Consider the following 72,089-nt stretch of genomic DNA (forward strand, 5'->3'; position numbering starts at 1 on the left):
CGATCCGATCAAAGTTACTCAAAAAATAAGGGTTTCGTTGACCTCCATGATTGACCACAAAGTGACCTTGACCTTTGACCTTGACCTTCAAAATTTTGTGTGCTGAAGGGTATCTCTATAGGACTCTGATATGCGAAGTTACAGGAGTTTCCAATAATAACTGTGGTCTACAGAGTGATCTAAACGTGAAAAAAAAATGATTAACCACAAACAAAAAAACAAAAAAACAAAAAAACAAACAAACAAACAAACAAACATACAAGCTGACTGATACATCTTGCAAAAACTTCGTTTTGGCAAGATAATAAACATATGTCACCCACAGGGTGAACCGTATCTTGCCAAAATGTGAAAATTCCGTTTTTTCGTCATGACGTCATCAAATGACGTCATAGCGTCAAACTGTTTACAGATCTGGGAAGCACTCATCAAGGGCATTCATATGAGGTATTACTCGATATGGTACCTACGATTTCAAAATTTGACCTTGGGGTCAATAATTTTCGACCTCCAGCGCTAACCATGAAGGTCAAAGCCGATCGCCACCAAAAACTAATCAGCTGAGCGCCGGACCATATACTAGATTCCCATGAAGTTTGGAGACGATCCGATCAAAGTTACTCAAAAAATAAGGGTTTCGTTGACCTCCATGATTGACCGCAAAGTGACCTTGACCTTTGACCTTGACCTTCAAAATTTTGTGTGCTGAAGGGTATCTCTATAGGACTCTGATATGCGAAGTTACAGGAGTTTCCAATAATAACTGTGGTCTACAGAGTGATCTAAACGTGAAAAAAAAATGATTAACCACAAAAAAAAAAAAAAAAAAAAAAACAAACATACAAGCTGACTAATACATCTTGCAAAAACTTCGTTTTGGCAAGATAAAAATAAACTCACTCCCACAATATCCCCAACTTATTGTGAGTAGTGTATATATATATATACAGCACATACAAGTATATAAGATAGATAGGATGAGGTAGATAGATGGGGCCTTTGACGTGCACAAACAACACGTGGTAGTTATATTAGTTTGATTTCTTTTTACCGAGGACTAAAAACAAACTTGTACCGACATGTCGTACTCGTGGGAATCAAACTTTTGTAACTTTAAAAGTTTACATGGAGCTTGTTGTCTCGAGCAGTGCTATATATATATATATAATGTGAATAACAAAAATACATTCCAACATATGGTCAGTGAAACTTTGTGCTTCAAAATGACATTATTCAGAAGTATGGATGCGGTAGCTATACTTTTCACATTTACCTGCACTCTGCAGCCATTATTATTTTCCATGGATTGCAAAGGGGAATAAAAGGTTAGAGACACCTTAGCACAGGTACTGTATATCATACTGACAGGTCTTCGTGATATCTATGTGGTCACATGGACAATAAGCTCGTTATTTTTCCCCAGGAATTGTTATTAAAGATGACCTTTAGCGTTGTGAATCAGACGATGGCATCAAGAGAATTAATAAATGGGAGCGAAGGGAATACTGCAACACCAAGCTGGAAATAATAATTACAAGTTGGCCTCTTCTTGGCGACAACTGTGGTCGAGAAAGAAAATGTCACGCCCCTCTGTGGAATAGTGGTGTGAATTAGTGGTGTGAATTAGTGGTGTGGATTAGTGGTGTGGATTAGTGGTGTGGAATACTGGTGTGGAATAGTGGTGTAGATTAGTGGTGTAGATTCGTCGTGTAGATTAGTGGTGTAGTTTAGTGGTGTGGATTCATGGTGTGGAATAGTGCTGTGGATGAGTGGTGTGGATTAGTGGTGTGGAATAGTGGTGTGTATTAGTGGTGTGGATTAGTGGTGTGGAATAGTGGTGTGGAATAGTGGTGTAGATTAGTGGTGTAGATTCGTCGTGTAGATTAGTGGTGTAGTTTAGTGGTGTGGATTCATGGTGTGGAATAGTGCTGTGGATGAGTGGTGTGGATTAGTGGTGTGAATTAGTGGTGTGGATTAGTGGTGTGGATTAGTGGTGTGGAATAGTGGTGTGGAATAGTGGTGTAGATTAGTGGTGTAGATTCGTCGTGTAGATTAGTGGTGTGGATTCATGGTGTGGAATAGTGCTGTGGATGAGTGGTGTGGATTAGTGGTGTGGAATAGTGGTGTGTATTAGTGGTGTGGATTAGTGGTGTGGAATAGTGGTGTGGAATAGTGGTGTAGATTAGTGGTGTAGATTCGTGGTGTAGATTAGTGGTGTAGCTTAGTGGTGTGGATTCATGGTGTGGAATAGTGGTGTGGATGAGTGGTGTGGATTAGTGGTGTGAATTAGTAGTGTGAATTAGTAGTGTGAATTTGTGGTGTGGATTAGTGGTGTGGATTAGTGGTGCGAATTACTGATGTGAAATAGTGGTGTGGAATAGTAGTGTGGATTAGTGGTGTGTATTAGTGGTGTGTATTAGTGGTGTGTATTAGTTGTGCAGATTAGTGGTGTGTATTAGTGGTGTGTATTAGTGGTGTGTATTAGTGGTGTGTATTAGTTGTGCAGATTAGTGGTGTGTATTAGTGGTGTGTAGTAGTGCTGTGGATAAGTGGTGTGTATTAGTGGTGTGTATTAGTGGTGTGGATTAGTGGTGTGGATTAGTGGTGTGGATTAGTGTTGTGGAATAGTGGTGTGGAATAGTGGTGTGGATTAGTAGTGTAAATTAGTGGTGTGGAATAGTGGTGTGGAATAGTGGTGTGAAATAGTTGTGTGGATTTGTGGTATGGATTAGTGGCATGGAATGGTGGTGTGGTTTGGTGGTGTGGAATAGTGGTGTAGATTAGTGGTGTGGAATAGTGGTGTAGATTAGTGGTGTGGATTAGTGGTGTGGAATAGTGGTGCAGATTAGTGGTGTAGATTAGTGGTGTGGAATAGTTGGTTAGATTAATGGTGTGGAATAGTGGTGTAGATTAGTGGTGTGGAATAGTTGGGTAGATTGGTGGTGTGGAATAGTGGTGTAGATTAGTGGTGTGGAATAGTTGGGTAGATTAGTGGTGTGGAATAGTGGTGTAGATGAGTGGTGTAGATTACTGGTGTGGAATAGTTGGGTAGATTAGTGGTGTGGAATAGTGGTGTAGATTAGTGGTGTGGAATAGTGGTGTAGATTAGTGGTGTGGAATGGTGGTGTAGATTAGTGGTGTAGATTAGTGGTGTGGAATAGTGGTGTGGATTATTGGTGTGAAATAGTGGTGTAGATTAGTGGTGTAGAATGGTGGTGTGGATTAGTGGTGTGGATTAGTGGTGTGGATTAGTGGTGTGGATTAGTGGTGTGGATTAGTGGTGTAGAATGGTGGTGTGGATTAGTGGTGTGGATTAGTGGTGTGGATTAGTGGTGTGGATTAGCGGTGTGGATTAATGGTGTGGGATAGTGGTTCAGATTAGTGGTGTAGAATGGTGGTGTGGATTAGTGCTGTGGATTAGTGGTGTGGGATAGTGGTTCAGATTAGTGGTGTAGAATGGTGGTGTGGATTCGTGGTGTGGATTAGTGGTGTGGAATGGTGGTGTGGATTAGTGGTGTGGATTAGTGGTGCGGAATAGTGGTGTGGATTAGTGGTGTGGATTAGTGGTGTAGAATGGTGGTGTGGATTAGTGGTGTGGATTAGTGGTGTGGAATGGTGGTGTGGATTAGTGGTGTGGATTAGTGGTGTGGATTAGTGGTGTGGATTAGTGGTGTGGAATAGTGGTGTAGATTAGTGGTGTAGATTCGTCGTGTAGATTAGTGGTGTAGTTTAGTGGTGTGGATTCATGGTGTGGAATAGTGCTGTGGATGAGTGGTGTGGATTAGTGGTGTGGAATAGTGGTGTGTATTAGTGGTGTGGATTAGTGGTGTGGAATAGTGGTGTGGAATAGTGGTGTAGATTAGTGGTGTAGATTCGTGGTGTAGATTAGTGGTGTAGTTTAGTGGTGTGGATTCATGGTGTGGAATTAGTGGTGTGGATGAGTGGTGTGGATTAGTGGTGTGAATTAGTAGTGTGAATTAGTAGTGTGAATTTGTGGTGTGGATTAGTGGTGTGGATTAGTGGTGTGGATTAGTTGTGCAGATTAGTGGTGTGTATTAGTGGTGTGTATTAGTTGTGCAGATTAGTGGTGTGTATTAGTGGTGTGTAGTAGTGCTGTGGATTAGTGGTGTGTATTAGTGGTGTGGATTAGTGGTGTGGATTAGTGGTGTGGATTAGTGTTGTGGAATAGTGGTGTGGAATAGTGGTGTGGATTAGTAGTGTAAATTAGTGGTGTGGAATAGTGGTGTGGAATAGTGGTGTGAAATAGTTGTGTGGATTTGTGGTATGGATTAGTGGCATGGAATGGTGGTGTGGTTTGGTGGTGTGGAATAGTGGTGTAGATTAGTGGTGTGGAATAGTGGTGTAGATTAGTGGTGTGGATTAGTGGTGTGGAATAGTGGTGTAGATTAGTGGTGTAGATTAGTGGTGTGGAATAGTTGGTTAGATTAATGGTGTGGAATAGTGGTGTAGATTAGTGGTGTGGAATAGTTGGGTAGATTAGTGGTGTGGAATAGTGGTGCAGATTAGTGGTGTGGAATAGTTGGGTAGATTAGTGGTGTGGAATAGTGGTGTAGATGAGTGGTGTAGATTACTGGTGTGGAATAGTTGGGTAGATTAGTGGTGTGGAATAGTGGTGTAGATTAGTGGTGTGGAATAGTGGTGTAGATTAGTGGTGTGGAATGGTGGTGTAGATTAGTGGTGTAGATTAGTGGTGTGGAATAGTGGTGTAGATTATTGGTGTGAAATAGTGGTGTAGATTAGTGGTGTAGAATGGTGGTGTGGATTAGTGGTGTGGATTAGTGGTGTGGGATAGTGGTTCAGATTAGTGGTGTAGAATGGTGGTGTGGATTAGTGGTGTGGAATAGTGGTGTGGATTAGTGGTGTGGATTCGTGGTGTAGAATGGTGGTGTGGATTAGTGGTGTGGATTAGTGGTGTGGAATCGTGGTGTGGATTAGTGGTGTGGATTCGTGGTATAGAATGGTGGTGTGGATTAGTGGTGTGGATTCGTGGTGTAGAATGGTGGTGTGGATTAGTGGTGTGGATTAGTGGTGTAGAATGGTGGTGTGGATTAGTGGTGTGGATTAGTGGTGTGGAATGGTGGTGTGGATTAGTGGTGTGGATTAGTGGTGTGGAATCGTGGTGTGGATTAGTGGTGTGGATTAGTGGTGTAGATTAGTGGTGTGGATTAGTGGTGTGGATTAGTGGTGTGGATTAGTGGTGTGGATTAGTGGTGTGGATTAGTGGTGTAGATTAGTGGTGTGGATTAGTGGTGTGGATTAGTGGTGTGGATTAGTGGTGTGGATTCGTGGTGTAGAATGGTGGTGTGGATTAGTGGTGTGGATTAGTGGTGTGCAATGGTGGTGTGGATTAGTGGTGTGGAATAGTGGTGTGGATTAGTGGTGTGGAATAGTGGTGTGGATTAGGTATGTGGAATAGTGGTGTGGATTAGTGGTGTGGATTCACACTTTGCCCTCGTCAAAGTGATCGAATCAAATGCCGAAGGCGTTTCACCATCATGTAGCAAGACAAGACCTCTCCTCACTGGAAACAGGAAACCTTGGCTTGTCCCTTCCCACCCTCTCGGTTATTTGCTCTTCCCCAGCCCTTCCAGGTGACAAAGAATCATCCCAAAATAATTTCTCGGTACCTTCAAGTATACACTTTGAATTGTCCTTATTTTGCAATCTCACAAATTTTGCTCACTCCACAACACTACCCACTTGTGGAAGAGGTAGAACACAGAACGGAACAGCTAGAACATTGTGGAAAGCAGAGAAACAACGAAATTGGACACGACAGAGGACACGACAGGGGACATGACAGGGGGCATGACAGGGGGCCAAAAATAGTGGGACAGGGCAAGAAGGAGAGAGTAAGGCAGGTGGAAGGAAGACAAAGGGGGTGAACAAGCCCAATACAAGTAAGATTTTGGTTGAGAGAATAGGAGGAATAAAATACACTCCACGAGTGAGAATTAATTTTGGTTAAAAACATCGACCTTACAAACATCGACCTTACAAACATCGACCTTACAAACGAGCTAGAATGTAGTTCACGACATTCAAAACCAATCATTGAAGGCCATGATGATCACATCCACATGCCACATGATCACATCCATGGAACAAACAATACAGACTGTTGAACAATGTCGCGGCTACGCTGATTCCCAACAGCACATTCCAGTGAGGGTACAATCATGGCCAACATCACATTCCAGTGAGGGTACAATCATGGCCAACATCACATTCCAGTGAGGGTACAATCATGGCCAACATCACATTCCAGTGAGGGTACAATCATGGCCAACATCACATTCCCGTGAGGGCACGATCATGGCCAACATCATATTCCAGTGAGGGTACAATCATGGCCAACATCACATTCCAGTGAGGGTACAATCATGGCCAACATCACATTCCCGTGAGGGCACGATCATGGCCAACATCACATTCCAGTGAGGGCACAATCATGGCCAACATCACATTCCAGTGAGGGAACAATCATGGCCAACATCACATTCCCGTGAGGGCACGATCATGGCCAACATCACATTCCAGTGAGGGTACAATCATGGCCAACATCACATTCCAGTGAGGGTACAATCATGGCCAACATCACATTCCCGTGAGGGCACGATCATGGCCAACATCACATTCCAGTGAGGGCACAATCATGGCCAACATCACATTCCAGTGAGGGAACAATCATGGCCAACATCACATTCCCGTGAGGGCACGATCATGGCCAACATCACATTCCAGTGAGGGCACAATCATGGCCAACATCACATTCCCGTGAGGGCACAATCATGGCCAACATCACATTCCCGTGAGGGCACAATCATGGCCAACATCACATTCCAGTGAGGGCACGATCATGGCCAACATCACATTCCAGTGAGGGCACAATCATGGCCAACATCACATTCCAGTGAGGGAACAATCATGGCCAACATCACATTCCCGTGAGGGCACGATCATGGCCAACATCACATTCCAGTGAGGGCACAATCATGGCCAACATCACATTCCCGTGAGGGCACAATCATGGCCAACATCACATTCCCGTGAGGGCACAATCATGGCCAACATCACATTCCAGTGAGGGCACGATCATGGCCAACATCACATTCCAGTGAGGGCACAATCATGGCCAACATCACATTCCAGTGAGGGAACAATCATGGCCAACATCACATTCCCGTGAGGGCACGATCATGGCCAACATCACATTCCAGTGAGGGCACGATCATGGCCAACAGCACATTCCAGTGAGGGCACTATCATGGCCAACATCACATTCCATTGAGAAAAATCATGGGAAACATCACATTCCAAATTCATAGGAAATATTCGAATGAAAATGGGTAAGAAGACTTTTGGTATGACATCATGCTGTGTCATTGCACTGGTATGTGCATGACATTTTGGTAAGCTGTTGACTTCAGGTTTGACAGCATCAGAAGTTCCCATTTAGTTTGAGTCTCAGCTCAATTCACCATCTCCTTTAAGTGGGTTAGTGAACAATGACATTTTGCAGATTTTGGGGGTGGTGTTGGGATTTGTACAAATCTCACAACTTGCCACCATCTTGGGTACACCCTGGAGTTATCCACTTGGCCTCATAGTGTTTGCCAATTTTCAACACAGAGAAACCAGTCTGATGGCAATTTTTAACAACAACTTTTAAGTGCACAGTGCACAATTATCAACATTATAACCGAGTGGGGCAATTTCTTTGCCTCACGTTCCTTGAAACCAAAACTTGAATTCCTACACAGATTTAAGGAAAACGAATAGAATAACAAGCACATTCAGCTACAATAATGCTGGAAAGTATTACAGCCATTTGCAGTGTCTGTCGTGAATTGCGGGATATCTAAGGGAGTAATGTACATCAAGGTGTCCCATTGTGTATTGCGGAATATCTGGAGGAGTAGTGTGCATTAAGATGCCCCTTAGTGTATTGCGAATTATCAAGAGGATTAAAGTGCATCAAGGTGCCCATTAGTGTATTGCAGAATATCTGGAGGAGTAATGTGCATCAAGATGCCCATTGGTGTATTGCAGAATATCTGGAGGAGTAATGTGCATCAAGATTCCCCTCGGTGGATTGTGGAATATCTAGGGGAATAATGTGCCTCAAGATGCCACTTGGTGTATTGCGGAATATTTCGGGGAGTAATGTGCATCAAGATGCCCATTGGTGTATGCCATGGTTCAGCCATCCTGCCAATGAAAACGAAATTGTTCATGTGGTGATTGACATCTGCCACATGCTAAAACTTTTTCGAAATACACTGGCTCATACAGGAGCAACAAGAAAGAGCAATCAAAGTTTGCAAACCCTCACCAGGATGTATTTTAAGTGTTTTTTAAGGCTTTTGTGTTAAAACAAATATGGCGGCCGAACCACGTGACCGATAACGTCATCATTATTTTTCTAAACTAATTTATTCCTAGATTATGCTCAAGAAATTTCATCTTGATCGGATGAAGTTTTGTACTTGTCGAATTATAAAGTCATAATGGAGGCACCTATGACATCATCATGAACATATTTTATTCCCCATGGAGAGTTCTTTACCATGAGCCATGTCTCAATTTTTTCTATTCAGCGCTTTCCGAGATATGGAGGTGCAAAATTTTTCGATTTTTCCAAGATGGCGGCCGAACCACGTGACCTATGACGTTATAATTATCATTAAAAAATTCTACAGGTGGAGTTGCACCTATGGTGAAAATTTCGTGTTAATCGGTCTAACCTCTCCTCACTCAAATGCAATGCCCTCTCCTCTGGCGAGGGTAATAATTTACAGGGATGGTCGAGAAATAAAGTGGTCCCACTTTGAAGAACTGTGCATTCTGCAATAGCATGAAGGCTCACACTTTGGAAACAAAGTGTGTAGCTCTCACATGTGGTGAAAAAAATGAGTTAATTTGGAAACAAAGTGTGCAGTTTCCACATGCAGTGGGAAAAACAAAAAAACTAGAACGGGCACTCGGTAGAGCGCATACCTTCGCCGCAGCTACTGTTCTGTACTTGGCATGGGAGTGTAGGGAACAGAACAACAAAAATACGATTTTGACCTTTTCGTGACCTTGACCTTGACCTTTGACCCGATTGCTCCCAAAATCTAATCAAATGTGTCCCGTATAATAACCAATCATCCCACCAAATTTCATGCAATTCGGTTGAATACTTTTTGAGTTATGCGAATAACATACACACACACACACACACAGACATACAAATAAATACACAGCGATCAAAACATAACCTTCCGCTTTTGCGAAGGTAATGAAAGTAAGTGTGGAAACAAAGAGCGCAGGTTTCGCATGCAGTGGGAAAAACAAAAAATGAAAGTAAGTGTGGAAACAAAGAGCGCAGGTTTCGCATGCAGTGGGAAAAACAAAAAATGAAAGTAAGTGTGGAAACAAAGAGCGCAGGTTTCGCATGCAGTGGGAAAAACAAAAAATGAAAGTAAGTGTGGAAACAAAGAGCGCAGGTTTCGCATGCAGTGGGAAAAACAAAAAATGAAAGTAAGTGTGGAAACAAAGAGCGCAGGTTTCGCATGCAGTGGGGAAAACAAAAAATGAAAGTAAGTGTGGAAACAAAGAGCGCAGGTTTCGCATGCAGTGGGAAAAACAAAAAATGGTAAAGTAAGTGTGGAAACAAAGAGCGCAGGTTTCGCATGCAGTGGGAAAAACAAAAAATGAAAGTAAGTGTGGAAACAAAGTGTGCAGTTTACGCATGCAGTGGGGAAAACAAAAAATGAAAGTAAACGTGGAAACAAAGTGCGAAGTTCTCACATGCAGAGGGGAAAAAAAAAAAAGGTAATTTGGAAACAAAGTGCATAGGTCTTGCATGTAGTGAAAAAATTAATGAGTTAATTTGGAAACAAAGTATGAAGTTCTGACCTGCAATGGGGGAAAAAACAAAAAAGAAAGGTAATTTGGCAACAAAATGCGCAGTTCTCACATGCAGTGGGGGGAAAAATGAAAGTTAATTTGGAAGCAAACTAGGAAGTTCTGACATGCAGTGGGGAAAAATTTAAAAAAAGGAAAGTTAATTTGGCAACAACGTGTGCAGTTTTTGCATGCAGTGGGGAAAACATAAAAATGAAAGTTAATTTGGAAACAAAGTGTGCAGTTCTCACATTCAGTGAAAAAGGAAGTTAATTTGGCAACAAAGTGTGCAGTCTTGCATGTAGTGGAAGAAAGAAAAAATGAAAGTTAATTTGGCAACAAAGTGCACCGTTTTTGCATGCAGTGGAAAAAACATAAAAATGAAAGTTAATTTGGAAACAAAGTGTGCAGTTCTCACATGCAGTGGAAAAACATAAAAATAAAAGTTCTGTACCGTCCTCCAAACAGTGATGACTCCGTTTATGTTTCGCTGTCTGACAACATGGACCAACTTCTATCAACTCATCCAAACTCTCTCTTCCTCATATGTGGCGACTTCAACTGTCATCATTCCAGCTGGCTGGGAGTGGGTTCCTCTCTCACCAGCCATTGCACCTCAGCAAAGGGCTTCTGCGACTCATTGGGACTGACACAATCTGTCAATTTCCCGACCCGGATCTCAGTCAATGGGGTATCTTCTCTTCTAGACTTGGTTACGACAAACTTCCCTACAAATGTCTGCTGCTCTTCTGCTCCAATCGGTTCTTCTGATCATGTGCTTGTTAAAGTGGACATCTCTCTGGCCATTCTCAGAGAGCCTCCTCAGCGTCGACGAGTCTGGCATTTCACTCAGGCTGACTGGCACGGTCTGCAAGCAGCAATCAATCATCTAGACTGGTCTCCCATCTCTACTGCCTCTGACATCAAGTCTTCCTGGGAATTATTCCAAAGTAAACTGCTCTCTCTCATGCACAGATTTATCCCATCTCGTCTTCAGTTGTCTTACCCTTCCTCCCGTCCATGGTACACTGAATCTTGTGGTGAAGCAGTTGCCCGGAGACAACTTGTTTTTGCCTCTTGGAAGGCAAATCCAACTGAAGGCAATCTCAGTTCCTTCCACCAAACTCGGAGCAAGTGTGTGTCTACCCTCAGGAGTGCCAGGAAGCACTATCTCTCCACACTCAAGATTGAACTCTCAAACCTGTCTCCTTCCTCCAAATCCTGGTGGCATCTGGTCAAATCCGTTTCTGGTGTTTGTTCCCCCTCCATCCCCTCCCTTACCTCAAATGGCTACACAGATGACATCGCACGTGACAAAGCCGAATGCCTCAACTCTGTGTTTGCCTCAAAATCTTGTGTCCCAAACCCATCTCTCTCTGTTCCCACCTTTCCCAGTCGAACCCAACTGCTCCTGGAATCTGTGTCCTTTTCTCCTGACAAGGTGGAGAAGTTTTTTTCAAACGTCGACTCTGATTCTGCAACTGGACCTGATGGCATCAGCCCACTGGTCCTAATATCATGTTCTTCCGCTCTTTCACTCCCTCTCTCTGTTCTCTTCACCCTCTCTTTTGCTCAAGGTCATCTGCCAGCATCTTGGAAATCAGCAAACATTACCACTTCACACAAAAAATGTGCAAAAACAGATCCTTGCAACTACAGACCTATCAGCCTGCTCCCAATTATCAGCAAAGTCATGGAATCCATCATTGCTTCGGATATCAAATCCTTCCTCTTCTCCAATGGCTTGATCTCTGATCATCAATTTGGATTCAGACCAGGCCATTCTACTCTGGACATGCTGCTTCTGCTGTCTCAACAATGGATGGAGGTCCTCAATGCCAAACAGGAAATCAGAGCTGTCTCCCTTGACATATCACGTGCCTTCGATACGGTCTGGCATCCAGCTCTGCTCAACAAACTCTCCTACTATGGTATCCATGGAAATCTCCACGCTTGGCTTGCGGACTTCCTCTCTGGTCGTAGGCAACGTGTGGCCCTGAATGGATTTCTCTCATCTCCCCCTCCTGTTCTGGCTGGAGTTCCCCAAGGTAGTGTGCTGGGCCTTGTGCTATTTCTAGTCTTCATCAATGATCTCTCCGACTCTCTGGAAAATCCTCTCTATCTCTTTGCTGATGACTCTACTCTCACTTCCGCTCCATTCCTCATCCCTCAGATCGGCAGTCTGCAGCCTCTTCACTCTCTGCAGACCTGGACAAAATCACAGAAGGGTCAACCAAGTGGAACATGTCTTTCAATCCTGACAAATCCCACACTCTTACTATGTCTCTCCGAAAAGACCGACTGGAAAACCCTCCCATCTACTTTCTCAACAATCCTCTCCAAAAAGTTCTGTCGCTCAAGCTTTTGGGTCTCACTATCTGCCATGATCTTTCTTCGGATAACCACATTTCCAAGCTGGCCTCCAAAGCCAGTCGCCGACTGGGCATCCTCCGTCGTACGAAGTCCTTCCTTGGCACACCTGAGCTCCTCACCACATACAAGGCTTTCATCCGCAGCTCAATGGAATACTGTTCCCCCCTCTGGGTCGGTGCTCCTACCTCACACCGAGCTCGGCTTCACGCTGTTGAAACCAAAGCTTTCAGAATCATTCGAATCTCCTGTGATGAAGCTAACTCCGAGGAACTTTCACTCACTCACCGCAGGCAGGTTGGTGGTCTTTCTGTCTTCTACCGACTCCTCTCCAGCCTTGCTCCCCCAGCTCTCTCTGTGCTCTGTCCCCCTAATATTCCTACAGGTTGCACAAGATCTGCCAGAAACCCTCTTATGGTTAAAATGCCAAAATCTAGGCTCTCTGCTCACCTTCACTCTTTCTGCCCCCTTTTCTCCCGCCACTGGAACAAACTCCCCCACTCCCTTCAATCCCACCCCTCCCTCCAGGTATTTAAAACAGCTGTTCACCACCATCTCTTATCTTCCCCCATCCAAAACCTTGATCTTTTCTACCCCCGCTAATTCACCCCAGATACACTTTTTTTGAAATTCCAACTTCTTTCCTGGAAGTCCTTGCAGTGTTGATATGTTTTATACCTCTCCCACCTCCCCCACAAGCCCTCCCCCTCTCACATTTCTCTCGATGTCCTTGCTCTCAAATGTTGTGTTTGTGTCCTTCCCCCTCTCTCCCCATCTTGTGTTCCGCTCCCCTTATTTTGTGTTTTATGTGTCGGTTGACTTTTTGTGTGATTAATGTTAGCTCTATCACGAGCCTCGAACTTGTATACAAAAAAAAGAAAAAGAAGTTAATTTGGAAACAAAGTGCGCAATTCTCACATGCAGTGAAAAAGAAAGTTAATTTGGCAACAAAGTGTGCAGTTCTTGCATGCTGTGGAATAAAGAAAAAATGAAAGTTAATTTGGCAACAACGTGCAGTTTTTGCATGCAGTGGGAAAAACATAAAAATGAAAGTTAATTTGTAAACAAAGTGCGCAATTCTCACATGCAGTGAAAAAGAAAGTTAATTTGGCAACAAAGTGTGCAGTTCTCACACGCAGTGGAAAAAACAAAAAAATGAAAGTTAATTTGGAAACAAACTGCGCAGTTCTCAGATGCAGTGAAAAAGAAAGTTAATTTGGCAACAAAGTGTGCAGTTCTCACACGCAGTGGAAAAAACATAAAAATGAAAGTTTATTTGTAAACAAAGTGCGCAATTCTCACATGCAGTGAAAAAGAAAGTTAATTTGGCAACAAAGTGTGCAGTTCTCACACGCAGTGGAAAAAACATTAAAATGAAAGTTAATTTGGAAACAAAGTGTGCAGTTCTCACATGCAGTGAAAAAGAAAGTTAATTTGGCAACAAAGTGTGCAATTCTCACACGCAGTGGAAAAAACATAAAAATGAAAGTTAATTTGTAAACAAAGTGCGCAATTCTCACATGCAGTGAAAAAGAAAGTTAATTCGGCAACAAAGTGTGCAATTCTCACACGCAGTGGAAAAAACATAAAAATGAAAGTTAATTTGGAAACAAAGTGTGCAGTTCTCACATGCAGTGAAAAAGAAAGTTAATTTGGCAACAAAGTGTGCAGTTCTCACATGCAGTAGGAAAAAACATAAAAATGAAAGTTAATTTGGAAACAAAGTGTGCAGTTCTCACATGCAGTGAAAAAGAAAGTTAATTTGGCAACAAAGTGTGCAGTTCTCACATGCAGTAGGAAAAAACATAAAAGTGAAAGTTAATTCGGCAACAAAGTGTGCAATTCTCACACGCAGTGGAAAAAACATAAAAATGAAAGTTAATTTGGAAACAAAGTGTGCAGTTCTCACATGCAGTGAAAAAGAAAGTTAATTTGGCAACAAAGTGTGCAGTTCTCACATGCAGTAGGAAAAAACATAAAAGTGAAAGTTAATTCGGCAACAAAGTGTGCAATTCTCACACGCAGTGGAAAAAACATAAAAATGAAAGTTAATTTGGAAACAAAGTGTGCAGTTCTCACATGCAGTGAAAAAGAAAGTTAATTTGGCAACAAAGTGTGCAGTTCTCACATGCAGTGAATAAGAAATTTAATTTGGCAACAAAGTGTGCAGTTCTTGCATGCAGTGGAATAAACAAAACATGACTGTTAATTTGGAAACAAAATGTGCAGTTCTGACATGCAGTGGGAAAAACCAAAGAGGAAAGTTAATTTGGCAGCGCAGATGATCAGCTCGAGTGTTGCAGATGTCTTGGAATTTTGCAGTGAGGTCTTGAAATGACAACAGTTCCATCCATCAAATTCATCAGAATTTTTGATCATGCATTTGATATCTTCAACTCATGAAATCCATTTGCGTAGGGGTACCAAAGCCCACTCCGACCATCAAACGAAGTGTTCTGGAGACACCTTCTGACAGAAGCATATGTGACTACTTTGAAAATTTGAAGGACAAAACTGGACGCTGATGCACAAAACATGCAAGAAAACCCCATTTTTGTTGGTTTAGTTGCTTCATGTCTGCAATCAATAGTAATGAGAAGCTGTATGACACACTGATCAGTAAGTCTTCTGAAGTATATCCTCACCTACAAACTGAGCTAGGACCACCTGGAGTTATTTGTTGCTGCAGTGACGTCATCTGGTGGTTGCAATAACAACCCAACCGCACGAAAATTTGCATCTACATACAAGCGATTGCTTGTGCGTCACGAAGTTAAAGATGCAGGTAACTGTGAGCCACAAGACAACAATATTATGCTAACTGCAGTTACAGACCAGAGTGTTAATGATGTACAAAGAGATGTCCTCGATATGAGCATGATGATGCGACATGACATCCCATTGGACGAACGTGCAGACATTGACCATGAAAACGTTTATTTATATGGTTTTGTGGAGTTTGTTGGGTGAGATGTTGATTGGAGGAGGTAGAGAGGCATGTTGTCTCCAATGCCTTGGTCCACGGGGCAATGCTGGGTGTCGAATCCCCTGCAATGTTAATTGACCTGTGGCTGCAGGGATTTCTGTGCTTTTTGTGGTTGCCTGAAAGATGTTCGATGTTATAAGCAAAATGGTAATCCGCAGTGGGTGTTGTGTGTAGGTTGAAGGCCTTAGCTTTCCGGAACCTTTGTGGTTATGTTTGTCCCCTCGTACTGACCTGTGCGGAGGAGTAAAGGAATGCATTGCTGATAAGTCCTTGACTTGCTGCAGCCTGGCGGAAAAGAGATGTGTCTGAGCTAAGGGTTAGAATCCAGCACTTTGCAGCTTTACAGCTCGAGGTGGAGTTTTGTGGGAATGTGAATTAAAATCATGTACATTGCAATTGTTTATTTTGAGCAAAGAATTTATTATATTTACAATGGGTTCATGTATGTGTTTAGTTGGTCAAATAAAGTTTTTAGATGGATGATGGAAAAGTCTTGAAACCAATGGTAACCAGAAAAGGTGGTGGCAGACTGTTATTTTTGCAATGATGGATGGTTGAACGATGATCACTTGAACAATCATGCATAATTGGCCGGCCACGTCGGTATGGTGATGGGCCTTGTATGGGGATGCAACCAACCGAAGGGATTGATTTCTTCCACAATGACTAGAGCTCTGTTTTCTGGAGTATATTGGTGTGGTGCTAATGATGTGTGTCCTTGTGTTCGCAGGCTCCTTTTGTCTCGTCTGTCAGAAGGAGTGGATCTTCTTCGGGTAATTTGTCAATCGCAGAGCTTCCAAGGTTTCTGGGGGGGGGGAGGAGGGGCTGATGGCTGATCCCTTGGGTGGTGAAGCATAATTCTGGCGGGTGGGGAGAAGGGGGGCCTGGGCCAAGAGTGGGATGTAGACAGATGTCAGAGATGACAAGATGGGGCAGCTGTCGGAGTAAAAATGAACAATTGTTATCTCTGGACCAATCACTGGCACCGATGGTCGTAAAGCATGCTGGGTTCTTGCATCACGTGGGGTAGTCACGTGAAGTTAAAGGAAATATGATTGTTTGAGCACCATTGGCATAAAGCCACCTAACAGTTGCCAAGCAGAACTGTGTGTTTGCATTAGAGTTGGGGAAAAACCTGTTTTATCTGTGGCTTGACCTTGTGTAAAATATTTAGCCAATGTAAAAAGGACCCAGAAGACCCAGAGAACCCAAAAGACAGCCCCCCCCCTCCACTCACCCCCAAGTCCGGCAGGCAGGTATGCTTCAAGGTGGTAAAAAAACAATAAAAATTTGGTCCAGTGGACCAACAGGCCCCCGAGTGCAATCAATAATTTCAATACAAAAATTACTTTAAAAATTGCATCACGTAATTTCTGAATCGGTCCCATATTGGGTGAAACAATCCATGGCTATGCGACGAATCAGCTCGTTCCGATATAACCGTGGCGAAGGCTGACATGGTGAGAGGTGTCGAGTTAATTTTTAATAGCGCATTAAATGTGTGTTTCCTTTGAGCGTGTTCACGTGCTGTCATATTTTAAAAGTGCTTTAAATGCGCGTTTCCTTTGAGCGTGTTCACGTGCTGTCATATTTTAAAAGTGCTTTAAATGCGCGTTTCCCAATCGATTCCCAAATCCGTTACCGGATTTTGTCGCGGGTTGTGGCTCCATGCGGTTATTCGTGTTTTTAATGTAGTGTAGGCCTATTCATTTACGGTGAAATATTTAACATTTAAGCTTATATTTCAAAACTACAAAAGGATGAGTATTTTCATTATTCACAACTAACATTCAGCAAGTTAGTACACCACAAGTGACATCAAAAATGATGGTTAGTTTAATATCTACAACTAACCATTAATTAACAACTTGCCCATCAAGCACACGAGCAAATGATTTATCTTGTAGCCAGGTACGAGCAATAAAATTCCCAATTTTCTAAAGAAAATGTGAGCTATCATCTAAAGTGCCACAATGGAAATAGTGCATTTTCAGCATGCCAAGCGAGTCAGGCCTGGTGTTGAAAAGATGAGCAAGTTTAAAGCTATCATTTTGAAAGCCATTTCACCGAGATGGACCTCTAATGGATAAGCCTTTGCTTTTTCCTTTCACTTTCATTCTTCCACCAGGACCCCATGCCATCATTTTCATGACGCAATTCCACATACACAGCTCATACACAACTTCAACAAGGAAAATAATTGACGCATGAATTAGATATATAGGGCAATCAGGAAGAAGAATGTGAAATGATGGTTGGAAATAGGTAACTTCTTACACTCCGCAAGTCTAGGTTTAACACTCATCTCCATTCGTAATTCCCTCTTACACGTTTGAAAACATCTTCCAGAGTTTGTCGTCTCGTGCTCTTCTCTCTGGAATTTTAAGTCTGCTGCCCACCACAACCTCAGTCTCATTTATGGACTTAACCCTTGATAGGTATACCCTTGGGTATACCTATTCTGGACGGATAGGTACACCTATCAAAGTTTAAGGCTTCTGTGATTTTGGTCTTCCATGAGCCTCGTACCTATATAATAAAAAATCAAACAAAACTTCACATAATTAGTTATAAAAATCATAAACGCTTACCTGGATATAACTGGGAATTAGGTTCAGTACTTTTTAGATCACCTGGAACGAAATTGCGGAGTTCATTAAAATTAGTTCACATCTACTAAGGTGATGATAACTTTCTTGTACTTTATTACTTAGAAAATGAAACAAACCTCCATTCTTTTTTCTTATCCAAATAGCTCAAATTTTGAACATTTAGGGAAGAAACATAGAAAGTCATTACAATCGAGTTATGGTCAGTGTTAAAATAACACAAAATAGATTAGTGTTAAAATAACACAAAATAGATTGGTGTTAAAATAACACATAATAGATTAGTGTTAAAATAACACATAATAGATTAGTGTTAAAATAACACAAAATAGATTAGTGTTAAAATAACACAAAATAGATTAGTGTTAAAATAACACAAAATAGATTAGTGTTAAAATAACACAAAATAGATTAGTGTTAAAATAACACAAAATAGATTAGTGTTAAAAGAACATAAAATAGATTAGTGTTAAAATAACACAAAATAGATTAGTGTTAAAATAACACAAAATAGATTAGTGTTAACATAACACAAAATAGATTAGTGTTAAAAAAACACAAAATAGATTAGTGTTAAAATAACACAAAATAGATTAGTGTTAAAATAACACAAAATAGATTAGTGTTAAAATAACACAAAATAGATTAATGTTAAAATAACACAAAATAGATTAGTGTTAAAATAACACAAAATAGATTAGTGTTAAAATAACACAAAATAGATTAGTGTTAAAATAACACAAAATAGATTCGTGTTAAAATAACACAAAATAGATTACTGTTAAAATAATACAAAATAGATTAGTGTTAAAATAATACAAAATAGATTGGTGTTAAAAAACAGAAAATAGATTAGTGTTAAAATAACACAAAATAGATTCGTGTTAAAAAAACACAAAATAGATTAGTGTTAAAATAACACAAAATAGATTAGTGTTAAAATAACACAAAATAGATTAGTGTTAAAATAACACAAAATAGATCAGTGTTAAAATAACACAAAATAGATTAGTGTTAAAATAACACAAAATAGATTAGTGTTAAAATAACACAACATAGATTAGTGCACAAAATAGATTAGTGTTAAAACAACACAAAATAGATTAGTGTTAAAATAACACAAAATAGATTAGTGTTAAAATAACACAAAATAGATTAGTGTTAAAATAACACAAAATAGCTTAGTGTTAAAATAATACAAAATCGATTAGTGTTAAAATAATACAAAATAGATTGGTGTTAAAAAACACAAAATAGATTCGTGTTAAAATAACACAAAATAGATTCGTGTTAAAAAAACACAAAATAGATTAGTGTTAAAATAAAAAAAAATAGATTAGTGTTAAAATAACACAAAATAGATTAGTGTTAAAATAACACAAAATAGATTAGTGTTAAAATAACATAAAATAGATTAGTGTTAAAATAACACACAAAATAGATTAGTGTTAAAATAACACAAAATAGATTAGTGTTAACATAACACAAAATAGATTAGTGTTAAAAAAAAACACAAAATAGAATAGTGTTAAAATAACACAAAATAGATTAGTGTTTAAAAAACGCAAAATAGATTAGTGTTAAAATAACACAGAATAGATTAGTGTTAAAAAAACACAAAATTGATTAGTGTTAAAATAACACAAAATTGATTAGTGTTAAAATAACACAAAATATATTAGTGTTAAAATAACACAAAATAGTGTATATGAGGAAATGTTATCAAATGTAATCTACAGCATTACATAAACCGTCATCAAATGTACAAGTGTGAGACAAGGTGAACAATGCATGATGGTTTCTACATAAACTCATCAAATGTACAAGTGTGAGACGAGGTGAATAATGCATGATGGTTTCTACATAAACTGTCATCAAATGTACAAGTGTGAGACCAGGTGAACAATGCATGATGGTTTCTACATAAACTGTCATCAAATGTACATGTATGAGACCAGGTGAATAATGCATGATGGATTCTACAAAAACTGTCATCAAATGTACAAGTGTGAGACCAGGTGAATAATACAATAATACATGATGGTTTCTACACAAACTGTCATCAATTGTAAAAGTGTGAGACCAGGTGAATAATACATGATGGTTTCCACATAAACTCATCAAATGTACAAGTGTGAGACCAGGTGAAGAATGCATGATGGTTTCTACATAAGCTCATCAAATGTACAAGTGTGCAACCAGGTGAAGAATGCATGATGGTTTCTACATAAACTCATCAAATGTACAAGTGTGGGACCAGGTGAAGAATGCATGATGGTTTCTACATAAACTCATCAAATGTACATGTGTGAGACCAGGTGAATAATGCATGATGGTTTCTGCATAAATTCATCAAATGTACAAGTGTGAGACCAGGTGAATAATGCATGATGGTTTCTACATAAACTCATCAAATGTACAAGTGTGAGACCAGGTGAATAATGCATGATGGTTTCTACATAAGCTCATCAAATGCTCAAGTGTGCGACCAGGTGAAGAATGCATGATGGTTTCTACATAAGCTCATCAAATGCTCAAGTGTGCGACCAGGTGAAGAATGCATGATGGTTTCTACATAAACTGTCATCAAATGTACAAGTGTGAGACCTGGTGAATAATGCATGATGGTTTCTTTGATCATTTGCTCGATGTATGAGCCAACAGCACAGATCTCTCCAAGCTCGTTGTTCAGCACTTAGATCTTCCTGGACATTCATCCAATCAAATGGCATCTCTGGTATCCTTCTTTTCAGTACCCCGGGCAGAGTCACAAAAGGCTTATCCACAGGATCCATACATCCTGGACATTCCTTCAGTCAAACTGTAAATCTGGTATCCTCCAAGTCAGCACCCTGGACAGAGTCACAAGAGCCATATCCACAGGAGCTTGTTTGCTCTTTCAAATTCACAATTCTTTCCCTCTCTCTGTTTATCCTTACTTTTATTTAATTTCATTATATGATTAATCAATCATGTCGAGTCTCCTCGGGCGAGTCTATTTCTGTCCTTTCTCTCCCGCACTCCTTTTCCTCTGCTCTATGTTCTCCCCTTTTCCTTATCTCTCCACTTCACCTTTTCTCCTTTTATCTTTACTTTTTTTACGTTGTCGTTTAACAACTTGTAAAAGTTGTTTTAGTTTATGTATTGAATATATATTTTTGGTTTATTTCTCTATATTCCCACGTTTTCCTTCCATCCCAGTCCCATTGCCTGCTGTCCTCTCTTATGACGTTATCAAAATGAGTCATTACCACCACACCCCCTGCCCCCCACCAGGCCCCTGCCCCCCACCACGCCTTTTCCCCCACCACGCCCCTGCCCCCCACCACGCCCCTGCCCCCCTCCACGCCCCTGCCCCCCACCACGCACCCTGCCCCCACCCCCCTGACCTCTGACATCATTCTGATGTATACACCTCAGACTGACTCGGACCCTGTAATAATCGCCCCTATTTTCTCTCCCTCTGCTGCTCTGATGAAGGGTTAATGCTATTCACAGCTCTTGCTTTCTTTGGAACTCGAGCAAAACCTGATTTCGGCAAATCATCGTAAACTAAAAATAAAATATTCATCAATAGTTTGGCTCAGGAAGCTCTTCGGCTCATTATGCTTACGCTGCACCAAACCCGGTATTGTTCCCCATCAACACACAAGCAACCTAACATCCAAACAAGGAAATACAAACAAGCAACCTAACATCCAGACAAGGAAATACATACAAGCAACCTAACATCCAACAAGGAAATACACACAAGCAACCTAACATCCAGACAAGGAAATACAAACGAGCAACCTAACATCCAGACAAGGAAATACATACAAGCAACCTAACATCCAACAAGGAAATACACACAAGCAAACTAACATCCAGACAAGGAAATACATACAAGCAACCTAACATCCAGACAAGGAAATACATACAAGCAACCTAACATCCAAACAAGGAAATACAAACGAGCAACCTAACATCCAGACAAGGAAATACATACAAGCAACCTAACATCCAACAAGGAAATACACACAAGCAACCTAACATCCAGACAAGGAAATACAAACGAGCAACCTAACATCCAGACAAGGAAATACATACAAGCAACCTAACATCCAACAAGGAAATACACACAAGTGCGGGAGCCATGCTCGCATGATAAAACCGGACAAAATGAACGACGCCAGGAATGAAGTTTCACTGAGATATTTATTTCCAGCTCACTCGAAAGAACTCAAAAGCACTGAATCTGCCCATCGAACGGGCGGCAATTTATAAGTAAAGTTCAACACACAAAAGCCACGCCTCTCAGGCGGGGAGTAGTATGCAAATAGGGAAGCCAATTGTTCGCCCGGGACAGGCAAGTCTGGACACGCCCGGGCGAGTCCGGACAAGTGACCGCTCGCCGGTTGCGTCATCGGCCGGTGCAAGGTAATTGTGTCATCCTTCCGGTAACCGCTACATGCGCCCCCCCAGAATTAACAAGCAACCGGGAGAGTCAGTTTGAGGGGGGTCTTGATGACCCGGCCGAAACGACCCCTGGCGATTCGTGTGGGGGTGGTAGGTGGCGTGGCGGTGGATGTTCGGGCAGGGGGCTTGGTTGATGGGGGACGGCCCCGTCGTTGATGAAGGGCCAACCGTGGAGGTTTGTCGAGGTCCAAATGGGCCGGGTTGAGGCGGTCTACGGAGATGCGGTCCGGCTTGCCGCCAATGTCGATGATGAACGACTTGTCGTCCCTCTTCAGGACCCGGAAAGGTCCATCGTACGGCGGCCGGAGCGGTCCCCGGTGTGCGTCGTGCCGGATAAAAACGTACTCCGCAGTGCGAAGTGCTGGGGGGACGTGGGGTTGGGGGCAGCCGTGACAGGACGTGGGCATGGGGGTGAATCTCCTGGCAGCCTCTTGGAGGACCGAGTGTTGGCGAGCCGCGGACCAGGGGCCGGTGGTGTCAGGGATGACCTCGCCCGGCACGCGCAGTGGCTGGCCGTAGACCAGCTCGGCGGTGGAAGCCTGGAGGTCCTCTTTAGGGGCCGTTCGGAGGCCCAATAGGACCCACGGGAGCCTGTTGGCCCAACCGTCATCCTGGAGGCTGGCCCTGAGAGCCGCCTTCATCGAGCGGTGAAACCGCTCGCACAAGCTGTTGGCTTGGGGGTGGTAGGCCGTGTTGCGGTGTAGCTTGACCCCCAAGGCCTTGGCGACCGCGCCCCAAAGCTCGGAGGCGAATTGCGGGCCTCTGTCGGAGATGTCCAAGGGCGTGCCGAAACGGGCAATCCAGGTGCTAATGAAGGCCTGCGCCATGTCGGCGGATGTCGTTGATGCCAGCGGGACAGCCTCCGGCCACCTGGTGGTCCTGTCCACCATCGTGAGGAGGTGGGTGAAGCCCCGCGAGGAGGGAAGGGGTCCCACCAGGTCCACATTGACGTGGTCGAAGCGCCACGCGGGCACGTCGAATGGTGCCAACGAGGCCTGGGTGTGCCGGTGGACCTTCGCGCATTGGCAGGTGACACAGGTGTTGGCCCAGTCACGGACGTCCTTACAGAGCCCATGCCAGATAGTATAGGCTCTGGGGGGATGCTTGTGTACATCTCTCTTCTACGGCAAAACTTTTGATTTTCCTGTTCTATATGTTGAGACCCTTGGAAAAAATCTGGGTAACACTCCCAGATCAAGTACGTTTTTTCTGCACACCCCAATACGTGATTATGACTTGAGGCCAATTAGCCGAAATAGCAAAATTCAGTTTTCATGGAATAATTCAAGAGTAGGCAGCTTTAGATTCAAATGTAACATTTATTTATCATGTTTAGACATAACTAACACATTTTTAGCATGGTTCAATACTATAAACTGTCTTTTTTAGGAAAAAAAAACCGTCATTTAGCTTCTTTTTCTCCAAAAATCACTTTCAGTTTGAAAGGCGCTCAAAATCCGATCACCTCTCATACACCAAATTATGTAGATAAAGCAACCAAAATTTGTCAGAAGCTTCCTTATGAAGCCCTTTAATAATTCCATGCATCATATTTATGATTCATTATATTGTATAGTGACAGTGGGGTCAAATGTTAACAAAGGTTACCCCTACCCCAAAAAGCGGTATAAACCAAAATTGGTTAAATTGGTCTAAATTTAGAAGTAAGTGTGATATTCGGCTGATTTTGGTGTCTATGTATGGGTTTTTGATAGCAAGCTATTCATTGGAACCATAATCAACCCCTTTTGAATATACCTAATTTGCATAATTTCAAAATGGCCGCCAAACACCTCCTGGCAATGATGTTGACTAAATTTCGCTCAAAATTCAGCTTAAGCAAAACTATTACACTTACATAGCTTAAGGATTCATGAATTAAAATCATAACATGTCCACAAACCCAATATAACTGTCATAACAAGGAAGCGCGTGCTGTCAATTACCACCATTTACCACCCGTGCAACTTCAATACATGTACTCTTTATCAAGCGACAGGATTCTTGCAGGCATCAGGGGAAGCCTTTTTGCAATGACAAAAATTTACACATTTGACTATGGCGGTCCTACAGGGGCATGTTGACCTGGCACACTTAGTGCATGAACAGCCAACTGTCCAATGTGATTCTAGAGTTTTCCACGTTGTCTCAGGTATCAGCTGTTCCTTGTCATGCGTATAACCACAATCCTCTGGCTTAAGTGCGATCACATTTTCAGAATCTTGATGAAGCTCCAAAGCATGCATGATATTGTAGGCATTGAAAAAGCTATGCTTCATATGTGGCAGGAGACCTTGGCTGGTTGGTGGCAGGTTGTGATGAGAACTCCCTTTGACATGATGGAAGATCTCCGCACGCAAGTTCGAAAATTTCTTCGCATCGCTTTTTGGTTTCAGTACTTTGACCAAGTAGGATTCTGCATTCTTGATCAAAGGCTGAGAAAGGGTCGGCAACCCTCCAAAGTGCTTCAATAACTTTTCTGGCTCGGCATTCAAGGCGGCTTTCTTGGTCCCAACTTTGCTAGTGATATCACATCCTGTAAGACTGTGTACGGCAGGAAGAACAGCACAGAGTTGACATCCGATGCGCTCGAACAAGGTATGAAGGGGCACATACCGAGTGCTATCTCCAACTCCAGCTCGTACCCACAGCTCCTCTAGGTCATGTTGGAGAAAGACAGGCATGTGGTGGAGCAAGGCAACAACTACATCAGTATCATTGGAGATGACAACACATATTTTGTGTCCTTCTTTGAGCGCGTCCAAAACATGAAGGAGTATGCGAAGATCCGCCTCTTCAAATGTGGATTGAAGGTGTACCAGTGCGCTCTCATCTCCGTTGTGCATTTTCATACATTTCCAATCCTCGTTCTCTCTGGTCACCTGTCCGAGTACAGTTGGGTACTGACCGGTATTTGCAATATTTGAACGAACATGGCTGTAGTTCAGTTTTTCAAGGAGAAGTTTGTTGTTGTTGGAAGGCCAGAATGTGTTCATATCCTTAGGTAGTGGTGTTGATGGCTCTATTGAAGTATATTCGATGGGTAGAGTGTCACTTCGCCTTTTCCTCTCGCTGTCCTTCACTGATGGGTCATCAGAATACATGTCAAAGACATAGTCAGTCCGCCAAAACCGATGATATATGGCCGAAAATGACATGAAATTTGATAGAAGGTCATTGAATTTGGAGAGTTTCGTAACATTAACCTTTCGGATTGTGGCCATGATGTCAACTACAAATGATGCGTCTTTCCGATGACTATATGTAAATTCTTCCGGTTTTAGGTGCGTCTCCAACTCCTTCAGTAGCTGGCTCTTTGCTGGTTTAGTCATCATTCCTGCATCATCAAACAACACTGGGGAGGGAACAACATCGTACTTTAAGAGATCATCAGTGGTGAGGCCACGCTCCCGAGCTATTTCTATGTTTCTCTCAGCGATGTTCATCTCCTTCACTGTCGTCTTGGTAGTCTTCTGTGGCTTCTTTCGAAGAGTTTTCATCGTCTTCAAGTTTGTGCGGTGAATGGTACTGCTTATTCGTTCAGTCTTGGTGACAAACCTTTCCTTTCTGAATTTCAGGTACTTCTCTTTTCCTTTTGAAAAGGCATTGAGCATGTCAGTTTTTATATCATCGGACATAACCTCTTTTGTCACAAAGTTTTGTAGTGTTTTGGAAGCGTCTAGAGACAGAGGGGACCCCTTCTCTTCAATGAATCTCATCATCTCCTGAATATGTCCTTCTTTGCGGTTCGTTGTGGCTTGAGATGATTCGTGGTGGCTGTAAGTCTCATGTGTCCTGTCAATCACATCACTGTATTGCCGATGTAGGTTCTTCACTGCCATCATTTCATGGTATTGTTGCGAATATGGAATTTGGCCTCCATATCCGCTTGTAAATATTCCCCTATTTCCCCAATACTCCCCAACTATCCCCAATCCCCCATTCCCTAGTCCCATTGTCTGTAAACAACACTCTGTAGAACCGACCTTCCCCTTTTTCCCCCATTAAATGTCGTGCCCAGGTCCACCGCATCTCACGTAGACAACTTTCGGACATCTTGCTAGTTATTCTTAGTCTATGTCAGTTAAGGACTCCTTTCCATTAATTCTGACTCTTCGTTGCACCAGAATGTGATTATATGGCACCAGTAGTGAGTTTAGGACCTTCCCATACCTCCTTCCATCTTCTTCCCCAAACAACAACAACAACAACAACTACAGCTACAACAACAACTACAACCACGGCGCGCGGGGGGAGTGTGCGTCCTCCCACCAGCTCGGTTAGCCGCCATGACCATGCGCTCCACGGGGTTACCACGAAGGGGCTCCCTGTCAGCCCCTCGTCAAGGGCGGAGCCGGTAACCCCCCCCCCCCCCCCCCCCGCATGCACCCAATGAGAAGCAACGAGCCGATTCCATCTGGGGCGGAGCTAACGAGCCGAGGGCGTGTCACTCCCCGCCGGATATACGCAGCGACTTACCGGATGTGAGTTCAGATGCGCCCCGAGCTTGAGAAGACAAGAGAGCCACCTCCGAGCGCTGAGAGACCTCCTGCATCTTTTGGGCCGCGCTATCCTGTCCTTGAGCCAAGAGTGCACCTTGAGCCATCGATACCCGCTTTCCTTGCCATCAATCCCCGTGTGAGTCAGTTTTTGTCCTGTTTCTCTGTGGTCTGTCGGGAATAATATAAGATTGTGTCTAAGTGCCTATCTTCCTTTGCTGTCCCTCTTGTAGTTGTAATCTAACCTTCCGAACGAATATAACCTCCTCTGGAGGTCTTGAGAACCGTATCCCTGGTGTCGTGTCATTTTAATCCCAGCCGTGTGTCTTTTCCTTCATTGACCTAGCGTAGCGCGATTAGTCAACGTTCGGGTATAATCGGGTAACCTGTGCAGACGTGGTCATACCAAACCGCTCGGTAAATAACATCTAAGCCGCGTCTGTAACAATTGGTGTCGAGGAGTGGAATTCGGACCCGGGACTAAATTTATTAGGCCCAAATTTGTAATAGAATCAATTCGGAGCGCGTTTCCCACGCGAAATTATAACGGCGAAATTTGAATTTGTTATACGAAAATAAAAACCCGAATTTTGAAAGTCGCGCTATGGCAGACCAAGACAGCTGGGGTCCGGTAGTGGAGAGTGAGGCAGGGTCGGTCCAGGACCAAATTGAGGGACGCGAGGAGAGCGAAGCAGTGAGGGCGGCAGGGTCGCAAAATAGCGTTGTCACGCACGAGGTGGCCACGGCGTCCACGCCCGCGGCAGCGCCCCTGGTGGATTCGAACCTTTTCCTCCTGCAAATGAGGGCCCTTATGGAACAAATGGTGGGAATGAGGGCTGATAGTGAGCGGTTGGGAAACCAAATGGGGGTAATGGGGAACCGGATGGATGCTCAGAGTGAGCAATTGAGGGTAATGGGAAACCAAATGGGGGTAATGAGGGACGAAGCGAGGGGTACCGGTGAGGGGTTAGACAATAATTTTAAGGAGTTAGACAAGAAATTTGGGAAGTTAGACAATAATTTTGAGGGGTTAGACAATAATTTTAAGGAGTTAGACAAGAAATTTGGGAAGTTAGACAATAATTTTGAGGGGTTAGACAATAATTTTAAGGAGTTAGACAAGAAATTTGGGAAGTTAGACAATAATTTTGAGGGGTTAGACAATAATTTTAAGGAGTTAGACAAGAAATTTGGGAAGTTAGACAATAATTTTGAGGGGTTAGACAATAATTTTAAGGAGTTAGACAAGAAATTTGGGAAGTTAGACAATAATTTTGAGGGGTTAGACAATAATTTTAAGGAGTTAGACAAGAAATTTGGGAAGTTAGACAATAATTTTGAGGGGTTAGACAACGGGATAAAAGAGGTGAGAAATGGGTTAATGGGGGTAGAAAACAGAATGGCCACTCAAGAGAATCAAATGGAAGGGATGCAAAAAGGGTTAGAGGGGTTAGAAAACACCATGGAAGGCAAATTGAGGGACATGAGGGACCAAGCGGAAAGGGAAGTTAACCAAATGGGGCAGCAGATAGAGGGGGTCAGAATGGGGGTAGAAACCAAACTGGATGCTCACAGGGAGGAAATGGAGCAGATGAGGGTGGCATCTGGGCAGGAGATGCAAGTGATGGGAGAGGAGATCAGAAGAGGAGTGAGTGAGGAGGTCGGAGGAGTGCGCGAGGAGGTGAGGCACTGTAAGGAGCGCATGGAGAAGGAGGTGAGAAAGGGGACTGTAAAGTTACAAGGGGGCATAGAGGACCTGACGCAGGAGGTGGAGCAGCTGACGGTGGGACAGACGGAGTTAGTGGAGCAGGTTCAAAGGAACACTGCGGTATTAGGAGGTTTAAAAGCGACACAGAAAGAACTAAAAGATGACTTGGTAGCGACGAAGAGGGAATGTCAGATGGTACGTGAGGGACTGACAACGAGGTTGGACGAGGTGATAGAGGTAATGGAGACGAAGGACCGGCAGGTGAGGACGCACCTGGAAACGGTCAAGGTAGCCTTAGAAGATGAGCTTGAGGAGACGTACCGGGGAATAAAAGAGGTGAAGCAGAAATTAGAAGAAGTGGAAGAAGGGGTGAGCGAAATTAAGAAGCGACGGAGAGGGGATAACAAAGAGATAAAAGAGGAAGTAAAAGAATTGGTCCAAAGTCTGTGTTTGGATCGTGATGATGTGCTCATTAACCGGATGAGGGATTCGCAGGTGATGGAGGAGAAGCGAAGAGGAAGAGGACCTGGTGTAAGTGGTGACCAATATGGTCGTGCGTATGATGCGCCAGGGGATTTAAGAAGCTTGGGGGTCGAGATGGACCCGGGTGTTCGTGAGAGGCCGTTGGTGAAGTGTGCGACAGGTCTGGTGTGCGAAAGAGGAGGTGTGCGAGAATGTCCGACTCTGGGGTGTGTGAGGAAAAAGTGCGTGCCAAGGAGTGAGGGTGCTGGCGAGAGTGAGTCGGTCGTAGCGCGTGTGCGAGGGAGCACGTGGAAGCGCGGTGTGGTGAGTGTTACAGAGGGTGTGACGGGAGAGTGTGCGCAAGAGTGTGCGCGAGAAAGGTGTGTGACGGACAGGTGCATGGGGAAAGAGTGCGCTGTCAAAGGCAAGGAAGAATGCACACCTGTGGTGAGTGTTACAGAGGGTGTAACGGGAGAGTGTGCGCGAGAAAGGTGTGTGACGGACAGGTGCATGAGGAAAGAGTGCGCTGTCAAGAGTAAGGGTGAGAGTAGTGAGAGTGACAAGGAGAGTGAGTTGGTTGTGACAGGTGAGCGAGGATGTACACCTGGAATGGAAGGATGCACACCTGGAATGGTAGAGCGTGAGTGGGAATGCACGCTGGAGTTGGTAGTGAGGCACGTGGTTGGGTGTGCGAATGAGAGCACACCTGTGATTGTCACAGAGGAGGTGACAGAGGAGGGGGCGCGAAGAGGTGTGTTAGTGAGGTGTGCGACCAACGAATGTGTGCCAAGGTGTTCGGTGGTCAGGTGTGTGACCAAGTCTGTGAGTGGAATGAGGGTACCTGGGTGTGTAAGGAAAGGTAGCATGGGAACGGCTGGATGTGTGAGCAAGGAACGGGCTGCGGGGTGTAAGCGTCCAGGTGAAGCATCGACGTTAGACGGGGTAGAGTTTAGAACGACTTATAGCCGAATCGGGCCCTCGGTGCGTGCTGGGCCTCGCTTTGAACGGCCGCGTCCGTGCTCCACTAGGCGGAGCGGGCAGCCCGATAGAAAGGGTCGTCATGGCGACCACTTTTTGTTGAGGCAGTCCGGCAGGTCGAGATCGGGACATTGGATGGCTCCGCGCCGAGATGGTGCGTGGGATCTCGGCCCGGGTAAGCCCCCGTCCCTGCCCCGAATGCCGGACGCATCCAGCCGCCGGCACAAAACAACCCGCCTTCATGGCTTGGCTTTACGAAGCCGGGCTTTGGACAGGAATTGGCGCACCGAGAGGCAGTAGTGAGTAGACTGGGTGATGAGGTTAGTGTTTTGGACCCAAAATTAGAAAAAAAACAAAATTTGGTGATTGGCAAAGGATTGGCAGTAGTGATTGGCAGATGATGGGTAGTGATTGGCCAAATTTTTAATTTGTTGAAATTTGATGTGCAAAATTGGTAGTGAGCGATGGGCCCGGTGGGTAAGGCTGGCATCCCTGCCGCCCTTCCCATATGTGGGGCAAAGGAGCACTAGATTATGGGGTGTATGGCAGTGAAAACTAGCCCGGGTGGGTTAGGATATGGTGTGTAGGGATCTAGCGAAGATGACATTAGGTAACGTTAAGGTTAGTTAGTGACTGATACCTGTAGTGGGGACGCAGGTAGTTTAGAGTGGATGATAATGACGAGGGAGCGCAATAGTTTAAAGGGACGACTGGGAAGCGCAAGTTTCAGAAGGGAGTAGTTAGCTGAGATGATGCCGTGTGTGTGAGGATGGAACAGGTGTGATTGCACAGGTGTGCAACTGGACAGGTGTGATTGCACAGGTGTGCAACTGGACAGGTGAGTGGAGCAGTGTGTGAGTAGTGAGTGTGTGGATCAGCGCGAATGCGCTTGGGGAGAGAAGGGTGCAGGTGGCACCAGGTGTGAGAGCACAGGTGTGCAAGTACAGGTGTGTGGAGAGAGTTGGAGTAAGTGGTACGGAGTGGTGTGCATGGTGCGAAGGTGTGGATGGGGGAAGAGTGGACCCCTTTCACGAGTACCCGGGGCGGGTAGTGTAAGTGTTAGGTAGAGGGTATAGGTAAATTGTGGTTGGATATTGGCATCTGTGGTGCGGGTTGCAGAATGGTGTTGTGAATGGGTGCATTAGTGTCGTGGAAATGGCTGGGCGTGTAGCCTGTTAGTGTGTGTAGTTGGTTGGGCACTCCACCACTGTGAGGATGTCGGCCAGGTGAGGCCGCAGGTGGGCTCTGGGAGCCGGTAGAGTTGTGGATGGGGCCCGAGGATCCGGAGGATGGACCCGGGTAGCCCAGTGCCAGAGAGGGCACCGAGTGGGGAGAGCGCCAGAGGGCCTTCCCCAGGTAGTTAGGTTAGGGTAAGGAGCAGGTAAGCTCGGAGGCAACTGCAGTGGTGGAGGTGTGCAGGTGGGTAGACCCACTGGGAGAGGTACACGCCACAGCCCAGAAATTGTGCGAGGGCACCGGGAGATGAATCGGGGGAGTGAGACCCCAAATTGGAAAGCACCACAGTTTGGCCAATGGGAATTGGTTTTTAGAACCCATAGTGTAAGAGGGCCAATGGTTTGGCCGGAGAAAGACCCCGGGTAGTGTAAAGTTGTTAAAGTCATTTAGGAAATAGTTAGGATTGATGAACCTGTCGCACCATACGCAGCCACTTACCTGTGGTGATGATGATGACTCCACACCTGTGTTTTCTTTGTTCTTTGTGCAGGAAATGAGAATTGCTGTGTGGATTGGTGAGACGCATCACGACGTGGATGAGACATTGGGGTGATTCCATCTCTCCCTCCCTAGGAGGGACTGATGATGAATTGGTGATAGCAAATTATGATGTTGAGTTGGAGATGGCAAATTTTGATGAAAGTTGACAATGGCAAATTTGATTGGTTAGGAGGGAGAGAAGACGAATTTGGTATATGGGAGGAACGGGGAAGACAGCAGGGATGGTTGTTGATTTGTAAAGTAGATGTTTATGGGTAGTGTTGTGTTTTGTGGATACAGTAAGGGGTAAGGGAGGGGCCATGTAGGTTACCTGGTGGGGGGTGGCGTACGGTAGGAACGTACCTGGCTCACCTGGTTCCCATGTGCCCCCAGTGTGCATTACCTTACATTGCGTGCACTTTTGCGCCCTTACCACCTTACTCACTTGTCTTCTTCTTTTGTCTCCCACCTCCGAGGATCTGGCTTTGGGGTAGAGAGAGAGGAGAGAGAGGTGCTGGCTACGCAGTTGTGGGCCTGCACTTTCGCTGCTTGCTGCTTGGATCGATACACCATATGGACCGCAATGTTTGTGGCCACCCACAATGGACCGCAGCTCTTTTGCGGCCAAGCACCACCCGTGGATGGACCTATGGGTCAACGTGGCACCTATGCCATACAGGTGAACCACTTTTAGTTGACACCACTGAAGGCCACAATATAGAAATGGACGCGGTTGGCGCCTTTCTTTATTTTTTTGAAAGAGGCAAGAACACCAAGTGCACCACACGAAGGCAAGACCAGCGGCAGAACATCGGCCGGCTGTGACACCACCGGTGATTCATAAACACTTTATTGGTGCACCGGATGGTGCTGACTGTGTGAAGGGGTGGTGCTTTTGATGCTTGGAAGGGGTGCTCTGCACATTATTAAAGGCCGTAGGCCACAGAGCACTCGTGGGTTGGTGTATCGATGCTGGCATGCGTGCGCTCTCTATGCATAACATCTGCATGTGTCCCTCCAAAAACAGGTCCTGGATCGTAGTGTAAATATCAGCGTAGTCTTGTAAATAATGCTCCCTACCGGCTGTATGTTTAGTTTGAGGATTCTTTCCGGATTCGGTTATCCTGTGGGTGTGTTTCTGTGAGGAGAAGGGTGCAACGTCGCAGGGGGACATATTTACTCATTTGTGAATATCTGTAAAACTGTCGCACTCAGGGTAGAGTTAATAGTAGAGGGAACTACATTGCGTGCCACACTAAAGTAGGTAAAAATTTACCGGGTCGGGACGCCCCGAGGGTAGGGAAGGGTGCAATGTTGCGAATATGGAATTTGGCCTCCATATCCGCTTGTAAATATTCCCCTATTTCCCCAATACTCCCCAACTATCCCCAATCCCCCATTCCCTAGTCCCATTGTCTGTAAACAACACTCTGTAGAACCGACCTTCCCCTTTTTCCCCCATTAAATGTCGTGCCCAGGTCCACCGCATCTCACGTAGACAACTTTCGGACATCTTGCTAGTTATTCTTAGTCTATGTCAGTTAAGGACTCCTTTCCATTAATTCTGACTCTTCGTTGCACCAGAATGTGATTATATGGCACCAGTAGTGAGTTTAGGACCTTCCCATACCTCCTTCCATCTTCTTCCCCAAACAACAACAACAACAACAACAACTACAGCTACAACAACAACTACAACCACGGCGCGCGGGGGGAGTGTGCGTCCTCCCACCAGCTCGGTTAGCCGCCATGACCATGCGCTCCACGGGGTTACCACGAAGGGGCTCCCTGTCAGCCCCTCGTCAAGGGCGGAGCCGGTAACCCCCCCGCATGCACCCAATGAGAAGCAACGAGCCGATTCCATCTGGGGCGGAGCTAACGAGCCGAGGGCGTGTCACTCCCCGCCGGATATACGCAGCGACTTACCGGATGTGAGTTCAGATGCGCCCCGAGCTTGAGAAGACAAGAGAGCCACCTCCGAGCGCTGAGAGACCTCCTGCATCTTTTGGGCCGCGCTATCCTGTCCTTGAGCCAAGAGTGCACCTTGAGCCATCGATACCCGCTTTCCTTGCCATCAATCCCCGTGTGAGTCAGTTTTTGTCCTGTTTCTCTGTGGTCTGTCGGGAATAATATAAGATTGTGTCTAAGTGCCTATCTTCCTTTGCTGTCCCTCTTGTAGTTGTAATCTAACCTTGCGAACGAATATAACCTCCTCCGGAGGTCTTGAGAACCGTATCCCTGGTGTCGTGTCATTTTAATCCCAGCCGTGTGTCTTTTCCTTCATTGACCTAGCGTAGCGCGATTAGTCAACGTTCGGGTATAATCGGGTAACCTGTGCAGACGTGGTCATACCAAACCGCTCGGTAAATAACATCTAAGCCGCGTCTGTAACAGTATATTAGGTCCCACTGGGCGACATACTGTTTTTGCTTTGCATGTCCAATGACTCCATCGCTGCACTTAGATGAAAGGTTAATGCTTTGCTCTAATTTCTGGTCTCCTCCAACAGCGGTGAATCGGCCGGGTATCTCTCTGATTGAAAAATTGCCTTTGGCAAATTGTTCATGAACTGATGGTGCAGTCTCAGGTAGACGTCACATGTCTTCAAGGTAGAGAGAACACCATCGCAAGTAGTTGGTCGAATCGAATGCCGCAAACAGGTTCAATGCACGCTGGACAGCGTCAAGATGCAGTTCCCAAATCCCTTCACGATCAGCTCTCAACAGATCACGGACAATATCCATCATTTGCAAGAACTGAGTCCAGAACTTGAAGTTTTCATTGGTATCAGACCGTGTTTGGATGAATCTGTTCAAATCTTCGACCAACGTTTTTGATGCATCAGCAAACTGAACCATATACTTCTGACTATCTGTGATGCATTTCTCCTTGACACTAGACTGGAGGTTCGTCAGGATGGCAAGCTCATGTGTATTTGGTCGATGCCTTTCTCGGAGAAGAATTCTTTGTACTGGAGGCGTTCAAAGGCTTCAGCAAGGAGCTGCATACCCTCAAGACAGCGGCTGTAGTGACCTCCATGTAGAACAGAATTCTCGATGACAGTTGGACCAAAAACACCAGCCTGCAACCATGTGATGTCCGCGCCACTTCCATCCAGGAGTTTGCCAATACATTTCAAAACAGTTTTCACTAAGTGAAACGTTCCCAGGCATGGAACCAGGGTCCTGAATTCCTCTGGTCTCAGCAGTTGTATATCATGGACGATGCAATAAACACCTTCATCACAATACATTGGTATCTCATTTTGAGTCAGCTGAGAACCAATGTCCATAAAGTTCTTCATAGCCGTATAAACTGTCGCGTACTCTGTAACTGGATGCGGCAGAACAGGCACAAATGCAAGATTCTTTAATGGGATGGCCTCCTCCGTCCAAACAGAGTTGCTAGCACTCCAAGATGGCATTGTTTGTGACTCGGGGTAGATGGACACTTAATCATGCATGACGTTCAAGCGTGCGAGGGACCAAGAAATATCCTTCAGTTTTGCTGCATCGGCTTCGGAGGAAGTGTAAGGCAGTTCGGCCACTTTGTAAGTTGCTGGGATGTCAGCACGGCGTGCAGGCTTGTGAAAGTCGGACAGTACCTGGCATTTTAATATTAAACTGAATGACTGTGGACCATGTGTGACCTGCGTGTCAGATATCTTTGGTTTAGTGGTCGACGACGGGGGTTTGTCTTGGTAGAGAACAGTCACAGTGTCATGTTCAGATACATTTGCCCCCTCATGGTCCCAGTTGTCAATTGCACCGGAGGTGAATTGCCCAGGATCAAAGTGTGACGGCAGTGAAACGCGATCGTTGTTGTGCCGTGCTGTAAACGTGGCAAGGTCATGTTGGTACCTACGCAGCTCCGGGTAGCTGATTGCTAGTCCTCCGTGGTTTAGAACTGTAGTTACAATTTTGCCACCACGCCCAAGACCATGAACTGATTCCGCATTCATAATATGCATTGGAGTTCTCTCTACCGCAGTGATGGATATAGTGCATGACTTGGAAGACAGATTGTATCTTTCTGCAACGCTGCTGTGTGGAGAGGCTGTTACCTGATGGCTTGCTACCGGTATCGTAGTCATCATCATCTTCTTCATCCTCATCAACTGGTTCATCACTTTCTGTCATGACAGCTTCGGCTGCTTTTGCATATGTGTCAGGATTGAAATTGTACAAATGACTGAAAAAACGTAGTACAGGTTCAGGGATATTCATCTCGCTCAAGGAATGCTTTAGATCATGCGCATCACAAAAGCTATCGTCAAGGCCAAAATCATACTCATCTAGAGCCTTCTTAATCACACCAGCGCATACCTGAACAGGATCAAGGGAACGAATGCGCTCAGCTAACACTTTCTTTGGAACACTGAATACCATCATTGATTTTTTGAACGAACTGGGATATGTAAAATCAATCTCATTACCAAAAGTGTTCAACAAGAAAACTTTTACATCTCTATTACGAAAGTTACATTTGTCATCAATATTGTTCAAAGAGTCTCTGATAGCACTAAGTTCATAACCCCTCCCTTCTTTTAGGCCTTGCTCTAACTCTTTAACAACCTGATTCCAAGCAAGCTGTTTCTCAGACACTTTTGGTATGGAAGCTTTATCACGAGAGTCATACTTATACAAGTATTTAGTCATGCAGTCCCTGTGGTAGTACAGCTCTGCTCCAAACACAGAATGCGCATCTTGAAGGTCGCACGTTCGGGTGAACACATCATCTTGAAAGAAGTTTGTCGCAGCCAGAAAGGCTGAAGCACGGCCTGATTCACTAATGCGATATTTCGTGTACTGTTGTTTGTGTGATTTACTGTCACAGATAATACACTTCACTTGACGTAAGGCTGTTGTGGACGTCTCTGTATTCGGTGGATGTCGGACGGCCTTAGAACGAGTACTTCTATCTTCTTCCTGCTCAGAACGGGACAGGTCTTGGCATACAGCGAGACTCTTCCTTTTCCTATTGAGAACTGAAGTCATGGTGTATTTTTTGTAACAGTCATTGGTCACATGATAAACAAACCCATCTCCTTTAACCAGCTTAAGCCGTTTGGAAACTTGATCATTGTGGATGTAACTTGCTTCTCGTATCCTTTTGCAACCATTAGTTGTGCTCAGTTTTATCCCCCGCGCTTTTCTGGCAGATGATGCAGTTTGTCGCATCAAACGAACTGTCTTCGGGCGGTCCTGAGAGAGTAACAGACTCCATCGTCAGCGGCCACGCCTGAAAAACAAAAAATGGATATTAGTTACGTTTGTACGGCTGTAAAAATCGGCAAGGTCGGACCATATGCTGAAAATATAAAATGTGAAAGACTGATAAGCCACAAAGAAACCCATGTTTATCCCTATTAAAGGGCTTCATAAGGAAGCTTCTGACAAATTTTGGTTGCTTTATCTACATAATTGGGTGTATGAGAGGTGATCAGATTTTGAGCGCCTTTCAAACTGAAAGTGATTTTTGGAGAAAAAAAAGCTAAATGACGGGTTTTTTTTCTAAAAAAGACAGTTTATAGTATTGAACCATGCTAAAAATGTGTTAGTTATGTCTAAACATGATAAATAAATGTTACATTTGAATCTAAAGCTGCCTACTCTTGAATTATTCCATGAAAACTGAATTTTGCTATTTCGGCTAATTGGCCTCAAGTCATAATCACGTATTGGGGTGTGCAGAAAAAACGTACTTGATCTGGGAGTGTTACCCAGATTTTTTCAAAGGGTCTCAACATATAGAACAGGAAAATCAAAAGTTTGGCCATAGAAGAGAGATGTACACAAGCAACCCCCCAGAGCCAGGAGTAAGATGAACTTTGCTGCCACGAGCTTCTGTGATGCTTTCCGGCCCGGGTGGGAAAGGCCGTGGAGGGAGTGAAAAATGTGCCGCTGCCATCCGGTGGGCACGATGGGGCGAGGTTCGCCCAGGGAAACGTCGCACAGGAGAACCATGCCTGTGTCCTCAAAGGGGACGTCGGCCAACCGCAGGCCTGTGTCGGCTGTCCGGAGGGCTTGCACCGTGGGGTCAGCGTTCTAGTCGGCTGCCATGCGGGCGAAGTCCACACCCAGGTGGACGGCGTTCGCGCCGGACCGGGAGAGGCAATCGGCCACAGCGTTGTCCTTGCCCGAGACGTGCCGGATGTCCGTCGTAAATTCGGACACGGCGGAGAGGTGGCGCTGCTGGCGGGCCGACCACGGCTCCGTAACCTTGGCCATGGCGAAGACCAGGGGTTTGTGGTCCACAAACGCCGTGAACGGGCGGCCCTCCAAAAGATGGCGGAAGTGGCGAACAGCCAGGTAAAGGCTGAGGAGCTCCCGGTCGAAGGCGCTATACTTGCGCTCGTTAGGGCGAAGCTGCCGGCTGAAGAAGGCCAGCGGTTGCCAAGCCCCGTTCACCCACTGTTCATGCACGGCACCCACAGCGTAGTCGGAAGCGTCCGTGGTGAGGGCGATGGGTGCCTCGAGCACCGGGTGCGCCAGCATGGTCGCGTTGGCGAGGGCCAGCTTAGCGCCCGTGAATGCCATGTCCATCTCTGTGGTCCAGGCGACGTCGTGCTTGGCCGGCTTGCCCCGGATGGCTTCGTACAGGGCGCACATGAGTTGGGCGGCGCAAGGCACGAACCGGTGGTAGAAATTTACCATCCACAAAAATTCCTCCAGGGCCTTGATGGAGCGGGGGCGCGGGGAACTTGTGACTGCCTCCACCTTGGTAGGCAGCGGGACGGCCCCGCGCTTCGTGATGTGGTGCCCCAGGAAGTCGACGGCCGTTACGCCAAACTGGCATTTCGCCGGGTTGATGACGAGGCCGTGCTGGCCGAGGTGCTCAAAAAGCGTGCGCAGGTGGATGAGGTGCTCTGTCCGGGAAGTGCTGGCGACGAGAATGTCGTCCAAGTAGATAAAAAGGAAGGTGAGGTCACGCAGCACGCTGTGCATCAGCCGCTGGAAGGCCTGGGCCGCGTTCTTAAGGCCGAACGGCATGCGAAAGAACTCGAAGAGGCCAAACGGTGTAAATGTTGGAACCCATCTGTGGATCGGTCCCATCGGCCGATGGGTCTGACCCATCTGTGGATGCACGAGAAATGTCAATGCAGACCCATCGGCCGATGGGTCTGCGCCATCTGCGGATGTGTTGTTCACCTTGAAGGTGCACCCATCTGTGTTTCCTATGCATCAATGGTGGATGAGTATGTTTATTTGAACCTAAAAATAAGCAATTTATGTCATAAATGTTTATAAAGCAGTCCGTGACATGTGGTTTAATCTGTTAAACATTTAAAAATCATCTCTGTTAAATTCCTACCACTTGTAATTCCAATGACTGTGTACCTGATTGAAGAGCACCATTCTGTCAACACATTCCTTCAAGGTGAACAACACATCCGCAGATGGCGCAGACCCATCGGCCGATGGGACCGATCCACAGATGGGTTCCAACATAAATACCGCCGTCTTCGGCACGTCAGCCGGCCGGACGGGTACCTGGTGGTAGCCCCGAATGAGGTCGACCTTGGAAAAGATCACCCGCCCCGCCAAACAGGCAGAAAAGTCCTGTATGTGTGGTATCGGGTACCGGTCGGGGGTGGTGGCGTCGTTGAGGCGGTGGTAATCGCCGCATGGTCGCCTTCCGCCACCCAGTTTGGGCACGATGTGCAGGGGCGAGGCCCACGCGCTATTCGAGCGCCGCACAATGCCCAATCGCTCCAGCACGTCGAATTCTGCCTTCGCCATGGCGAGTTTGGCCAGGTCGAGGCGGCGAGCCCTGGCGTAGACCGGTGGACCTGTGGTTGGGATGTGGTGTTCGACGCCGTGCTTGACGGCGACGGCCAAAAACGTTGGCTGCGTGAGGGCGGGAAACTCGGCGAGTAGGCGGGTGAAATCGTCCACGGCCGGGAGCGCGCAGGCTAGCTTGGTTGGAGCGGAGCCGCTCAATGAGCAAGCGAGCGAGCTGAAGGTCTCCGCGTTGATGAGCCAACGCCATTTGACATCGACCAAAAGCCCATGCGCGCAAAGAAAATCTGCACCCAGCAAGGCCATGGGCACGTTCGCCGTGATGAAGTCCCACCTGAAGGGCTAGCCCCCCAAAGCAGAATGCGACGCTGCGCGAACCGAAGGTGCGGATGGAGGAGCCGTTTGCGGTGACCAAGGCGGGGCCGCACAGCGCGGCCTGTTTGTCCTGCACCGAGGCGGGTATCACGCTCAGCTGAGCGCCGGTGTCACACAAAAAACGCCGCCCGGACGCTGTGTCTGTGATAAACAGAAGGCTGCCTGAATGGCCGACGCTCATGGCAGGCAGCGAGTGCTGGCCTGATCGTTTCCCGACCTGCCGAAAGTGCACGGTGGGCGGCACGTTCTGGCCTTCTGCCCGAACCTGGCGTGGTAATAGCACATGGTCCGCTCTGGTGGAGGCTCCGGCGGTCACGTCGGGTTTGGTCGACAGGGCGTCGCGGCGGCCGCTGCCGCCAGTGGCGCTGACTCGGCCGGTGGTGGCGCCGGTCGTGGCACGGGCGTTGCCTCAGTCGGCCCAGGGTTCCAGGCAGCCGCTCCGGCGTGTTGCCTGGCCGAGAAACATTTATCGGCCTCCTTGGCCAGGGCGCGAGGGTCCGTGATGGGCGAGTTAGCCAAAGCTAACCGTACCTGCCCGGGTAGCCGCCAGAGGAACAGCTCGTGGAAGAGGAAGTCCCGGCTGTGGTCACCGAGAAGAGCAAGCATGTGGTCCATGCGTTCGGATGGACGGGCCTCACCCAGCTCCGGGAGGTAGAGTAGTTGTCGCGCGCGTTCGGTTTCCGTGAGTCCAAACGCACCAAGGAGTAGGCCTTTGAGCGCATCGTATTTGTCGGCGTTCAGTGGGTTCTGTAGGAAGCTCAGGACCTGGGCCGCGGTGGAGGCGTTGAGCGCGGAGACCACATGGTGGTAACGCGTTGTGTCCTCCGTAATGTTCCGCAGGGCGAATTGAGAATCCGCTTGGGTGAACCAGAAGGCCGCGTGCGATTCCCAAAAGCCAGGGAGCTTCAAAGCTACAGATGACTCAATCGCCGTGTTCTTGAAAAGGGGTCACCAATTGTGGGAGCTATGCTCGCACGATAAAACCGGACAAAATGAACGACGCCAGGAATGAAGTTTCACTGAGCTATTTATTTCCAGCTCACTCGAAAGAACTCAAAAGCACTGAATCAGCCCATCGAACGGGCGGCAATTTATAAGTAAAGTTCAACACAGAAAAGCCACGCCTCTCAGGCGGGGCATGGTATGCAAATAGGTAAGCCAAGTGTTTGCCCAGGAAAGGCAAGTCTGGACACGCCCGGGCGAGTCCGGACAAGTGACCGCTCGCCGGTTGCATCATCGGCCGGTGCAAGGTAATTGTGTCATGCTTCCGGTAACCGCTACACAAGCAACCTAACATCCAAACAAGGAAATACACACAAGCAACCTAACATTCAAATGAGGAAATACACACAAGCAACCTGACATCCAATAAGGAAATACACACAAGCAACCTGACATCCAAACAAGGAAATACACACAAGCAACCTTACATTCAAACGAGGATATACACACAAGCAACCTGACATCCAAACAAGGAAATACACACAAGCAACCTAACATCCAAACAAGGAAATACACACAAGCAACCTAATATCCAAACAAGGAAATACACACAAGCAACCTAATATCCAAACAAGGAAATACACACAAGCAACCTAATATCCAAACAAGGAAATACACACAAGCAACCTAATATCCAAACAAGGAAATACACACAAGCAACCTAATATCCAAACAAGGAAATACACACAAGCAACCTAACATCCAAACAAGGAAATACACACAAGCAACCTAACATCCAATGAGGAAATACACACAAGCAACCTAACATCCAAACAAGGAAATACACACACAAGCAACCTAACATCCAACAAGGAAATACACACAAGCAACCTAACATTCAAACGAGGAAATACACACAAGCAACCTGGCATCAAAACAAGGAAATACACACAATCAACATAATATCCAAACAAGGAAATACACACAAGCAACCTAACATCCAAACAAGGAAATACACACAAGCAACCTAACATCCAAACAAGGTAATACACAGAAGCAACCTAACATCCAAACAAAGAAATACACACAAGCAACCTAACATCCAAACAAGGAAATACACACAAGCAACCTAACATCCAAACAAGGAAATACACACAAGCAACCTAACATTCAAACTAGGAAATACACACAAGCAACCTAACATCCAAACAAGGAAATACACAGAAGCAACCTAACATCCAAACAAGGAAATACACACAAGCAACCTAACATCCAAACAAGGAAATACACACAAGCAACCTAACATCCAAACAAGGAAATACACACAAGCAACCTTACATTCAAACAAGGAAATACACACAAGCAACCTAACATCCAAACAAGGAAATACACACAAGCAACCTAACATCCAAACAAGGAAATACACACAAGCAACCTAACATCCAAACAAGGAAATACACACAAGCAAACTAATATCCAAACAAGGAAATACACACAAGCAACATAACATTCAAATGAGGAAATACACACAAGCAACCGAACATCCAAACAAGGAAATACACACAAGCAACCTAACATCCAAACAAGGAAATACACACAAGCAACCTGACATCCAAACAAGGAAATACACACAAGCAACCTAATATCCAAACAAGGAAATACACACAAGCAACCTAATATCCAAACAAGGAAATACACACAAGCAACCTGACATCCAAACGAGGAAATACACACAAGCAACCTGACATCCAAACAAGGAAATACACACAAGTAACCTAACATCCAATCAAGGAAATACACACAAGCAACCTCACATTCAAACAAGGAAATACACACAAGCAACCTAACATCCAAACAAGGAAATACACACAAGCAACCTAATATCCAAACAAGGAAATACACAAAAGCAACCGAACATCCAAACAAAGAAATACACACAAGCAACCTAACATTCAAACAAGGAAATACACACAAGCAACCTAACATCCAAACAAGGAAATACACACAAGCAACCTAATATCCAAACAAGGAAATACACAAAAGCAACCGAACATCCAAACAAGGAAATACACACAAGCAACCTGACATCCAAACAAGGAAATACACACAAGCAACTTAACATTCAAACGAGGAAATACACACAAGCAACCTAACATACAAACAAGGAAATACACACAAGCAATCTTACATTCAAACAAGGAAATACACACAAGCAACCTGACATCCAAACAAGGAAATACACACAAGCAACCTAACATTCAAACGAGGAAATACACACGAGCAACCTGACATCCAACAAGGAAATACACACAAGCAACCTAACATTCAAACGAGGAAATACACACAAGCAACCTAACATACAAACAAGGAAATACACACAAGCAACCGAACATCCAAACAAAGAAATACACACAAGCAACCTTCCATTCAAACAAGGAAATACACACAAGCAACCTGACATCCAAACAAGGAAATACACACAAGCAACCGAACATCCAAACAAGGAAATACACACAAGCAACCTAACATCCAACAGGGAAATACACACAAGCAACCTGACATCCAAACAAGGAAATACACACAAGCAACCTAACATACAAACAAGGAAATACACACAAGCAACCTAACATACAAACAAGGAAATACACACAAGCAACCTAACATCCAACAAGGAAATACACACAAGCAACCTAACATCCAAACAAGGAAATACACACAAGCAACCTAACATCCAAACAAGGAAATACACACAAGCAACCTAATATCCAAACAAGGAAATACACACAAGCAACCTAATATCCAAACAAGGAAATACACACAAGCAACCTAATATCCAAACAAGGAAATACACACAAGCAACCTAATATCCAACAAGGAAATACACACAAGCAACCTAACATTCAAACGAGGAAATACACACAAGCAACCAAACATCCAACAAGGAAATACACACAAGCAACCTAATATCCAAACAAGGAAATACACACAAGCAACCTAACATCCAACAAGGAAATACACACAAGCAACCCAACATTCAAACGAGGAAATACACACAAGCAACCTGATATCCAAACAAGGAAATACACACAAGCAACCTAACATCCAAACAAGGAAATACACACGAGCAACCTAACATCCAAACAAGGAAATACACACAAGCAACCTAAAATCCAAAAGAGGAAATACACACAAGCAACCTAACATTCAAACGAGGAAATATACACAAGCAACCTCACATCCAAACGAGGAAATACACACAAGCAACCTAACATCCAAACAAGGAAATACACACAAGCAACCAAACATCCAAACAAGGAAATACACACAAGCAACCTAACATCCAAACAAGGAAATACACACAAGCAACCTAACATCCAAACAAGGAAATACACACAAGCAACCTAATATCCAAACAAGGAAATACACACAAGCAACCTAATATCCAAACAAGGAAATACACACAAGCAACCTAATATCCAAACAAGGAAATACACACAAGCAACCTAACATTCAAACGAGGAAATACACACAAGCAACCTCACATCCAAACGAGGAAATACACACAAGCAACCTAACATCCAAAGAAGGAAATACACACAAGCAACCAAACATCCAAACAAGGAAATACACACAAGCAACCTAACATCCAAACAAGGAAATACACACAAGCAACCTAACATCCAAACAAGGAAATACACACAAGCAACCTAATATCCAAACAAGGAAATACACACAAGCAACCTAATATCCAAACAAGGAAATACACACAAGCAACCTAATATCCAAACAAGGAAATACACACAAGCAACCTAACATCCAAACAAGGAAATACACACAAGCAACCTAACATCCAACAAGGAAATACACACAAGCAACCGAACATTCAAACGAGGAAATACACACAAGCAACCTGACATCCAAACAAGGAAATACACACAAGCAACCTAACATCCAAACAAGGAAATACACACGAGCAAACTAACATCCAAACAAGGAAATACACACAAGCAACCTACCATTCAAACCAGTGTTACGGATTCGTCACTTCCGTTGTTGTGGTTCTGATCCACTGTAAACATTTTTAGTTTCATGTACTATTATTGTTATCATTTAAGTGAAATAGAGAGAACTGTTTTCAAAAGTTAAAAAAAGTTCATGTTTTAAAAGAAACCGGAAACCGGATCGGGAACCGGACAAAGAAAAGAAGAGGAAGAGGAAAAAGGAGGCGGAGCGAGAGGTGTACAAGTAGCCGAGCTGCTTTGAGGTCTTGAGCAAACGCTGGCGAACGGGGGTCACGTCTGAACTTTGGGTTTCCTAGGAAAGGGATTCCCGGCGACAGAGTTGTTATCGCTGTGACAGTTAAACCTGCGTGGCAGGTTTTGCGGTTCATTCCGAAGAGAATCATTGGAGTGCCGTTATGCCTCGAGTATGGGCCATTGGCCATTTTGCATCGCTCTAGGCTCTTCACCTTGCTTCAACCATTTCACCGCACCCAGACGTTAACCTGGTGTGTGTGTGTAACATGGATTTTGAGTGGGAATTTGCGGTTCGCCGATTGGGAGCCTTTGAACGTCCATACCTGAAGGTGTGATTTCCCAGTCGCCTCTTGAGGGTACCTTTGCCCATCTTTGGCAGTGTGACTGTCAACCGAGCGGGATTCTGGTCTCGATACAACATCGTTCTGACGATCACTGGAGCGTGGATCGACTTTGACTTGAAGCCGGGACAGAGACATTGGGAATGTTATTTTCGCTCACTTGGAGCACAGTGAGTTATATTGTATGAAACTGATGGTACCATCATAGGAATGATATATGGGCTGTGCAATTGATTAATATTATTATTGTGCTGTTATTCTTGTGTGACCTTAATACAATTCTTGTTTGTTGGTAACAATTGGTGTGGTTCCACCATTGATCTTTGACACACAGAATAACACATCTTTCTGCCGTGACTCCTCTCGGGGCTCAGAGGTACACCGTGACCGGGGTTTGGGGAGGAGCACGTCACAGAAATTGGGGGCTCGTCCGGGATAGAATTCCCCAACATTCCCAAAATTCCCAAATTTGGAATTTCCTAACATTCCCAAATTTTTTCAAAAATTTGCAATTTTTTGGTGTGAACATTAACAGGTGCTAACTGATAGTCGCCATGGTGTTTGACGCAGAAAAGTTTGCGGCATCCCCTAATGAGGCACAGTTCCAGGCATTAAAAAGATCGGAACTCATGATATTGGCCAAATATTTTAACTTGGAGGTATCGAGTTTGTATGAAGAAAGCAGAGATTCAGACATTGGTGGTAGAGTCTTTAGTGGGACAAGGAACATGGGAAGAGGTAGCCTTGGATTGTTTACCCGAGGAGAAAGGAAATGTGGAGCTGCGGAAAATGGAGATGCAACTGCAGAGCCAGGAAAGGTTAAAAGAGTTGGAATGGAAAGCCAAGGAACGAAGAGCAAAGGAAAGAGCAGAACAGGAGCAAGTACTCGAGGAAAGAAGACCAGAGGACAGAGCAGAGGAAAGGAGAGCTGAAAAGGAACTCGAGGAGAGAAGAGCAGAGGAAAGGAGAGCTGAAGAAGAAAGAAGAGCAGAGGAAAGGAGAGCCGAAAGGCAGTTAAAGGAACGGGACATGGAGTATCAGAAGGAACTTAAACTCAAGGAGCTGGAATTACCGGGGGAACGGAGAGAAGTAGTATCCATGCCGGCTAGTTCGACAACGAGTCAGAACTCTTGGGATGTTGGTAGGCATGTGAGGCTGGCTCCACCCTTCAATGAAAAGGAGGTAGCCAAGTTCTTTTTACATTTTGAGAAGGTGGCTCAAATGCTAAAATGGCCTGTGGGGTCCTGGACTATGTTAATGCAAAGTGTTCTGGTGGGTAAAGCTCAAGATATATTTTTGGCTTTACCGATTGACCAATGTGCAGATTATGAGATAGTGAAGAAAGCCATTCTCAAAGCCAATGAATTGGTCCCTGAAGCTTATCGGCAAAAATTCAGGAATGCCAGGAAGAGGGAGAGCGAGACCCATGTGGAGTTTGCCAGAATGAAGGAAACCATGTTTGATAGGTGGTGTGACTCGAAGGAGATTGGGAAAGACTTCAACCTGTTACGACAATTGATCTTGGTGGAGGAATTCAAACAGTGTGTCCACGTGGACATTAAAGTACATCTGGATGAAAATAAAGTACCAGAGTTGTATGGGGCAGCAACCTTGGCAGATGACTATGCCTTGACACACAGGATGGGGTTCCATAAACCTAACTTCCCGCCTAGAGTTAGCCAGGGGAGTTATGGTAAATCAGGTTTGGAGAACAGATTTTCATGGAGGCGGCCTAGAGAGGACTATGGGGACAAATCTGATACCGCGACTTTTATGGGTCAGAAGACTACAGTTCCAAGACATACCTATCTTCCAGGGGGCCCGAGGCAGACCACGAGTTTTTCCTCCGGGCCTACTTGCGCTTTTTGCAAGAAACCTGGGCATTTGATGTCCCAATGTTACACCCTGAAAAGGAAAAATCAGGAGCAGAGTCAAATTTCTGTCCTGGAAGTCCTTGTGTTTTATACTTCTCCCTCCCCCCCCCCCCTTCCCACGCCTCCTCCCCCCAAGCCCTCTCCCTTCCACACATCTCCCTGCTCTCAAATGTTGTGTTTGTGTGCTTCCCCTTCTCTCCCCATCTTGTCTTCCGCTCCCTCTTTTTATATATTTTGTTTGTCTGGTTGATTTGTTTGTGAAGTAAATGTTAGCTCTTTCACGAGCCTCGATTCAGTATACAAAAAATAAAAAGAAAAAAAGAAAAAAATAGTGCAACTCCGAATGCATTGGCAAATGCGAGAAATCGTCCTTGAAGGACAGTGCCTTGTGAAGGTTCCCATGCCAAAATTACGGCATCACAGAACGACTTTGTTCAAGAGGGATACAAACCTTTTATTTCAGAGGGGTTTGTGTCACTGGATGGAGACTTAACGAACCAGAGACCTGTTAGGGTATTGAGGGACACAGGAGGACAGCAATCTTTGATGCTTGAAGGCCTTTTGCCATTGTCAGAGAAGACGGCAACTGGTGTTAGTGTTCTTTTACAGGGGGTTGGTGGCTATGTTAAAGCTCCTCTTCATTTCATCCATTTGAAGTCTGATTTGGTGTCAGGACCGGTCACCGTAGGTTTACAAGCCACTCTTCCTGTAGAGGGAATCTCTTTTATTATCGGGAATGATTTGGCCGGTGGTCGAGTTTCTGGTAATCCGATGTTGGTTGAAAAGCGCAGTATGGAAAATAACACCGCACAGTTAGAGCAGGAGATTCCGGGTATCTTTCCATCCTTTGCAGTGACTCGTGCTATGGGTAGGAAGTGCTCTGAAGAGAAGGAGAAGGAAGGCGATGTGGATTTGGGTTCCTTAGAGGTATTGGAGGAAAATTCTGAAAGAGGTAATAGGAAAGGGAGTGATATCAAGGACCTTAAGGAAAAGGTGGCATCTGGACCAAAAGAGGAAATGGAGTGTCCTTCGGAGACATCTGGGAACGAGGTTGAACAAACGGTGCTGGTCCGAAAGAGACTTGTTGAAGAACAACATGGAGAATCGGAGCTCCGGAGTTTGATTGATAAAGCCGTTACAAAGGAAGAGGCTTTGGAGATACCTGTTGGTTACTTCATGAAAGGGGAAATACTAATGAGAAAATGGAGACCACCGGAGGTGCCAGCAAACAATGAGTGGAAAGTTCATTACCAAATTGTGGTGCCACCGCCGTACCGGAAGGAGATATTGAGTTTGGCGCATGAGACATCTTTGGCCGGGCACCTTGGAGTGAACAAGACATGTGACAGAATATTGGTACATTTTTTTTGGCCAGGATTGCAACGTGATGTAGCGGATTTCTGTAAATCTTGCCACTCTTGCCAGCTGGTGGGAAAACCTAATCAGAAAGTCCCATCCGCACCTTTAAAACCAATTCCAGCTTTTGAAGAGCCATTCAGCCGTGTCATTATTGACTGTGTAGGCCCTTTACCTAAAACTACGGCTGGACATCAGTATTTGCTGACCATCGTGTGCGCTTCCGCAAGGTTCCCAGAGGCAGTGCCTCTTAGAAAATTTACTGCGGCAGTTATTGTGAAGGCCTTGATTAAATTTTTCACTTTGGTTGGCCTACCTAAGGTCATCCAGTCTGATCAGGGTTCCAATTTCATGTCAACGCTTTTTCAGCAAGTGGTACACCTGTTGGGAGTGAAGCAAGTAAGATCAAGTACTTACCATCCCGAGAGCCAAGGGGCCTTGGAAAGGTTTCACCAGACATTGAAGAATATGATCAGCACGTACTGTTTTGAATGTGACAAGGATTGGGATGAGGGAATACCCTTATTGTTGTTTGCTACGAGGGAATCTGTTCAGGAGTCATTGGGATTCAGTCCTTTTGAACTTGTGTTTGGACACGCAGTGTGAGGACCGTTGAAATTGGTGAAAGAACAGTGGCTACAGGAGGAGTCGCAGTCAACAGTGGTAGAGTATGTGTCAACGGTGAGGCACAGATTGGCAAAGGCTTGTGAAGTTGCAAGAAGAAACTTGAAAGTGACACAGGATAAAATGAAAGTGAGACATGACAAGAAATCTCGAAGAAGAAATTTCAGTCCTGAGGACCGAGAGTTACTGTGTTAGTGTTGCTTCCTGTTCCAGGTCAGCCACTACAGGCTAGATATTTTGGTCCCTATGCAATCGAAAGGAGGGTTAATGAAACAGATTACGTGGTGACAACTCCCGACAAACGGAAAAAGCGGCAGCTGTGTCATGTCAACCGACTGAAGAAATATTATGAGAGGAAGCCTGTGGGAAAAATGGTTCCTGTCTCACCTGTCGTGCCTATAGTCGGGGTGCAAGAGAATCCACATGTTGAGGCCGGTGCGAAGTTTGATAACTTTGATGACCAGGCTTGTCCCAGATTGACGGACTCGGAAGTGTTGAGTCATTTAGATGAGAAATTAGGTAATTTGACGCGGGAACAACAAGTACAACTATCCAGCCTAATTTTTGAGTTTGCACATTTGTTCACAGATGTACCTGGTCGTACTGACTTGGTATATCATGATATTGAGGTGGGGGAAGCCACTCCTGTGAAGCAACACCTCTATCGGATGAACCCTGTGAAGATGGAGTATCTTCGGAAGGAGGTTCAGTATATGTTGGAGAATGACGTCATCGAACCAAGCAGCAGTGAATGGAGCTCACCATGTGTGTTGGTTCCAAAACCCGATGGCAGTTTTCGCTGTTGTACGGATTTAAAACGGGTTAATGCAGTGACCAAGACCGACTCATATCCCATCCCGAGGATTGATGACTGTATTGATAGCATAGGCCCAGCTAAATTTGTAACTAAATTTGACTTGCTGAAAGGGTATTGGCAGATTCCTCTTACTGATAGAGCCAAGGAAATCTCGGCTTTAGTCACACCAAATGGGTTGTATCAGCACAAGGTTCTTCCCTTTGGATTGAAAAACGGGCCTGCTACATTTCAACGGCTGATTAATAAGCTTATTGCAGACCTTGAGGGGGTGGAGGCTTATCTGGATGATGTCATCATCCACACTATGACCATGGAAGATCATATTAAACAAATTCAGGCATTTTTCAAGAAACTGACCGAGGCAGGGTTGACCATCAACTTATCTAAGAGTGAGTTTGTAAAAGCACAGGTGGTGTTCCTAGGCCATGTAGTAGGTCAGGGTCAGGTGCAACCGGTGACAGCCAAGATAGAAGCCATTGATCGCTTCCAAGTTCCAAAAGGGAAGAAGGAGCTTATGAGATTCTTGGGTATGGCTGGTTCGTACCGGCGGTACTGCAGGAATTTTTGTGATGTGGTAGCCCCTTTAACGAATTTGCTGAGGAAAGAGACCAAGTTTGTTTGGGATGACAAATGTCAAGCTGCCTTTGCCCACGTCAAAGCGATATTAATGAGCTCTCCTGTCCTAGCAGCCCCGGATTTTCAAGAACCATTCAAGTTGGCCATTGATGCAAGTGATGTGGGGGCTGGGGCAGTTCTATTACAGGAAGATGAGGATGGCGTGGATCACCCGGTGTGCTACTATTCGAAAACGTTTAACAAACATCAGGCAAATTATGCCACCGTGGAAAATGAGACCCTTGCTCTCCTGCTAGTGCTTCAGCATTATGAGGTGTATCTGGGAACTACTACCTTTCCTATAAAAGTCTTCACTGATCACAACCCCTTAACCTTCATTCAAAAAATGAAAAATAAAAATCAGAGGTTGATGAGATGGAGTTTGGCTTTGCAGGAGTTCAACTTGGAAATTGAGCATGTAAAGGGCAGGGACAATGTCGTTGCTGATGCTTTATCCAGATTGAACTAACTTTGGAAATTCCTGTAGGTTGTTTGAAAGTTTTGTTGCTTTATTTTTGGGAATATTAATTATTGTTGCTCACGTGAATTGATCATTGCATGTGAGTTTTACTTTTGTTTGTTAAAAGAGTTTTTGCATGCAAAGAAAGTTTTCACTATGTTCCAAATTTCTTTAGTGAGGGGGGGAATTGTTACGGATTCGTCACTTCCTTTGTTGTGGTTCTGATCCACTGCAAACATTTTTGGTTGCATGTACTATTATTGTTATCATTTAAGTGAAATAGAGATAACTGTTTTCAAAAGGTAAAAAAAAGTTAGTGTTTTAAAAGAAACCGGAAACCGGATCAGGAACCGGACGAAGAAAAGAAGAGGAAGAGGAAAAAGGAGGCGGAGCGAGTGAGGTGGACAAGGAGCCTAGCTGCTTTGAGGTCTTGAGCAAACGCTGGCGAACGGGGGTCATGAGTGAACTTTGGGTTTCCTAGGAAAGGGATTCCGGCGACAGAGTTGTTATCGCTGTGACAGTTAAACCTGCGTGGCAGGTTTTGCGGTTGATTCCGAAGAGAATCATTGGAGTTATGCCTCGAGTACGGGCCGTTGGCCATTTTGCCTCGCGCCCGATTTCGCATTGCTCTCGGCTCTTCACCTTGCTTCAACCATTTCACCACATCCAGACATTAACCTGGTAACATCCAGACATGTGTAACATGGATTTTGAGTGGAAATTTGCGGTTCGCCGATTGGGAGCCGTTGAGCGTCCATACCCGAAGGTGTGATTTCCCAATCGCCTCTTGAGGGTACCTTTGCCCATCTTTGGCAGTGTGACTGTCAACCAAATGGGATTCTGGTCTCGATACAACATCGTTCTGATGATCACTGGAGCGTGGATCGACTTTGGCTTGTAGCCGGGATAGAGACATTGGGAATGTTATTTTCGCTCACTTGGATCACATTGAGTTATATTGTACGAAACTGATGGTACCATCATAGGAATGATATATTGGCTGTACAATTGATTAATATTATTATTGTGCTGTTATTCTTGTGTGACCTTTATACAATACTTGTTTGTGGGTAACAATTGGTGTGGTTTCACCATTGATCTTTGATATACAGAATAACACATCTTTCTGCCGTGACTCCTCTCGGGGCTCAAAGGTACACCGTGACCGGGTTTTTGGGAGGAGCACGTAACACAAGGAAATACACACCAGCAACCAAACATCCAAACAAGGAAATACACACAAGCAACCAAACATCCAAACAAGGAAATACAGACAAGCAACCTAACATCCAAACAAGGCAATATCCCCATTCCCCTCCATCTCCAATGCATTTACAGTCCCTATATAAAATATACACCCCCTTTCAAAATTTTCACCTTTGTTACCTTTTCGGCTGGAATTAAAATGCATTAAATCAGACTTTTTACACCTTTATTTACACATTGTAACTCAGAACTTCAAAGTGAAAAATTCTACAAATTTCAGAAAATTAATTAAAAATATAAAACTGGATTATCTTGGTTGGATCGGTGTCCACGCCCCTTATAATAGCAATTATAAATTAGCTCAGGTTTAACGAATCACCTTCAAAATCACACACCAAGTTAATTGACCTCCACTTGTGATAGGTTTCCACCCACCTACCCTCCCCCTTTCCCCTTCCACCTCCCCCCTGAGTTAATACTTGATGGAAGCACATTTGACAGCAAATACAGCTGCGAGTCTGTTGGGATCGATCTCTCCCAGCTGTGCCCACCTTGATTGGGCGATATTTTCCCATTCTTCTGTACAAAACTGTTCAAGCTCAGTCAAGTTGTGTGCGGAGCGTTGTGTGATCAAGTCAAGTCAAGTTGTGTGATCTCAGTGAAGTTGTGTGCGGAGCGTTGTGTGATCAAGTCAAGTCAAGTTGTGTGCTGAGCGTTGTGTGATCAAGTCAAGTCAAGTTGTGTGCTGAGCGTTGTGTGATCAAGTCAAGTCAAGTTGTATGCTGAGCGTTGTGTGATCAAGTCAAGTCAAGTTGTGTGCGGAGCGTTGTGTGATCAAGTCAAGTCAAGTTGTGTGCGGAGCGTTGTGTGATCAAGTCAAGTCAAGTTGTGTGCGGAGCGTTGTGTGACCAATGCAAGTCAAGTTGTGTGCGGAGCGTTGTGTGATCAAGTCAAGTCAAGTTGTGTGCGGAGCGTTGTGTGATCAAGTCAAGTCAAGTTGTGTGCGGAGCGTTGTGTGATCAAGTCAAGTCAAGTTGTGTGCTGGGCGTTGTGTGATCAAGTCGTCAAGTTGTCTGCAGAGCGTTGTGTGATCAAGTCAAGTCAGGTTGTGTGCGGAGCGTTGTGTGATCAAGTCAAGTCAAGTTGTGTGCGGAGCGTTGCATGATCAAGTCAAGTCAAGTTGTGTGCGGAGCGTTGTGTGATCAAGTTAAGTCAAGTTGTGTGCGGAGTGTTGTGTGATCAAGCCAAGTCAAGTTGTGTGCGGATCGTTGTGTGATCAAGTCAAGTCAAGTTGTGTGATCTCAGTGAAGATGTGTGCAGAGCGTTGTGTGATCAAGTCAAGTCAAGTTGTGTGCGGAGCGTTGTGTGATCAAGTCAAGTCAAGTTGTGTGATCAAGTCAAGTCAAGTTGTGTGCGGAGCATTGTGTGATCAAGTCAAGTCAAGTTGTGTGCGGAGCGTTGTGTGATCAAGTCAAGTCAAGTTGTGTGTGGAGCGTTGTGTGATCAGGTCAAGTCAAGTCAAGTTGTGTGCGGAGCGTTGTGTGATCAAGTCAAGTCAAGTTGTGTGATCTCAGTGAAGTTGTGTGCGGAGCGTTGTGTGATCAAGTCAAGTCAAGTTGTGTGCTGAGCGTTGTGTGATCAAGTCAAGTCAAGTTGTGTGCTGAGCGTTGTGTGATCAAGTCAAGTCTGGTTGTGTGCTGAGCGTTGTGTGATCAAGTCAAGTCAAGTTGTGTGCGGAGCGTTGTGTGATCAAGTCAAGTCAAGTTGTGTGCGGAGCGTTGTGTGATCAAGTCAAGTCAAGTTGTGTGCGGAGCGTTGTGTGATCAAGTCAAGTCAAGTTGTGTGCTGAGCGTTGTGTGATCAAGTCAAGTCAAGTTGTGTGCTGAGCGTTGTGTGATCAAGTCAAGTCTGGTTGTGTGCTGAGCGTTGTGTGATCAAGTCAAGTCAAGTTGTGTGCGGAGCGTTGTGTGATCAAGTCAAGTCAAGTTGTGTGCGGAGCGTTGTGTGATCAAGTCAAGTCAAGTTGTGTGCGGAGCGTTGTGTGACCAATGCAAGTCAAGTTGTGTGCGGAGCGTTGTGTGATCAAGTCAAGTCAAGTTGTGTGCGTAGCGTTGTGTGATCAAGTCAAGTCAAGTTGTGTGCGGAGCGTTGTGTGATCAAGTCAAGTCAAGTTGTGTGCGGGGCGTTGTGTGATCAAGTCGTCAAGTTGTCTGCAGAGCGTTGTGTGATCAAGTCAAGTCAGGTTGTGTGCGGAGCGTTGTGTGATCAAGTCAAGTCAAGTTGTGTGCGGAGCGTTGCATGATCAAGTCAAGTCAAGTTGTGTGCGGAGCGTTGTGTGATCAAGTTAAGTCAAGTTGTGTGCGGAGCGTTGTGTGATCAAGTCAAATCAAGTTGTGTGCGGATCGTTGTGTGATCAAGTCAAGTCAAGTTGTGTGATCTCAGTGAAGATGTGTGCAGAGCGTTGTGTGATCAAGTCAAGTCAAGTTGTGTGCGGAGCGTTGTGTGATCAAGTCAAGTCAAGTTGTGTGATCAAGTCAAGTCAAGTTGTGTGCGGAGCATTGTGTGATCACGTCAAGTCAAGTTGTGTGATCAAGTCAAGTCAAGTTGTGTGCTGAGCGTTGTGTGATCAAGTCAAGTCAAGTTGTGTGCTGAGCGTTGTGTGATCAAGTCAAGTCAAGTTGTGTGCGGAGCGTTGTGTGATCAAGTCAAGTCAAGTTGTGTGCGGAGTGTTGTGTGATCAAGTCAAGTCAAGTTGTGTGCGGAGCGTTGTGTGACCAATGCAAGTCAAGTTGTGTGCGGAGCGTTGTGTGATCAAGTCAAGTCAAGTTGTGTGCGGAGCGTTGTGTGATCAAGTCAAGTCAAGTTGTGTGCGGGGCGTTGTGTGATCAAGTCGTCAAGTTGTCTGCGGAGCGTTGTGTGATCAAGTCAAGTCAGGTTGTGTGCGGAGCGTTGTGTGATCAAGTCAAGTCAAGTTGTGTGCGGAGCGTTGTGTGATCAAGTCAAGTCAAGTTGTGTGATCTCAGTGAAGATATGTGCAGAGCGTTGTGTGATCAAGTCAAGTCAAGTTGTGTGATCAAGTCAAGTCAAGTTGTGTGATCAAGTCAAGTCAAGTTGTGTGCGGAGCATTGTGTGATCAAGTCAAGTCAAGTTGTGTGATCAAGTCAAGTCAAGTTGTGTGATCAAGTCAAGTCAAGTTTTGTGCGGAGCGTTGTGTGATCAAGTCAAGTCAAGTTCTCCATCCAGCGTCCTTAAACGTATTTTTAACTCGAAGGTCACAAGAAACTCATTTTGCAATAAATGTTCGTTTCCCATAAATCGTACACTTTCAAAAATCCAATCTCACCCCTCCCCTCCAAATCTTCCCCATAACCCCTCCCCTCCAAATCTTCCCCATCACCCCTCCCCTCCAAATCTTCCCCATCACCCATCCCTTTCAAATCTCCCCCCTTGCCCCCTCCCTCCTAAACTACCTCCTCACCCCTCCCCGCCAAGACGCCCCCTCGCCCCTCCCCTCCTAGACTCCTGCCTCACCCCTCCCCTCCAAATCTCCCCCATATCCCATCCCTTTCAAATCCCTCCCCTTGTCCCTTCCCTCCCAAACTCCCCCCTCACCCCTCCCCTTCAAATCTCCCCACCCTCATTGCTTCTCAATTTCCCCCCGCTCACTCCCCCTCCTCAAAGCGTCCTCCCCGCTTCTTCCCCCTTCAAACTCTCACCTCCATCTCCCCCAACCTTCTGCCTCGCTCTTCCCCCTCCTCAAATAACACCTCATTGTGGCTCACCCAATCACCATCAAACTTTTTGTCCGCCCCATCCTTCCCTTTCTCCGAGCTATTCTGAAATCTCTGACACACCTTCAACAGCTCTCCCTACCTCTTCCACCTCTTCCACATCTTACCCTACCCCTCCTCCCCCCTGTTCTGTATCTGATGCTCCCCCTTCCTCTTCATTAACGGTATGGACCTCAAACATCCGGGGCCTTCGTTCAAACTTAACCGATCTCTCCATACAGGTTGCTTCTGTCAAACCAGACGTGATCTGCTTAACAGAAACTTTCCTCCTTTATGATGTCTCTGATTCCATAGTATCTCTCCCGGGCTACTCCCTCCTCCGGTATGATAGACCTGAACCTCGTCCTGGAGGCGGGGTTGCTATCTTTATCAAAAACTCTCTTCCTCACTCGCCCTGCACTGCACTCTCTCCACCTCACCCCCAGGAATACCTCTGGCTACGGCTAGCCCTTCGCTCCCACCTCTTGTTCATATGTGTGTTGTACCGTCCACCAAACAGTGATGACTCCATCTACATCTCGCTGTCTGATGATATGGACCAACTTCTATCTACTCATCCCAACTCTCTCTTCCTCATATGTGGTGATTTCAACTGTCATCATGCCAGTTGGCTGGGTGTGGGTACCTCTCTCACCAGCCATGGCTCCTCAGCAAAGGACTTCTGCGACTCACTGGGACTGACACAATCTGTCAATTTCCCGACCCGGATCTCAGTCAACGGAACATCTTCTCTTCTGGACTTGGTTATGTCTAACTTCCCTGAAAATGTCTGCTGCTCTTCCTCTGCTCCGATCGGAACATCTGATCATGTCCTTGTTAAAGTGGACATCTCTCTGACCATCCTCAGGGAGCCTGCTCAGCGTCGACGAGTCTGGCATTTCACTCAGGCCAACTGGCACGGTCTTCAAGCAGCCATCAATCATCTGGACTGGTCTCCCATCTCTACCACCTCTGACATCAACTCATCCTGGGAATTCTTCCAAAGTAAATTGCTCTCTCTCATGCACAGATTTATCCCATCTCGTCTTCAGTTGTCATACCCTTCCTCCCGTCCATGGTACACGGAATCTTGTGGTGAGGCTGTTGCCCAGAAACAACTTGCCTTCGTCTCCTGGAAAGCAAATCCAACGGAAGGAAATCTCATTTCCTTCCACAAAGCCCGAAACAAGTGTGTGTCCACCCTCAGGAGAGCCAGGAAACAATATCTCTCCGTTCTCAAGACCGAACTCTCTTATCTGTCTCCCTCTTCCAAATCCTGGTGGCGTCTGGTCAAATCCGTTTCTGGTGTTTGTTCCCCCTCCATCCCCTCCCTTACCTCAAACGGCTACACAGCTGACTCCGCACGTGAAAAAGCTGAATGCCTCAACTCTGTGTTTGCCTCTAAATCTTGTGTCCCAAACCCATCCCTCTCTGTACCCACCATACCCAGTCGTACCCTGCTGCTCCTGGACTCCGTGTCCTTTCCTCCTGACAAGGTGGAAAAGTTTCTGTCAACCCTCGACTCTGATTCTGCAACTGGACCCGACGGCATCAGCCCACGGGTCCTAAAATCCTGCTCTGCTGCTCTATCTCACCCTCTCTCTGTTCTCTTCACCCTCTCTTTTGCTCAAGGTCAACTGCCATCTGCTTGGAAATCAGCCAACATCACCGCTTTGCACAAAAAAGGTGCAAAAACAGATCCTAGCAACTACAGACCAATCAGCCTTCTCCCAATTATCAGCAAAGTCATGGAATCCATCATTGCTTCTGATATGAAATCTTTCCTCTTCTCCAATGGCTTGATCTCTGATCATCAATTTGGTTTCAGACCAGGTCACTCTACTCTGGACATGCTGCTTCTGCTGTCTCAACAATGGATGGAGGTCCTCAATGCCAAACAGGCAATTAGAGCTGTCTCCCTCGACATATCACGTGCCTTCGACACGGTCTGGCACCCCGCTCTGCTCACCAAACTCTCCTCCTTTGGTATCCATGGAAATCTCCACGCATGGCTGGCGGACTTCCTCTCTAGTCGTCGTCAACGTGTGGCCCTGAATGGGTTTCTCTCATCTCCTCTTCCTGTTCAGGCTGGAGTTCCCCAAGGCAGTGTTCTGGGCCCCGTGCTTTTTCTGGTCTTCATCAATGATCTCTCTGACTCTCTCGAAAATCCTCTCTATCTCTTTGCTGATGACTCCACTCTCTGCCGCTCCATTCCTCTTCCCTCAGATCGGCAGTCTGCTGCCTCCTCACTCTCTGAAGACCTGGACAAAATCACAGACTGGTCAAACAAGTGGAACATGTCTTTCAATCCTGACAAATCTCACACTCTTACTATGTCTCTCCGAAAAGATCGACTGGACAACCCTCCCATCTACTTTCTCAACAATCCTCTCCAAGAAGTTCTGTCGCTCAAGATTTTGGGTCTCACTATCTGCCATGATCTTTCTTGGGAAAACCACATTTCCAAGCTGGCCTCCAAAGCCAGTCGCCGACTGGGCATCCTCCGTCGTGCGAAGTCCTTCCTCGGCACACCTGAGCTCCTCACCACATACAAGGCTTTCATCCGCAGCTCAATGGAATACTGTTCTCCCCTATGGGCCGGTGCTCCTGCCTCACACCTAGCTCGGCTTCACGCTGTTGAAACCAAAGCTTTCAGAATTATTGGAATCTCCCGCGATGAAGCTATCTCTGAGGGCCTTTCACTCACTCACCGCAGGCAGGTAGGTGGTCTTTCTGTCTTCTACCGACTCCTCTCCGGCCTTGCACCCCCAGCTCTCTCTGTGCTCTGTCCCCCAAATATTCCTACAGGTCGCACAAGATCTGCCAGCAACCCTCTGATGGTTAAACTGCCGAAATCTCGGCTCTCCGCTCACCTTCACTCTTTCATTCCTCTTTTCTCCCGCCTCTGGAACAAACTCCCTCACTCCCTTCAATCCCACTCCTCCCTCCAGGTCTTTAAAACAGCTGTTCACCACCATCTCTTATCTTCCCCCATCCAAAACCTTGATCTTTTCTACCCCCGCTAATTCACCCCAGATCCACCTTGTTTGAAATTCCAACTTCTTTCCTGGAAGTCCTGGCAGTGTCCATATGTTTTATACCTCTCCCACTGCCCCCTTCCCACGCCCCCCCCAAAGCCCTCGCCCTCTCTCAGATCTCTCGATGTCTCCATGTCTCTCGGTCCCTGCTCTCAAATGTTGTGTTTGTGTCCTTCCCCCTCTCTCCCCATCTTGTCTACCGCTCCCTATGTTATATGTTTTATGTGTCGGTTTGTCTTTCTGTGTGATTAATGTTCGCTCTTTCACGAGCCTCGATATTGTATACAAAAAAAAAAAAAAAAAAAAAAAAAAAAAAGTTGTGTGCGGAGCGTTGTGTGATCAAGTCAAGTCAAGTTGTGTGATCTCAGTGAAGTTGTATGCGGAGCGTTGTGTGATCAAGTCAAGTCAAGTTGTGTGCTGAGCGTTGTGTGATCAAGTCAAGTCAAGTTGTGTGATCAAGTCAAGTCAAGTTGTGTGCGGAGCGTTGTGTGATCAAGTCAAGTCAAGTTGTGTGCGGAGCGTTGTGTGATCAAGTCAAGTCAAGTTGTGTGCGGAGCGTTGTGTGATCACATCAAGTCAAGTTGTGTGCGGAGCATTATGTGATCAAGTCAAGTCAAGTTGTGTGCGGAGCGTTGTGTGATCAAGTCAAGTCAAGTTGTGTGCGGAGCGTTGTGTGATCAAGTCAAGTCAAGTTGTGTGATCAAGTCAAGTCAAGTTGGGTGCTGAGCGTTGTGTGATCAAGTCAAGTCAAGTTGTGTGCGGAGCATTGTGTGATCAAGTCAAGTCAAGTTGTGTGCGGAGCGTTGTGTGATCAAGTCAAGTCAAGTTGTGCGTGGAGCGTTGTGTGATCAAGTCAAGTCAAGTTGTGTGCGGGGCGTTGTGTGATCAAGTCGTCAAGTTGGCTGCGGAGCGTTGTGTGATCAAGTCAAGTCAGGTTGTGTGCGGAGCGTTGTGTGATCAAGTCAAGTCAAGTTGTGTGCGGAGCGTTGCATGATCAAGTCAAGTCAAGTTGTGTGCGGAGCGTTGTGTGATCAAGTTAAGTCAAGTTGTGTGCGGAGCGTTGTGTGATCAAGTCAAGTGAAGTTGTGTGCGGATCGTTGTGTGATCAAGTCAAGTCAAGTTGTGTGATCTCAGTGAAGATATGTGCAGAGCGTTGTGTGATCAGGTCAAGTCAAGTTGTGTGCGGAGCGTTGTGTGATCAAGTCAAGTCAAGTTGTGTGATCAAGTCAAGTCAAGTTGTGTGATCAAGTCAAGTCAAGTTGTGTGCGGAGCGTTGTGTGATCAAGTCAAGTCAAGTTGTGTGTGGAGCGTTGTGTGATCAAGTCAAGTCAAGTTGTGTGATCAAGTCAAGTCAAGTTTTGTGCGGAGCGTTGTGTGATCAAGTCAAGTCAAGTTGTGTGCGGAGCGTTGTGTGATCAAGTCAAGTCAAGTTGTGTGATCTCAGTGAAGTTGTATGCGGAGCGTTGTGCGATCAAGTCAAGTCAAGTTGTGTGCTGAGCGTTGTGTGATCAAGTCAAGTCAAGTTGTGTGATCAAGTCAAGTCAAGTTGTGTGCGGAGCGTTGTGTGATCAAGTCAAGTCAAGTTGTGTGCGGAGCGTTGTGTGATCAAGTCAAGTCAAGTTGTGTGCGGAGCATTGTGTGATCACATCAAGTCAAGTTGTGTGCGGAGCATTGTGTGATCAAGTCAAGTCAAGTTGTGTGCGGAGCGTTGTGTGATCAAGTCAAGTCAAGTTGTGTGATCAAGTCAAGTCAAGTTGTGTGCTGAGCGTTGTGTGATCAAGTCAAGTCAAGTTGTGTGATCAAGTCAAGTCAAGTTGTGTGCTGAGCGTTGTGTGATCAAGTCAAGTCAAGTTGTGTGATCAAGTCAAGTCAAGTTGTGTGCGGAGCGTTGTGTGATCAAGTCAAGTCAAGTTGTGTGCTGAGCGTTGTGTGATCAAGTCAAGTCAAGTTGTGTGCGGAGCGTTGCATGATCAAGTCAAGTCAAGTTGTGTGCGGAGCGTTGTGTGATCAAGTCAAGTCAAGTTGTGTGATCAAGTCAAGTCAAGTTGTGTGCTGAGCGTTGTGTGATCAAGTCAAGTCAAGTTGTGTGATCAAGTCAAGTCAAGTTGTGTGCGGAGCGTTGTGTGATCAAATCAAGTCAAGTTGTGTGCTGAGCGTTGTGTGATCAAGTCAAGTCAAGTTGTGTGCTGAGCGTTGTGTGATCAAGTCAAGTCAAGTTGTGTGCGGAGCGTTGATGATCAGCAATCTTCAAATGATGCCACAGGTTTTCGATTGGATTTAGTTCGGGGCTCTGACTGGGCCACTCAAGCACATTTACTTTTCTTCCTCAGCCACTCCAGTGTAGCTTTGGCTTCCGGTCTCAGGCGACGTTTAACCAGGAGGTTTCCTCAGGCCAATAGACGAAGAGCCCCAGCACATACCGGTTTCTATTACCTTTGCCACCGAAGGTGGATGCATGGAGGTGATGTTGTTACCCCTGTCTGTCTTTTCTGTTTGTCTGTGAACAAGATAGCTCAAAAAGTTGTGGACGGGTTGGGACAAAATTTGGTGGAGAAGTTAGGTATGTGACCAGGACAAGATGATTCAATTTTGGTGAAGATCCGAATTCAGATCCGGCTCGTATCATTTATTATTATTATTATTATTATTATTATTTTGGGGGATCCGAATCTAGATGCAGCCTATCAGTGGGATACAAAACAAACTGTTCAGCCTGGCAGAGGTATGTGCTCTACCGAGTGGAGTTCTAGTTAATGTAACTTGAACGGCACTTGGTAGAGAGAATACTTCCGCCAGTGTGAGTACTTTATATTTTGTATCCATCCCACTGATAGGCCAGATCTGGATGCCACCTGAACTAAAATCTTATCGGCTTGGTCTTGTCACTTAACCAACTCATCCACCTAGTTTAGTCATAACTCGTCCATAACTTTTTGAAATATCATGTTGTAGGGTATATATCGTTTTTGAACCCGTCTTTCAATGGTGAAGAATTACTTGAAAATTAAATAATTATCGTATCCAAAACCATATTTAGATCTTCACCAAAACGGAATCGATTCGTCCTTGTTACAGACAAAACCGATCCACCACGTTTCGTCCGAATCCGTCCACAACCTTTTGAGATATCCTGCTCACAAACAGATGCGTGAAAACATAACCTGCGGCCACCTTCGGTGGTGGAGGTAACAAATCGGTACAGAATGTCTTGTTTGAGGGATGGCCGTCCATATGTAAATTTGACAGTTGTCAAAGATCAAATTGGATAATACTTTATCTGCGATCGCAAGCAACTATGACAATTCATTATAGAACAATTGAGCAAACATTGTTAACGACACAACAGCACTGCTGCAAAACAATATTTGAGAGATAGTATTTGAACAACATTCAAGATAATCATCCAGAAATCGTTCATTCGGTCTCAAAAGAAGTGGACCTGTTGTGGCACAAACGTGGAGGTAACTCTCCTTTACTTCGTTTAATGAATCTTCCAGTGAATTTTTTTTTTACAGGATCTAAGGCTCACAGTGGAGCTGGCACGCACACATACACGGCTCGAAGACGACTCAAATGCAGCAAAGAAAGAATGGGGGAAGAGCCATCACTTCCCAGGAAACTCTGGGTTCCGGTACCTGTGACGTAACAACAATGGCGACGCCTTCCTCACGCACTCAGCGGGTATTTCCTAAAGAGGATTTTCCTCCTCCCCATGGATGCAAACCCTATGGTTGTTTGTCTGTGCTCTATCCTTTAAATGCTGAACGTCAACCAAGTAAGCAAATTTGAAGCAGCGCATTCCACTTGAAGTCTTTCAGACGGGGTTCAAATCACCGATCCTGCAGACTCGGAGCGGACGTTCCAACTATTATACCACCGATCCTGTCTTTGGATGTCATTCCGCAAAAGAACAGGATACATTTTTGGAAACCCCAGGGATTTTCTCATTCGTTATTTTAATAGCTCGCTCTTCGACATTTCAGTTAATTAAATGTTAATTACATGTTAAAATCGTTTGTGCATTAAAAGGTACTGCGAGCTATCTTCGAAAGTTTTGTCCCTTCTATTAAATTAAAAAATCAAATTAAAAGTTGTTCAACATTAATGCACGTCTTGGTGAATAAGAAACGTCCTCTAAACGTTGTGTTAAAAGTCTACCATCATGTTAGCAGTTGCCAACCTGAGAACTGAAATAAATATTAAAATGGAATGTTTCCTTCAATTTGCAACATAAACAAGAAAGAGCAATCAGAGATTGCAAACCCTAGCCAGGATGTGTTTTCAGTGGTTTTTAAGGCTTTTGTGTTAAAACAAATATGGCGGCCGAACTACGTGACCGATGACATCATCATTTTTTTTTTTTTCTCCAGCAATTTCTTACTAGATTATGCTCAAGAAATTTCATCTTCATCGGATGAAGTTTTGTACTTCTCGATTTATGACGTCATAACGGGGGCACCTATGACATCATCATTAACATATGTTATTCCACGAGGAGAGTTCTTTACAATGAGCCATGTCTCAATTTTTCTATGCGTCTCTTTCGGAGATATAGAGGTGCAATTTTTTTCGGTTTTTCCAAGATGGCGGCCGAAACACGTCACCGATGACGTCATAATTGCCATTTAAAATTTCTACAGATGGAGTTGCACCTATGGTGTCAATTGGACCAACGGTTGCAGAGAAAATCATATTTATTCTGTGCAGACAAACAGACAAACAGACAGATGAAAAATCACTCATAGAGCGACACTTGGCAAAACAGAACAAAGTAGAATGCCACTCGGTAGGGCAACCTTTTGACCTCAAAAATAATTAGTGTTTTTTATTCAGTGACCTGATATACAAATAGTCATCAAAGTTTAAGGTAATCGGATGAATATTGACAATTTTATAAATTTGGCCTATGTTGACCTCAAAAATAGTTGGTGGTTGGTTTCAATAAGCTGATATGTAAATGCTTTTCAAATTTCAAGTCAATCAGATGAAAATTGAGGATTTTAGAAATTTGAAAAAAGTAGTTGACCTTTCGCCTATGTTGACCTTATGACCTATGTTGATCTCAAAATAGTTGGTGGTTGAATTCAGTTAGCTGATATGTAAATCCTATTCAAATTTCAAGTCAATCGGATGAAAATTGAGGATTTTAGAAATTTGAAAAAAGTAGTTGACCTTTCGCCTATGTTGACCTTATGACCTATGTTGATCTCAAAATAGTTGGTGGTTGAATTCAGTTAGCCGATATGTAAATCCTATTCAAATTCCAAGTCAATCGGATGCAAATTGAGGATTTTAGAAATTTGAAATTGTTGTTGACCTTTGGCCTATGTTGACCTTTTGGCCTACGCTGATCTCAAATATAGTTGGTGGTTGAATTCAGTTAGCCGATATGCAAATCCTATTCAAATTCCAAGTCAATCGGATGAAAATGAAGGACTATATAGGATTTTGTCGGACCACGAACTCTACCATTTGGTGAAGTTTCGTGAAGATCGGTTTCAAATTGTGACCTTCAAGGCAAGTATAGGTGAGCGGACAGACAAACACAAATACAAACACACACACAGACACACACACACACACACACACACACACACACACACACACACACACACACACACAAACAAACAAATGCACAAACACACACACAAACCGGAGTGATCAACATATTTGCAAAAAAGATATATACTGTATATTGCCAAGTAATAAACACTCAAATGCAATACCCTCTCAGGTGATGGTAATAAAAGGAAACTAAGTTTGGGAGAGCTGGAGCAAACACATCAAAATGTAGGTGGATGCACGCAATTTGGACAAGTCTTGTGCAATGACTATTTCTGATTGGTTTCAATGCAATTTTGTTTAATTTGGGGAACTCAAGGTATCTATATCACAATACAGTGCCTACTACAAATACAGCACCAGGTGCGTATATATATATAGCGTGTTCATCACAATTTAATAGAAATCAATAAACAATGAGATCCCGCTAATCCTCCACCGGTATTTACGCAAAATTAACATTAAAATCACAGAGTTTGATGTCTTGAAATTCCAATGAGCCTGAAATGCCAAATTTACCTGTTTTGACAAAGCAATGATTGACTGTTTTTTTTTTTTTTTTTTTTTTTTTTGTATACAAGATCGAGGCTCGTGAAAGAGCGAAAATTAATCACACAGAAAGACAAACAGACACATAAAACAAATAACATCGGGAGCGGTAGACAAGATGGGGAGAGAGGGGGAAGGACACAAACACAACATTTGAGAGCAGGGACCGAGAGACATGGAGACATCGAGAGATCTGTGGGAGGGAGAGGGCTTTGGGGGGGAGGCATGTGAAGGGGGGAGGCATGTGCAGGGGGGGAGGCATGTGAAGGGGGGGGGGGGTGGGAGAGGTATAAACATAAGGACACTGCCAGGATTTCCAGGAAATAAGTTGGAATTTCAAACAAGGTGGATCTGGGGTGAATTAGTGGGGGTAGAAAAGATCAAGGTTATGGATGGGGGAAGATAAGAGATGGTGGTGAACAGCTGTTTTAAAGACCTGGAGGGAGGAGAGGGATTGAAGGGAGTGTGGGAGTTTGTTCCACAGGCGGGAGAAAAGAGGAATGAAAGAGTGAAGGTGAGCAGAGAGCCGAGATTTCGGCAGTTTAACCATCAGAGGGTTGCTGGCAGATCTTGTGCGACCTGTAGGAATATTTGGGGGACAGAGCACGGAGAGAGCTGGGGGAGCAAGGCCGGAGAGGAGTCGGTAGAAGACAGAAAGACCACCTACCTGCCTGCGGTGAGTGAGTGAAAGGCCCTCAGAGATAGCTTCATCGCGGGAGATTCCAATGATTTTGAAAGCTTTGGATTCAACAGCGTGAAGCGGAGCCAGGTGTGAGGCAGGAGCACCAGCCCATAGGGGAGAACAGTATTCCATTGAGCTGCGGATGAAAGCCTTGTATGTGGTGAGGAGCTCAGGTGTGCCGAGGAAGGACTTCGCACGACGGAGGATGCCCAGTCGGCGACTGGCTTTGGAGGCCAGCTTGGAAATGTGGTTTTCCCAAGAAAGATCATGGCAGATAGTGAGACCCAAAAGCTTGAGTGACAGAACTTCTTGGAGAGGATTGTTGAGAAAGTAGATGGGAGGGTTGTCCAGTCGATCTTTTCGGAGAGACATAGTAAGAGAGTGAGATTTGGCAGGATTGAAAGACATGTTCCACTTGTTTGACCAGTCTGTGATTTTGTCCAGGTCTTCAGAGAGTGAGGAGGCTGCAGACTGCCTATCTGAGGGAAGAGGAATGGAGCGGCAGAGAGTGGAGTCATCAGCAAAGAGATAGAGAGGATTTTCCAGAGAGTCAGAGAGATCATTGATAAAGACCAGAAAAAGCACAGGGCCCAGCACACTTCCTTGGGGAACTCCAGCCTGAACAGGAAGGGGAGATGAGAGAAATCCATTCAGGGCCACACGTTGACTACGACCAGAGAGGAAGTCCACAAGCCATGCATGGAGATTTCCATGGATACCATAGGAGGAGAGTTTGGTGAGCAGAGCTGGGTGCCAGACCGTATCAAAGGCCCTTGATATGTCAAGGGAGACAGCTCTGATTTCCTGTTTGGCATTCAGGACCTCCATCCATTGTTGAGACAGCAGAAGCAGCATGTCCAGAGTAGAGTGACCTGGTCTGAAACCAAATTGATGATCAGAGATCAAGCCATTGGAGAAGAGGAAAGATTTCATATCCGAAGCAATGATGGATTCCATGACTTTGCTGATAATTGGGAGCAGGCTGATTGGTCTGTAGTTGCAAGGATCTGTTTTTGCACCTTTTTTGTGTAAAGCGGTAATGTTAGCTGATTTCCAGGATGCTGGCAGATGACCTTGAGCAAAAGATAGGGTGAAAAGAACAGAGAGAGGGTGAGATAGAGCGGCAGAGCAGGATTTTAGGACCCGTGGGCTGATGCCGTCTGGTCCAGTTGCAGAATCAGAGTCGAGGTTTGACAAAAATGGCAACACCCAGGGAAAAACACGGTGTTAGAGCCTTCCGGTCGTGGCGCAAAAACTGTTGTTGCTGCGGGTTTGACCACACAGCTTGAGGTGTGAAAAGAAGCGACAGGTTGTGGAAAAAAGGTGAGGACAGGACCAGACAAGGAACGAGATGTCGCTGATAAACAAAAGGCAAAACTTGTTGTGAGCATCCCTCAGATGTGGCTACCTGAACTCCATCGACAGGTTGTGCAAAAGGGTGAACACTGGGCCAGACAAGGAACAAGATTCCGGTGATGAAAAATTGGCAAAACTTGATGTGAGCATCCCTCAGATGTTGTTACCTGAACTCCATCGACAGGTTGTGCAAAAGGGTGAACACTGGGCCAGACAAGGAACAAGATGCCGGTGATGAAAAATTGGCAAAACTTGATGTGAGCATCCCTCAGATGTGGCTACCTGAACTCCATCGACAGGTTGTGCAAAAGGGTGAACACTGGGCCAGACAAGGAACAAGATGCCGGTGATGAAAAATTGGCAAAACTTGATGTGAGCATCCCTCAGATGTGGCTACCTGAACTCCATCGACAGGTTGTGCAAAAGGGTGAACACTGGGCCAGACAAAGAACAAGATGCCGGTGACGAAAAATTGGCAAAACTTGATGTGAGCATCCCTCAGATGTGGCTACCTGAACTCCATCGACAGGTTGTGCAAAACAAACAAACAAACACACACAAAACACAAACACAAAACACAAAAGGGTGAACACTGGGCCAGACAAGGAACAAGATTCCGGTGATGAAAAATTGGCAAAACTTGATGTGAGCATCCCTCAGATGTTGTTACCTGAACTCCATCGACAGGTTGTGCAAAAGGGTGAACACTGGGCCAGACAAGGAACAAGATGCCGGTGATGAAAAATTGGCAAAACTTGATGTGAGCATCCCTCAGGTGTTGTTACCTGAACTCCGCTCATGTACGTTCAAGTGCCAATAAGGGTTAAAGAACCGATAAAGGTATATTTGAGTAATACAAAGGTCCGAGTGTATTTACATGTAACTAATAGATCATGTGACGACAAGAAAACACAAATATACAACACACAGGGTTCTAAATGATGTTAATCGTATTGGTTTGAACATGTTTACAGAACGTTGGGTTTTGAGTTTGAGGAAGTTTGAAAATGCCATCACACCTAATCCTTCCAGAGGAATCGAAACGCCCACACAACATGTGATACTCACCTTGTCCAATCATGGTACCTGCTGCCTCGAACTGAATCAATACGAAATCGTTTGTAAGGAAAGACACAGTGATGGTATTAAAGTGAAATTGACTTAGTTTGTGTAAACGATTTGATGCGAGTTCGTCTTGGTATGTTCGTCCCAAGTCGCTGTAACATTGAAGCGGATGCGTTTTCATCCGTTCCTTGTCCGTCACAGCGAGAGAGCAAACAGCTTAAAATAAATTAATGCTTTCAGACAAGCGAGTGGATGAGCGCTGTTGCCTGGAAACAGAAAGCCTTTCCAACGGCTTCTTTAGCCAAAGGTTAGCATTAGTGCGGGTAATGAGGGTCTGCGCAGGGTTTCGGGGCTCCGACTCGTCTCATTAGCTCATCGGCGGAAACCCCGGGCCCGGGCACTAGTAACGCTCTTTGTCTGCACAATGAACTCCCTGCACCAAGAGGTAGCGACGTGTCCCGCGGACGGCCTCGCCTTTCAGTGCTGTTCCGGTCAGAATTCCAGTGGGTCATGGCCAGCCAGGCGGGACTAACCCGACAGGGCAGCAACGAGGGTGCTCTCCGGCCAGCGGACACTCCTCGTGATGTGCACTCCCATGATGTGTCTTCGACGTCATCATCATCAACTTAACTTCATCATGTCATTCATTATACTTGGGGCTTATTTATCTATCACACGAGGGGACCTGTTGGTCCATTGTACCAAATTCTAATTGGTCTTCACGGCCTTGTAGCATACCTGCCTGCCTGACTCAGGGGATCTTTTGGGTCCTTGGGGACTTTTGGGTCTTTTGGGTGCATGGGGACTTTTGGATCATTTGGGTATTTTGGGTCATCAATGACTTTTTGGGCCTTCAGAGACTTTTGGGTGTTTTGAGTCCTTGGAGACTTTTGGGTCATCTGGGACTTTTGGCTCCTTGGGGTCTTTTGGATCCCAGGGAACTTTTGGTTCTTCGGTGACTTTTGGGTCAACTGGGTCTTTTTGGTCCTCAAAGACTTTTGGGTCATCTGGGTCTTTTGGGTCCTTGGGGACTTTTGGGTCTTTTGGGTGTTTGGGGACTTTTGGATCATCTGGGTCTTTTGGGTCCTCAGGGACTTTTGGGTCATCAACGACTTTTTGGGCCCTCAGAGACTTTGGGGTGTTTTGGGTCCTTGGAGACTTTTGGGTCATCTGGGATTTTGGGTCCTCGGGGTTTTTTGGATCACAGGGGACTTTTGGTACTTTGGGGTCTTTTGGATCAACTGGGACTTTTTGGTCCTCAAGGACTTTTGGATCATCTGGGTATTTTGGGTCCTTGGGGCTTTTGGGTGTTTTGGGTGATCGGGGACTTTTGGGTCATCAAGGACTTTTGGGTCTTTTGCATCCTCTGGGACGTTGGGGTCGTTGGGGACTTTGTGTCATCAAGGACTTTTGGGTCATCAAGGACTTTGCTGTCATCTGGGTCTTTTGGGTCCTCAGGGACTTTTTGGCTGTCAAGGGCCTTTTGGTTCCTTGGGGACTTTTGTGTCTTTTGGGTCATTAAGGACTTTTCTGTCATCTGGGTCTTTTGGGTCCGAGGGAAATTTTGGGTCATCATACCTTTTGGGTCCTTGGGGACTTTTGGGTCCTTGGGGTGTTTTGTGTCTCAAGTGTTAAAGGGTCTTCAAAGGTCTGAAGGGTCTCAGCAGTCTAAAGGGTTAAAAGGTACATTTGAATAGTGTGTAATTAATTAATAGACATACGTAATAAATAGACACAAAATGTATGCCTCACACACATACACACACACACACACACACACACACACATAACTCATCCATTTATAGTAGATATCAAAGTACAAGTATGATGTGTTATGATGGTGTGTGCAAAGCGAAATGCAGTGTGTGTATGTGTGTGTGTGTGTGTGTGTGTATGTGTGTGTGTGTGTGTGTGTGTGTGTGTGTGTGTGTGTGTGTTGCATGCGTGTGTGTGTGTGTGTGTGTTCCTATGTGTGTGTGTGTGTGTGTGTGTGTGTGTGTGTGTTTGTGTATATGTGTGTGTGTGTGTGTGTGTATGCATATGTGTGTGTGTGTGTGTGTGTGTGTGTGTGTGTGTGTGTGTGTGTGTGTGTGTGTGTGTGTGTGTGTGTGTGTGTGTGTGTATGCGTGTGTGTATGCATGTGTATGTGTATGCGTGTATGTGTGTATGTGTGTGTGTATATATGTGTGTTTGCATGTGTATGTATATGCTTGTTTGTGTGTGTATGTGTGTGTGTGTATGCCTGTGTGTGTGTGTGTGTGTGTGTGTGTGTGTGTGTGTGTGTGTGTGTGTGTGTGTGTGTGTGTGTATGCCTGTGTGTATATGCGTGTGTGTATGTGTATGCGTTTGTATGTGTATGTGTGTGTATGCCTGTGTGTATATATGCATGTGTGTGTGTGTATATGCGTGTGTGTGCATATGCATGTGTGTGTATATGCGTGTGTGTGCATATGCATGTGTTTGTATATGCGTGTGTGTGCATATGCATGTGTGTGTATATGCGTGTGTGTGCATATGCATGTGTGTGTATATGCGTGTGTGTGCATATGCATGTGTTTGTATATGCGTGTGTGTGCATATGCGTGTGTGTGCATATGCATGTGTGTGTATATGCGTGTGTGTATATATGCGTGTTTGTATGTGTATGCGTCTGTGTGTATATGGTTGTGTGTGTGTGTATGTGTATGCGTATGTGTGTGTGTATATATGCTTGTGTGTGTGTATGCGTATGTGTGTGCGTGTCGGATGGGGGGGGGGGCTCAAGTCACAATTTCTTGGAAGATACATTTACCATAAGAAATGCCATAGTTGCACAGCTAAATTTGGACAACTCTGACCATAATCCCTGTTATAAACACCAGAATATAAGACCCGTCGCTTCGCTGACGGCAATACCAATCTTTGCTGCGATGTCTAATCTATGTTGGAAGAAATAAAAAAAGGACTCCTGGGAGATCCTGCTCACCGTGCAGAGATATCCGACGTCACGTGTTGCCATTTGCAGTTTTGACACGCGTGTCCATCCATGTAGGCCTACCCATAAAAAATAACTTTGGGGGGGGGGGGGGGGTGACAAAAACTCCCGGAAGTTACCCAACCGTAGTTGGATTTATTGAAATCTGTTAATCCGTTCTCAAGTTATAACACGACAAATAGACAGACAGACACTAGACAGGTAGACACGGCTCCTTTTAAAATATAGATTAAAAAATAATTTTTAAAGTGTGGGAAATTGTTGAATTAAGAAGAAAAAAAAAAATTTTTTTTTTAATCTTTCACCCGAAATCTACAAGTGTAATCATATAATAAGTACATTGGGTGTTGCTTATTGGGGATTCCAGAAAATGATCGATGAACGAGATAATCACAATAAATCGGACACACCAAAAAGGTGGTATTTATTAGGTGTACCGGAAAGTATTGTCGTTTTTAAAGCTGTGTTCCTCTTTGAAAAACGACATTACTTTCCAGTACACTTCATATATATATGTGTGTGTGTGTGTGTGTGTGTGTGTGTGTGTGTGTGTGTGTGTGTGTGTGTGTGTGTGTGTGTGTGTGTGTGTGTGTGTGTGTGTGTGTGTGTGTGTGTAACTGGCTCTGGCAAAAGCAGACACTTGGGGCCATTTCTCTTAGCGAGAAAAAGCCGAAGAGAGTCAAAATATGACCACAAGAACCAAATTGAGATTTTTAGATGGATAGAAAGAGTGTCTTCTCCAGATTATTATGCACCAAAACATCTGATTTGAATAGAGCAAACGTAT

Source organism: Myxine glutinosa, chromosome 9 (genome assembly GCF_964187855.1).
Source record: "Myxine glutinosa chromosome 9, kmMyxGlut1.1, whole genome shotgun sequence".
NCBI lineage: Eukaryota > Metazoa > Chordata > Myxini > Myxiniformes > Myxinidae > Myxine > Myxine glutinosa.